This window comes from Marmota monax, unplaced genomic scaffold, assembly GCF_021218885.2.
Source record: "Marmota monax isolate L192 unplaced genomic scaffold, Marmota_monax_Labrador192_F-V1.1 WCK01_AAM20220418_F8-fsc00055, whole genome shotgun sequence".
NCBI classification, from domain to species: domain Eukaryota; kingdom Metazoa; phylum Chordata; class Mammalia; order Rodentia; family Sciuridae; genus Marmota; species Marmota monax.
In genome coordinates this window covers 11,194,474-11,264,695 of record NW_026695205.1, presented here as the reverse complement: position 1 = coordinate 11,264,695, position 70,222 = coordinate 11,194,474, and the positions used below count along the sequence as shown (strand labels likewise).

General features: G+C 51.9%; 2 protein-coding genes across 2 annotated transcripts; one reads left to right on the top strand and one right to left on the bottom strand.

Annotated features, from left to right (window-relative positions):
* The first annotated feature begins 29,911 nt into the window (after window positions 1-29,911).
* Window positions 29,912-43,841, top strand: Mgst3 (microsomal glutathione S-transferase 3). Its single transcript, XM_046430110.2, has 6 exons — window positions 29,912-30,046; window positions 38,831-38,954; window positions 39,849-39,922; window positions 40,635-40,692; window positions 42,519-42,591; window positions 43,601-43,841. The coding sequence occupies exons 2-6, from the start codon at window positions 38,838-38,840 to the stop codon at window positions 43,735-43,737; spliced, it is 459 nt and encodes a 152-aa protein (XP_046286066.1). The 5' UTR covers window positions 29,912-30,046; window positions 38,831-38,837; the 3' UTR covers window positions 43,738-43,841.
* Window positions 43,842-48,073: 4,232 nt separating this feature from the next.
* On the bottom strand, window positions 48,074-67,870 carry Aldh9a1 (aldehyde dehydrogenase 9 family member A1). Its single transcript, XM_046430119.1, has 11 exons — window positions 67,651-67,870; window positions 66,251-66,396; window positions 63,704-63,833; window positions 62,774-62,908; window positions 61,036-61,232; window positions 60,146-60,286; window positions 57,214-57,402; window positions 56,919-57,006; window positions 52,610-52,751; window positions 50,372-50,484; window positions 48,074-48,736 (listed from the first exon to the last, which is right to left on the bottom strand). Exons 1-11 carry the CDS (start codon window positions 67,829-67,831, stop codon window positions 48,642-48,644), a joined length of 1,557 nt encoding a protein of 518 aa, XP_046286075.1. The 5' UTR covers window positions 67,832-67,870; the 3' UTR covers window positions 48,074-48,641.
* Window positions 67,871-70,222: the final 2,352 nt, after the last annotated feature.

Below are 70,222 nucleotides of genomic sequence, written 5' to 3'. Positions count from 1 at the left end.
GTTATTTGTTAATGTCAAACCTAATTGATCTAGGACATCTTATCCCCATAAATTTATAGGAAGATGATCCAATACATATGGCTGTGTAGTTCCTTCACATCCTTCAGGATCCTTCCAATCTAATACCATTGCACTTCTATGGGGATTAGTCGCCACTCCTAGGCCTCGAAGCATTTGAGTGGCTTGTTGTATCGGCCAATGTTTTGGCCATTCTTGATGAGATATGATGCTAAGGTCTGCACCTGTATCAAGTATCCCATTAAATTCATGTCCTTGAATATTTAGTTTTAGCATGGGGCAAGAATCTAAATTTAAAGAAAGCATAGCCCAATCTACACCTGTGGAGCCTAATCCCCTGGAACCTCTTTCTACAGTATGACTAGAAAATTTATCATGCAGGCTGGGTATTATTAATAATACCCTTTGGAGAACTGGCTATAATTTTTATTTCACCTTCATAATCGGGATCATTTACCCCAGGACTTATCATAAGTCCTTATAGAGTAGAAGAACTGCGTCCTAACAATAAGCCTACTGTTCCGTGGGGAAGAGGTCCTTTTACTCCTGTGGGAATGATTTGAACTCCCATCTCTGGAGTTGGTACTGCTCTGGCAGAGGCACAGATGTCCAACCCTGAGCTCCCTCTGGTTTGTCTGATGAGGGATCTGATGGATAATGTGTCCTGGGCACTACCCTGATGGGGTTGCTGGGTTCCTCCATTGTGTTGCTGGGTTACTCCAGTGCCTCGTATATTTGTGGTTGTGGGCCCCAGAGCATTGGGCCTCCCTGTCCATTTTTTGGCAATGGAGCCCGATGCCTTTCTCCACGATATCGTGGGTAAACATCTGGTCCTTGTCTGTTTTTTGATAACAGAGTACCCTCTATGGTGGTTTGAGAACAGCATTCATTAGCCCAATGTCTCCTTCTATGGCATCGTGGGCAAATACCTGGTATTCTACTCCTTTGATACCTAGCTTTGTTAAACCCTCCTCCTATGGGGCAATTCCTTTTAACTGTTTGTTCACAATTGTAGCATGTTTTTGGCCTGGCATCTAAAGCCTGTTGTACTGCAGCTGCCACGACTTTCCCTTGTTCATTAATGTCTCTACATAATTTAATATATGTGTTTAAATCTCCATGTCTCCATGGTCTAATGACCTCTCTGTACCAACGATTTGCTTGGTCATAAGCCAGTTGTTTAATTAATGGCATTGCTTGTTCTGTATCCCCAAAAACTCTGGTAGCTGTTTGAATTAGCCTATCTACAAATTCAACGTAAGATTCATTAGCTCCCTGTATTACCTTAGATAATTGACCTTGTAAATCTCCATGTCCTTGTAAAGTCTTCCATGCCCTAACTGCATCTGTAGCAATTTGTGAGTATATAGCAGGATCATATTCAATTTGTTGCCGTTTACCCTCATAAGGTCCTTTTCCTAACAACACATCTAGATTTCTCTGAGGATATCCAGCTGCTGCATTTCGCCTAGCCATCTCCATGCAAAATTCCTCATTGGCAACCTTCCATAACAAATATTGCCCTCCATTTAGCACAGCTTTACACATGCTAGCCCAATCTGCTGGCGTCATGTCCAAGTTGGTAATGGATTCGACCATGCTTACAGTGAAGGGTGCTTGGGGACCATAGGTTGTTACAGCCTCCTTTAACTGCTTCACTGTTTTGAAATCTAAAGCACGGCGAATTCGCTGCCCTCCTGCCTGCTCAAGTACAGGGCATGCTAATCTTTGAGGTCCTGTCTCAGGATCCCATCTATCAACTACAGGGGTTGAGGGCCACTCAGCCTCCTGTTGTAGCTTTTTTCCTAATAGTTGTTTCTCCTCTAAGCTTTCTTCCTTTAAATTTTCTTCCTCTGTCTGACTAGCTCGAGAGACCTTCTCTTTTGCTTGATCTAAAATGTCTTTCTCCATGTTCTGAACCTCTAACAATTTACTTAACACTCTTTCAGTTTGTTTTTTACTAATTTCTAATCTATTATAAAGATAACGCAACCCAATAAGATAACACAAAACAAAACCGAATCAGAATGAAACAAAAACCGTACAAAAAATCGTTGTATCAATTTTCCTATTTTCTTGACATGTGCATTTGTGGTCTATTTCTATCTCTTCCTCAGGGGCAAACAACTTCAAACCTTGAGCCAACCATTTTTCCCAGTTTGCCTGAGAAAGTTCTAGGGATAGGCAGCTTGAAACAAAAACAAAACAAATCAAAACAAGAACACATTGTTTTTTGAAATGGTCACCCATTCTCTCGCCTTCCCTCAAGCAATTTCACTTACCCCCAAGCTTCAGGCGTTCCCCGTATGGGCCACCAAATGCCGCAGTCTGGCTGGGCACAAATCACGAGCCACTGAAGCAGGAACAAACTTTATTTTTGAACTCCACCAAAACACTTCACACACGCTCGCGGGGAATTCTCCCGAATGCCACCTGGCTAGTCCAGGAACCAGCAGCCGGAAATATCTCCTCCGGAAATCCCTCCTCCTGCACTTCCCCAACCAATGGGAACTCTCTGGGAATCCCCGGGAATCCCCACGAGAACTCCAAAGTAGCGCGAGAACTCCAAAGTAGCGGCCGAGGCGGATAGTAATGCCTCGCCTGTCAACCAATACTGTTGGCAAAAGGCCAGGGGCCATTCTGACTCGGCCGTGGCTCTCAGCAGTGGGCTTTTCAGTCAAAGCAGCTGGTAAATGGTGATTTTTCTTTTGTCTGACTTGGTTTGGTCTGAATGTTTATGTCCCCAAAATCCATATTTTGAGTTTGAAATCCTGACCCAGGTGATGGTATTAGGAGGTGGATGCAACAGGGTCATGGGGTGGAGCTTCACAAACAGAATTGGCGCCCTTATAAAAGAGAGCTAGGAGAGACTCCATGCCGTGTCCACACATGAAGACACAGAGAAAGTGCCACCCAGGAGCCATGGCACGGGCCTCACCTCGGCCCTCCCAACCTCCAAAATGGAAGGAGCGGGTCTGAGTTGTCCCCCAGCCACCCCTCTGTGGAGCGTTGTTGTGGCAGCCCAGGCAGACCCAACACCTTGACTTCCTGACTGTTTCATGCAGCCCAAAGCGTCGTATCCAATACAAAACCGAGCACCCACCAGGCCAGGTCACAGGTACGTGGGTGGCTTCTAGACTCAGTACCCAAGGTTGGTCGTCCAAATGAGGCAGATCATTCCAGATGTCACCCAGGGGTGAATGATGTAAGTCTGTGACCAAAGAAGGGGCTGTGGAGATCACAGGGCTGACCGCTGACCGAGCACTGGCCAGCCTTCTAGTCAGTGTCACACTTTGCTGCTGGAGGAAGTAGCTCAAGGAAGAGAAGTATCTGCTTCTACTCACACTCAGCTGCAGCTCCTGCGATCAGTTAGCACAAGAGAAGTCTGTTCTCAACGTTGGTGCATAATTAATGAGCAATCCGCTTCCTGCCCCTGAACTAACGGGCTTCAGATAAAGTATCAGTGCCCAGCAAAATCAGACCTCGAGTCCCCGGACGTTCAGACAGGCTCGTGCCAGGGTGACCTCTGGCCTCAGTTCTCCCGTTCCCCGCCCTGACTCTGCTAAGACCCAGCGTTCACGGCCCAGGGGAGTCAGTCACAAGACCATGCTGGCCATGAGCCACACGACGGGATCAGTCACAAGACCATGCTGGCCATGAGCCACACGACGGGAGACAGTGGCCAAAAGGAAATCTCCCCGTGGAGCTGTGCCATCTCTGTCCCCGTGAAGGAGCTCTCCTGGGCATCGGACAAGAGCAGAGTCCTGGGCCTCAGGCCTCCAAAATGAGGACCTCGGAATGTAAATGTGAGACACCTAGAGGTGGCTGTCCCCGCACCAACAGAGCCACAGAGATGGGACAGCTGGCTTCCCCGGCCTGCTCCCCACAGTCCTCCTTGACATTGCCTCGCATGGAGTCAACATGCAGTTGACCTCTCTGTCCCTGCCCAGCCGCTGGACAGAGTGAGAACTCATGACAGCGAGCCATGTCCCACACAGGGGGCAGCTGCACTGAGTCCAGAGGGAGACCGGGCAGCTCTCAGTGAGGTCTGGGCGTGACGGAGAGCTCTGCGCAGTTCCTTTCAACAGCACCAGGGAACCTCCATCATGAAATGAACCGTCTCGAGACCCTCCCCCCCACTCCCAAGAGCCCAGGCAGCCGTCAGGTTCAGGCTCCCAAACACCCCAACTCCCCGCGGGCCTCAGCCTGCGCTCCGCGCCCTCCTGCTCCTCTCTGCTCTCCCCAGCGCAGCTCTTGGGGTTCCTGCTTCTCATTGTCACACTTCACAGCACAAAAGCGGCTGGCCGTCCAGGAGAGAGGGAGGGCCCTAAATGTGCACTGCATTTGCCTTCTGTCTGCCACGTTTGCTCACCAACACGAACCTTCAATGTATGTAAGGAGGCTGAAAGCCGAGGTCAAGGTCACCAAAGGTGTTGAGGGTCACCTTGGAGCAACTGAGCCAACTTCCTGGCCTCAGCTCCTTCACCTATAAATGAGCCACCAGGAATCCTTCTTCCAAGATCAGACGGGAACAGGCGCATTCAGGGTGCTATGGCCATGGACAGGAAGCCTTCTTCACGCGCACTGGGTGGTGGCTAAATGGAAACTCGTGTTGTTATAATGAGGTGCCCCACGCACTGGGCTCCCCGAGCTGCTGGCTTCACTCCCTCCCTTGTCCACCACTCGAGGTCATCGTCAAGATCTCATCCTCTACAGAGACACGATTTGTTCTCCAGGGAGGTCACTCTCCAGGCTTGGCCAGTCTTAAAGGTCATCTGATCTGCTGACCTGCTTGGTGTACTCCATGAATTGAAATCCATCAACTCTAAATCTGAATTCCTCATTCTCAATCCCAGGCTCCGTATAAAATTCCTGATTTTGAGGGGGGGCGGGGGCAGTGCTGGGGATCAAACCCAGGGCCTCACACATGCCAGGCAAGTGTTGTGCCCCTGAGCTACACCCCAGCCCACCCGTATAAAATGTCTGAACCTCAGTCCCCTTTTTAAAAGACCCCCGTCTAGTTTTCTGTTCTAGAAATCAAGATGCCTGCCAACTCCAAGTTCCTTATGAATAAGCAAAATCGTAAGACATGGGTTAAAGCAGGGCAGAAGACACAGAGGGCTGACTTGAAGGGAAATCATGTAGAGCTCAGGACCACAGGAGCAGAGAATCAAGGAAGGGTCTCTGTAGTGCTGACATAGAAATGCCAAACGCTGTCCTTCTAAACAGGGAGTAAAAAGAAGGTTGTGAGCACAGTGGGCCAGTGCCTACGATCCCAGGGATTGGGAGGCTGAGGCAGGAGGATGTAGGTCGAGACCTGCTGGGGCCACTAGCCAGACCCTGTCTCAAAATAAGAAATGAAAAGGGCTGTAGGTGTGGCTCGGTGGCAGAGCACCCCTAGGTTCAATCCCCAGTACCGCATACACACTCACACACTCACACACACACACACATACACACACACACTCACACATTCACACACTCAAACACACACACATACACACACACTCTCACACACACATACACACACTCACACACATACACACACTCACACACTCACACACATACACTCACACACTCACAAACACTCACACACACACGCTCACACACTCACACGCTCACACACTCACACATTCACACATACACTCACTCACACACACACATACACACACACGCTCACACACACACTCACACACTCACACACACACTCACACACTCACACACACACTCACACACACGCTCACACACACACTCACACTGGGAGGGACCCCCCCAGGCTGTGAGTTGCACATTTGGAATATGGTCATATGGTCCCTGGGGGCCACATGGAGAAAGAACCTGTGGCCCCTGCAGCACCTGCTCCAGAAACGCAGCAGATGGGGGTCTCCTGTCACCCTCCACACACAGCAGGACCGGGGTGCCTTGCATTTTAACAGAGAGGTGGCATTTGCCTTGGTTCACGACTGCCCACTAGCTAGCCCATCTCTGGACAGGAAGAAGGAATGGGCAGGAAAGGTGGGGAGGAACAGCTGGGGGCCGGCCGTCTTGGCTGGAGACGGCCCAGGGATTGAAACTTCTTACTGATTGTATGGCAGAGAGCGAGTCCCCGTCTCCCTCCCCTGCAAGGCACAGCTGTAGCTCTGCCCAAGCCGGTGGAAGTAAGAACTGCACTGCCCACACACTCACACGGTACGCTTCACTCTTGACGTGAAACCAAGTAAACGTCACACCAGAAGACGGTTTCCCTGGGTCCCTCCCGCGGTTCCACTGCATTTTCTCAACATCCCTCAATGGCCAGAGGCGGCCAAGACCCAGGCAGAGCAGGCCCAGCCACGGAAACCCCACACTCCAGGTTGAATTTCACAAGCAGGACAGACAGGCACCACCAAACTGGATCCCGTGGCCTGGCTGTGGCTTCCAGTTCCCTAATCGGGTTCTATCTGTGATTCAAGGGAAACCTGGAAACGTAATACAGACTCCAAAATGAAGCTATTTCCAAGGGATCAGTGCTCATCCCCAAGACAAGCACCTCTTCCTGTCAGCTCTACACCCACCTGCTCCAAAGGACGAGCAGTAACCCCTCCACAGCAGCCAGGCTGGGTGCTGAGCTGCTCCAAGACCTGCAGTTCACACAGTGCCGTTCTCTAGATGGCAGTGAGAAGCCAGCGCCAACCCAAGCCCTTCTGTCACCACCTAGCTGAGGGGTCACAGTACTAGGGAGGCTCCGCCGAAGGGACCATCAAGAAGGAAATATCTAGGGTGGCAGAATCTGCTGGTGGCATCGGGAACCCACCCTGCCAGTTAATAAATAAACATACCTGCAGGCCCAGCCCAGGTGAGGGGCCAGGTGAGGGGCGGTGAGACGGAGGTAAGGTCTGCTTCTTAACCCAGACGAGGTGGAGACTAGACACCAAACAGTAACAGCAGCAATGGTAAAGTGGGAACCCGGCAGCTGAGAGGCCGTGCAGGCCACAGCCAGGGCAGTCCAGCAGAGGTTTAAATGACTTCTGGAGGAGGGACCAAGAAAAACTCCACAGAGAAAACCATATTAGAGAAGACCTTTAAAAGATGAGCAGGATTCGGACCCGCGAGATAAAGAGAAGTGCGCAGCGGGAAGGAGGGCATGCACACCTGGGGTCCCAGGAAGCGCACGGCTGCTCCACTCCAGCTGGACAGCAGGTCCCCCCCATGTGGGGTGGGGGGCAGAAAAAACAGTTAGAGCCACTTCCTAGGTGGCCCTCGGTGGAACCCATGTCCTGAGCAGAGGCGAGCAGGGGAGGTTTCGGAGCTGCGGTGAGACTTCAGCCTCTCGGCATGGTGGATGGGCAGAGGACACGGCCAAGGCGAGTCAGGCACCTTCAGGCAGAAACCAAAAGCCGACCCGGGGGACAGGTGGGGAGGGACAGCTGGACGGAGCAAGGTTGCCCCGGTGGGGTCAGCAGGACGTGGCATGGGTGGTCTCGTGAGACGCGGGCATCAGAGACCAACAGGAGGGGAGCTGGGGAGGCGAGCTGCCCGTGGGACACCAGGTGCTTGGGTTTGCCATCAGCCACCATGTGGAGCAGGTGCCAGGAGGCCAAGGAGCCCAGATGGGTCCCGTCCCCGTCTGTCGTGGGTCCCAGCGACATTCACCACTGTTGGCCGCTCCCTCCTGAAATCTCTGTTTCTGCTCCCCCCGGGGCGCCTTCCGCCTGGTCTCCATGACGTCCTCCTCCTCCACTTGTGCCACAGGTGGCCCCTCTCCCCAGAGCTCGGCCTCAGGCCTTCGCTCTTCTCCTTCCCGACCCCGTCCCTCCAAGTCTCACCTCCACCTGTCGCTTCAACTTCACCTCCCTGAAGATGCCCCCTTAGCCCCCAGCCGTGGAGAAACAGGCTCTGGAACCAGCCCTGCTGCTTGCAGGCCGTGACCCTGGACGATCTCCCTCAACTGTCCATGTGGCTAGAGGGATGTTAAGAGGGTTTAACCCAAGAATCAATACAGAGTCTGTCCCACAGTAAGTCCTCAGCAAGCGGCAGTATCATCCAACAGAACGCAGCTGGCACCCACATCTTTGCCTTCACAGCCGTTCCATACAGCTGTCTCCTGGGCAGATCCCCTGAAGTCACCGTCCCCAGCCCTGCCCTCCCTCTGTATCTCCAACTCTCACCCTGTGACCCAAGCCTGGGAATCGTCCCACATGTCCCCAACTCCCTTAACCCCACATCCGTCTGTCATCGAACCCTAGAAGGTGACATTCAAAACTGCTCAGCGTGGCTCACCCCTGCCTCCCTGTGGACGCTCATCTCCCTCTACTGCCCGTCCACAAGACCCACATGCGCGTCCAGCTTCATTCCGAGGCTCCCGCTGCTCCTCACAGCCCTCAGCAATCCAGGGTGGATGTCTCTCCTCTGCCTGCAGCATCCTGCTCCCAGCTTCCCAAGTCCAGCTGGGACGACTCCTGTCTGTCTGCCCTCAAAGGCTCAGCTTGGGTCCTGAGCAGCCAGGGACTCCCTCCACCGCTGTAAGGAGGCAGGCTCCCCTGTGGTGGCACTGAGCACGTCCCAAGTAACTCCTGGCCTGTCGGTCTTCTCCAGGGAGCTGAAAGGACGCAGGACCGTGACTTACTCTCCCCTCAACTCCCCTCCCTTCAGCCAGCACAGAACCTAGCACACGGCAGGTCCCTAAGACGTCAGTACAGAAATGGTGTGCAGATGGTTGAACACGCCGAGAGCAGCCACGGCGTCCCGGTCCTGTGTTGGTGTGGCTAGTCACAGAATCCACAGGCCTTGACTCACCGTCCGGAAGCCGTTCTGATGCAGTCCTTGCCTCTAGAACAAGAGCCAACAGTCTTTTATCCTAGTTTCCAAGACACACGTCTTTTATCACTAACAACAAGTGGTTTTTATTTTCTCGGTGGTGCTTTTCTGCACTCTGTAAATTTTCTCATGTCAATCACTGGTCAGACCAAATCAGTTAACTGGGGCCATCTGAACAAAAAATCAGCAAAGTTAAAGGAAAGCCTAGCAGAACTTTAAATCAGCCATTGCACATCGACAGAGAAAGACCAGCACTCAGAGTGCTGCACCACTGTGTCAGGTGTGGGAGAAATGCCGAGAAACTGAGGTGACCAACAGAAAGAGCCCACAGCACTCCTCTAAAACACTTCCTTCCAGGTCAGAGAGCAGCCCTCACGAGGGGACTTTGAGAGCGGGAGAGCCACTCCCGGTGATTACCGGGAACCCACAAGACCAGGCTTGGATGGCTGTCCACAGCCTCTGCTAGCCAGCCAGCCTCTCTGCCCCTCACTTCTCCCAGGACCTGTGGGGGGCTGCCCCCTCTCAGTGGGCACCTTGATTCTGGGCCAGGCGGACTCTCAGTGTCTGATGGGCAGCAGCTCTGTTTCCTGGGTCCTTCTAGCATGTTGGCGCTGACAATGTGGTCCAGCGTATGAGGCTCTTTTTTTTTTAATAACCTTATTTTATTTATTTACTTTTATGTGGTGCTGAGGATCTAACCCAGGGCCCCGCACGTGCTAGGCAAGTGCTCTACCGCTGAGCCCCAGCCCCAGCCCCTATATCAGGCTCTTTGATGAAAAGGTTCTCTTACAGGTGGAGAGAATCAGCCACAGACAATGACAAGGCCCCACAAGGAGTTAACCAGGGAAAGCCGCAGCTCCGAGCCATGTCTTAGGCAATGCTGCTGCCCACCGGTCAAAAGCAGAAGTACAGCTGGTCAAACGGAAACAAAAGATGACGAAATTGAGAAGGACTTAAAGGAGTATTTCCCACGGGCGTGGAATGCCAACTGGACCGTTACTGCCATTATCACTGGTGCTTCAACAGTACTAAAGCCGGCCCACGAACAGGGCCTGGGCAGAAATGGAGGTTCTGGGAATGGAGAATAAGGAACCAGTTCAGGCCCCGAGAAAGTGAGTAGAGGAAAAGAAAGGCCGGACGGAGGACAACAGACGGGTGCTTCCGAGGACATGTCCCAGGAGGAATCTGATCCAACCCCTCCAGGCCCCCATGATTACATCTCCCGGTGAGGGTGCTACAGACGCTACAGAGTTTCACAAGCTCCCAGCCCAGACACAGCGGGGGTGGCTTGGACTCAGGTCTCTCCTGACCCCAAAGCCATCCTGTTCTACAGGACAAAAGCCACCTGCTCGGTCTCACTTCTCAGATTAGGGCAGGCAGAGGGCGCAAAAGGGGGTTTTGATCACAGTTTCCTGGAGACCTGTGCATTAGGTTACAGGGGAGTGGAGAACAGAGGGATGGCTACTCTGGGAAACCTGGTGCTTTATCCATCAGGGGCATCCCCCACCCCAAAAAATTTCCTGCCTAACTACAGAGTCAGTAACAGCTTCACCCATGGAGTCCCAAAGTTTTCAATTTTGCAAACATAATAAGTATTCAAGAATTACTTCCAAGTTAATGTCAGTGGTATATCTGTTGCTCAATTTGAGTTCCTGTATGTGGACCACATCTGGGATGAAGGGACAAAATGGGTCAAAGCTGTGCTGCCCTGATCAGCTGCCATCTACCTGTGGCTGTTGAGCACTTGAAATGTGGCTAGTCCAAATCAATACTAAAATACACACTGATTCTAAGACCCCCACGGAAACAAAAATGTAAACTATCTCCTTTTTATATTGCCAGCACAATACCACGATGGCATGACGCCCTGGGATATGTTAGGTTAAATTCAGTATAGTGTGAAAATCCTTCACCCGTTTATTTTTACATTTTAATGAGACCCCCTGAACGTCTTGACTAGCACAGACAGTAGTCTGTTTCCATCGCCTGGCAGAGCGTTTGCCTGGCATGTGTGAGGCCCTGGACTCGATTCTCAGCACCACATATCAATAAATGGATAAAATATAGGCCCATCAACAATATTTAAAACAAAGAAAGAAATCTAGAGGTTAAAGGGCTCTTATCTATAAGCAGGGATTAAGACAGGTCTAGCGGATGACTCCCAAGGCTGTGAGCTAGTAGTCCATGTGCAGCTGCCTCTCCCGCAGCGCCCTCTGAGGATGGCGACCTCCTCTAGACCACACTAGGCAAGGGCGAGCACCAGCAGCAATGGCCCCGCCCCCCTAGGAATGTCCAAAAGGCTCCTTTTGCCCCTTGGACTCGAACTCAATGCCCCATGATGCTGACTCTCCAGGTGGGAGGAGGATGGACTAATTGATTTCTCAAGTCCGCCTTCAAACCAGACTCTGATCCCTACTCTCCACGCAAGGGAGCACATCCCACTGGTTAAATTGAAGTAATAATTACCGGGTCTGAGGTCCCCCGGGAGCCGTCCCAACAGTACACGATGCAAGCTGCACAGATATCCTCTGCAGCTCTTTTCCATTTTCTTTGCTATGTGTGATATTTTCCATGGATGAGACCAGAGATGTTTGGTCGCAAATGATTGTCAGATGTTTAAACAATGTTGTTGCTGGAATGTGATAACTTCCAGAAGCCCCTTTCAGTACTTGGTATCTTTGGTGAGACCCACCACAAAGTAAGAGGGCTGTACAAGAGGGTGGCGGGAGAGCTGGAAATGAACCAGGAAACTGGACTGTGTAACGTGTCTCAAACAAACAAGACCCAAAAGCAGTAATAGGAAACAGGCGGCTTTCAAGGGTCATGGAAAGAATACGCACTGGCTCTCGGCAACTGGCCCAGTTTCAAAGTCAGTAACCTCCAACTTGTCAGGCAGGATTGTGGCTAATGCTGTGAGGGACATGTGCTGAAAGGCTTCCAGCCGCCCTGGAATTCCTGGATTTCTGCTCAGGATACCAAGCCACACATGTGCAAAACAGAGTCTGGTACGGTTGAGATGGTCCTGCTGTAAGGGAGCCCAATATGTAAAATCTTAACTTATAAAACCAATACTTAGGAGGTAACCCTTTATATCAAAAAAGGATTTACTTTACAATACTTCTAGTAAAATTTTCCCTTTTCACATATTGGGTTGAATTATAGAAAAATATCGATATTGGACTATTTTTGATGTCCCCACCAAATTCTGGCAACTCCATGTGATTTAATATATCCCTTCATTAACTGCATAGGTGCTAGAAAAAATTTTAAAGAGCATTAGAAAATACTACAAATTACAATGTGGCAAATTATTTTTTAAAAATACTTCCCAAATTACAATTGAAAATCAACAGGAAAATGTTTTGTTCAATATGTTTTGTCCAATATTTTCCATTTCTATCTACGTAGTTACAGCCTATTTTAATCTGGATATTGCTATGGGTAAGGATGATGTACTATGTTTTTAAAGCTAGAAAAAAAGGATTTTGAATGTTTTCACTATAAAGAAAATGGTATGTACTTTAGGAGAAAAATATTTTTACCCTGAAAATAACGTTACACCATGTGTACATATATCAAAACATCACATACTCCCCCATAAATATACATCACTTGTATCTTTCTAATGCATCAGTTAAGATCAATTTAATTTAAATTCAAGGAAAAAATCAGTTGAATACCATGGGGTGCAGTCAGTAATGACTGAGAACTGGTGGTGAACCTGGCAATGTCCTCAGTTCCTGCCTCTACATTTTTATATTTCAAAGCAACTTTAAATAAAGTGAATCTATGAAGCCACATCCTAAGATCCTTTTTTGAAAATGAGACAGAGAACAGGGAAGAAAAAAGGAAAGATGGATGTTTAAGTTACTAGAATTTACACTTCCAAATGAGGATTGCTTTTCACAGGATCCTCTCCAGAGTTCTGTACCTAATGCAGGCCACCGGCCACATGGTGGGAGTGGTATGCAGTCCCTCCTCCGTACACCTCAAGGCTGTGTGAGAACAGTGCAGTCCCTACAGACACCAGTTTTCAATTCCAAAATGGCACCATTCTGAAAGTTTTTCATCTTTTGCTAAAGCACACGTACACACTACATGAAATTTAACACTCTTGGGCAAGTGGGCGACAGCGCAGATGCCAAGGAACACCTGTGCCCCTTGTTAGCCACCTCCACCTTCCAAGAGAGCCAGGCCTTGTCTCTGGAGCCGGAGCTTGGGAATGAGAAGGCGAGGGGGGCTGTCCCCCCGAGGCCACTGGAGGCCACCCTCACTTCAGCCTGCCCTACTCCACCTTCTAACGTGTCTGAAAGCAGAAGGAGGGTGGACAGCCGCTACCTTGGGGGAGGCAGGAATCCAGGATATGGGACCCACAGAGGAAATGCAGGGGCCACCTCGTCCTGGGAGACGGCGGGGACACTCCTTCTCCTGGGAAGGGCCCAAGCCTGGAAGCGGGGAGGGCTGGCTGCGCTCACAGAGGTCTCCCTCAGGCCCTGCTCAGGACGCGGGGCTTTGGCTTTGAGGCAGGTGACAGTGACCGTCATGGGGTGCAGGACGGCAGTGAGGCCCCCGGTGCCCGATTGGGACGCGGGAGCAGTGGCCGGAAGGGCAGGGCCGGAAGTGCCGGGGAGCCCGGGGCCTGCTGCCCACGCTGGTGGACAGCCCAGACCTGGGCCTGCGTCTTGCCCTGCTCGGCTGAGACGGGAAAGCAAAAGTCGCAGCGATCGTCCCTTAGAGGGGACAGTTGCTGCAGGTCATATGATTGCCCAGGCTCCGGGAAGATTTGGGCCTGTGGGCGGAGCAAGGTTCTGAGTGCGGGAGGACACACCGCTTCCGGAGAAGAGGACCCCGCAGAGTCGTTTCTAAAAAGGCATCCGTGAGGCGATGCCCTTCTGGCCTCGGCTCTGCAGACTAGAGACGGGACAGGGACCGGAGATTCAGGAAGAAAAGGCAAAATTAGTGGGAGATCACAAAGGGGAGCAGACAGAAATTGTTAGAGTCTGTAAACAAGTCAAAATAACACCTGGCATTTTGCCAGGGGAATGTTAGAGTTCCTAAACAAGTCTGGATGGTGCCTGGCAAAATGCCAGAGGGAGTGGTTTGAGAAGTAACAAAAGCGAGCCATTAAGTGTGGAGATTCCTGATTGGTTGACTGCTGTATCTAGTTTATGCTAATTAGATAAGCTGTGTGGAATGTATAAATACTGCTCCTGTCCTGCAATAAACGGCTCCCACTCCTGCTGTATCAATCTACACAAGTTGTTCGTCGCCGCTCCGGTTATTCTGCTGCAGCCGGACTGCGGCAAGAAATGTTTGAAAAGTCTGAAAAAGGGCAGGAAACGGCTGAGTCAGTGCAAAAAAGAAGAAAATTGGCGATTGTCTGCGCTCTGGCCTTGTTCTCGGGCCCACTATCTGACGCCCAGGAACAAAAAGCCAGTGTCCTTGAGCAGTCATGGCTGGTTTGCTCCAGTCCTGCCCCTGGAAATCCAAGGTCTGCTGTCAGTCTTGTTGTGGGGTCAGCTCAGGCCTGAACTCACAGAGGGGCAGAGGGCACAGCAGGGAGCCCTGGTCGCTGGGAGGGCCCTCCCGCCTGGGTCCAAACTGAGCAGGCCTTCTCCTTGCCCAAAGGGGATAATAATGCCCTTGTAAAGCACCTCTGAGTCCCTGGCCTGCGGCTTACATGCAGTCCTTCTTAAAAGGAAGGACTTCCTCTTCCATGAGGGGTACACCGTGCTGCTTCCCTCATGCTCTGATGGCCTCCTGGGCACTGTCTCATGAAACCAGATTCACTCTAATGAAGTCTCTCTCCCTCTCTCTCTCTCTCTCTCTCACACACACACACACACACCAGCAGCTCTGCCCAGTCAGTCTCCCGTTTGTCCTCGGGTGTTTCTCTGGGTGCCCTGTTGAATCTTAACAGCTGAATGGACACCCCGTGGGAGTCTGGCTCTGGGCTGGCACAGCCAAGTGAGGTGCTGCAAGCAGCAGGTGGGTCTCGTGAACATTCCGGCAACAGAGTGGTAGTTGCTCAGCTCTTCCTTTCCTCTCTCCACCTTGCTCATGTCTTCAAGTCCCCGCCAATCTTCAGAAGAATGACAACTGCAGTCTTCCAGACCATTCACGGGGCCGGCACGACTGTCCACCTGTGCACCTCAGGTCCACCAGCCTTGGGTGGATCCACAGCGCCACTCCCCCAACTTGGCAGGCTGGTGTGTGTGTGGCTTTTGATGTCACCTTCCATCACTTACATGGCTCTCTGCCTGCTGAGTCTTGGAAAGTGCAATGGAAATCGCCTGCCCCAGCCCCTGCCCTTTTAACGCCCCCCAGTTCCTGCCTCACGAGGGTCTGAGGGGTTGGAGTGCTTAGGAAAGAGGCGGGGGGAGGAGCACCAGATGCTCAAGTGAAGCCTCTTCACAGAAGGAGGGAGGACGGCGGGGCGGACTGCGCCAGGAACAGAGGGCACAGAGGGACGGGTCCCCAGGCAGGTCTGAGCTACCCGCTCCGAGTAGAACCGGGGTGTGAGCAAGATGCAGCACAAGCTCCTGAGCCAGGGGCCTGCTCCGGCATCGTCCTCAGTTTCCTGCCTGTAAAGGGGGACGATAAGGTGCCGCCTCATAGAGGGGCTGAGAGAATTGAGTGAGTTAGTAGAAGGGCTTAGAACGGGACCTGGCAAGTGCTACGTAGGCACTGACTATTGTCTCCTGGGCCCATAACCCAAACCTACCACCCGTGCGTGTCTCTGGCTGAATCATTCTTCAGGTGGGGAGAGTGGGGCACCTTTCCCGCCCCCACTTTCCTTTCCACCAGAGGCTTCACATGTGTCCCGGGGAATAACTAAGCAAATGAGCTAGTGACAGCATGCTTTTAGTAAAAGCATCAGAGTCCGATTTCATTTCCATTACCAAACCAGGGTGCGTAGGGATCATGATCTTGATGATGGGATTTCCCAGCCACAGGCTGCTTCTCATCTGGCCTCAAACCTCTTGGGATCCCCCTGCAGACCCCTCAGTGCCATCCAGGGGAGGCCAGGAAGTCAGCGCCTGGAGACCCACCACAAGGTGGCATGGGTGACAGCAGAGTGCGCCCACTCTCCCAGGGGACTCCTCTTGCCTCTGGCCTGACTCTGCTGCGCTGACCCTCTTCCCCCTCCGCACAGCTTGCACCCGTCTTGAGGCACTGGCCCTCCTCCGTGGCCCACCAGCTGTGGTCCTTCCTCCTTCCGTGGTCCACCGCAGCCTTGCTCTTCTTTCGGCACGACCCGGTCCTCAGGACTACAGCCACGGGTCCCCTTCTTTCCCACCAGCCTTGATTGCTGGTCCTGTGCTCAGCACCCCCGCTCCGAAAGGTGGGCCCCCCCACCCTGCACCTCTGCCTCTCACACTCGGTGGGGTCTGAGGGAGGCGCCCAGCAGGGCCTGCTGGTTTCCACACTCACCATTGGGGTCACTGGGGCTGAGTCATGGGAGGCCCCTGGTTTGCCTGTGTCACCTTCAAACACACCCCAAGCAGCGTCCGTCTGCTGCATTTTGCGACCTACAGAGGAAAGAGATGGGGCCATGGAAGCTCAATGAGTTTGGGCTAGGGGGTGGCTGCCCAAAGGCAAGCACCCAGGACTCGGGAGGCTGGGCTCCAGTCCCGCCCTGGTACCGGTGCCTCGCAGCCAGTGACCCACTTTTTCTCGGGGGCATCTCCCTGTCCACAGCTGGGGATAACATCCACCTTGGAGGCCTGATAGCATCTGTCGTGTGAGTCAGCCTCTCGTCACTGAGACCGAAATACTTGGCTGGAACAACACAGAGAGGAAAAGTCTGATTGGCTCCGGTGTCAGAGGTTCAGTCCGTCGGGGACTGAGTCCATCACTCGGGACCAAGGTGAGGCCGACGTCACGGCCTGAGAGCACAGTGGGGGAAAGTTGTTCAGCTCTTGGAGGCCGGGAAGCAGAGGGGGAGGAAGAGGCTGCACCCTCCAGGCCTCTCCCCGAGACCCACCTCCCCGGCCACACCCCACCTGCCCACAGTCTCCACCCAGCCAGCCACTCAAGCCGGGATGGACTGATGAGGTCACAGCTCCCGCAGTCCAGCCATCTCGCCTCTGAGGGGCCCTGCACTGACACAGAAGCTCTTGACCCTCACAGATGTAAAATATCTAATCAGTAAGTGTGCATTCTCCCTTCCGCCTCAAATGCAAAATGAGGGGCGCTTGACAAGACCTGACGTCCCTCCCAGGGTTATGACATTCTGTGTCCATGAACTTTCATCATGAATGGGCAGGAGACAGCAGCCAGTGATTAACTGAGTGGAGCAGAGTCATCCAGAACTGCAGACCGCCCAGGGCCAGTTCTCTAGGAGCTTCACAGCAAAGTGCCCAGGCTGGGTGGCTCGCGCTGAGCAAATGTGTCGTCTCCCAACGCTGGAGACCTGCAGCCGGGAGGAAAGTGTCGACAGGTGTGGAGTCTTCTCCATCCTCACTCCTTGTCGTGAAGATGACCGTTTCCTTCTGGGGTCCTCAGAAGGTCGCCCTCGTGCATATCTGTGTCCTAATGTCCTCCTCTTAGGAGGGCAGCAGCCATATGGGGTAAGTCTGCCGGAGTGATGAAAACCTTCCTGAGGGCTCCTCTCCAACACGGCCACGTTCCAAGGCACTGTTGGCTACTGAGTGGTAGATATCAAATTTGGGGGAGACACAAGTCAGCCCATAATACTCCCCAACATTGAGAACCCATGTTGTACCACATTAAATCCTGGAAACAACCACTCAGGGGGCTGCCCTGAGTGTGAGTGTCCGGGCCCTGTGGTCACGAACTTGAGTCCTGGGCCTTGTATAAACCTAGCTCTCTGTTTAAGGCCGGGAAGCAGAGAGGGAGGAAGAGGCTGCACCCTCCAGGCCTCACCTCCCCAGCCACACCCCACCTGCCCGAGAGGGTTAGTGGGTTGAACCAGAAATTTTAGGCTAGAGGGTCGCTGCCCAAAGGCAAGCACCCAGGGACCAGGAGGGCTGGGCTCCAGGACTGGCCCTGCCCTACCTGTGCCTCGCAGCCAGTGACCCACTTTTTCTCAGTTATCAAGGGGACGTTACCAAGACGTGCGCTGATTCTCCTGTAAGGCTCCACCAGAGGCCTCTGCTTGCCCAGATCTGCTGGCTGCCCTGGAATGAGCGTCTACTGCGAGGGGGCCTTTCCTGGAGGTTTGCTGACTGGGCAGAGGCACCTGAGGGCTAACCCTGAGTGTCCGCCTGCGACCCTGCTCGCTGCTGCCTGTGCTTAATTCGAACACTCGCGGCTATCTGTTCTGTCCTCAGAGGAGCTGTGTCACTCGAGCAGAGTGGTCTTGGCCTGTGAAATCCGTGTGCAGAACTTTACTCAGGAGAAAAGAAGACTCCAAGGAAACAATGCGGGGCAGCCAAAAATAGACCAAATCCACCACTGCGCTAAGGGTGGCACTTTGTACACAGGAAAAGTACGGATTCACTGGCAAAGGGCTGGGGGGCAGCTACTGCCCGCCCCCACGTGGGAGCCTCAAAGATCTAGACGTGAACTAACGAAGACTCGCATAGATTAGGGAGCTGAACCCCAAACCAGGCACATTCCTGAAGTAAACCCAAGGGAAGGCAGACAGAGCCCTTCTCGAGAAGGCTACAGCCTAGGGCCAGAAAGCAAAAGGTCTGCAGATGGGAACACAAACTCTTTCCTCCTGAGAGTGAAAGCAGTCTACGGGGCGTCTACCGTCAGTGTCAGACATTCACAGCAAGTAACACAGAGAAGAGCTGGTTCCCTCGACTTAATAAAGCCTGTGTAATTAACGAGGAAAACGATAAACCAAATGGGGAAAAGATGAGGACTGCCAGTCTCCACAGAAAAAGGCCATGAATAAGCGAGTCAGACTCACCCTTTGTGTGCTCTTCTAACCAGGTAAGCATAATCCATGTACCGCTAACTAGGAGGGCACACCAGGACCGAGGGAACCTGTCGGGGGCCCTGGGAGGGTCGAGAAGCCTGATGGCGGCCAGGGTGGCGGCGACAGGTTGAGTGGGGGTGACTGAGGGAGCCACCAGCGTCCCCAGTGCCTTCAAGTCAGCATGGCCACCACTCGGAGGAGACACACGACACCCACACTTACAGAAGTCACCAAGGCCATCTATGAGGTTGGGTTTATGACAGTTTTGCAATAGCAAAAGCTTGTTAAAGGGAGACAGAGTGAACCAAATTTCTCATCAGCATAAAACTTGTGAAAAATTATTTGATAGTCTGCCACCAAGTGCTGGCAAGGCTGCTGAGCAACCTACTGCCTGTTGGGAATGGGGCTAGGGGGCCAGGGACATTTGAAACAGTTTGGCACTTCCTAATGAGCTGCCCTACCTAGGGGCTAGCAACTCCAGGCCTTTGGGAAATGGTACACCTGGCACCAAAATACATCTGTAAGTACAAGTGTCCACAGGAGAATTTCCCACCCAGACCCAAGGGGAAGCCACCCAAAAGGCCACACACCTAGGACTGCTTAGGTTTAAAGTGTGATTTCCTCACACGTGGCACGCTGTTGAGTCTGAAGGGAATGAGCTCCGCGCCGTGCGCTCTCCAGATGCATCTCATGAGCATAACCTTGGAGAAAAGAAGAAACAAAATTCACAAAGCATACTTCACAAGAGCCAATAACCACAAAAATGAACTGGACTCTGTAGACATTTATCCACAAATGGTTCTTAAAAATTAACACAAAGAAATTATCACAAAGTCAGAGAAGAGTGAATGCAGGTCAGGGTACAGATGTGGTGGGTGGAGCCCTGGGCGAGGCCTGGGAGCCGGTGATCCTCTAGTTCCTGCCTTAGATAGTATTCAAGTGTGCGTGCACAGGTGTGTGTGTGTGTGTGTGTGTGTAAGAGACAGAGACAGAGTCGGTGGAGCCCTGGCTGTGGCTGGGGTCGTGATCCTCTACTTCTGCTCTAAGTGGAAGTCCCGGGAGGCGGGGGTAGCACTTTCTGTATGTTGGCCGGCACCACAAATGAGAAAGAAATACTAGATGCATTGTGGGAAGAGAAGGGAAGGGGGGCTGGGGTACAGCTCCGTTGGTAGAGTGTCTGCCTCACGTGCACAAAACCCTGGTTCAACCCCCAGCTCCACAAAAAGAAAGAAAAGAAAAAAGAGGAAAAAGAGAAGGGGTGGCTCCTGAGGTACACAGAAGACCTCTATAAAAGAGTCTCAAATAAAAGAAGCAAGACAGCAGAGCGTGCGTGGTAGGAAGTCTGCTGCCGCGTCTGTGGCCGCTGATCCAGGATCCGGAGCAGGGATGAGGGGAAGAAGGAAAAACAGACCGACACCTAGAGAAAGAGCTGGGCCGGGGGCAGCCAAGCCCTGGTGAGGCTGACGACACCGGAGCTAGCTCAGCACGGGGACTGTGTGGGCCGCCATCAGAAGGTTATTTGTGAGGGAATTTTAGCAAAGTGGGCAGTCTGAAGGACGCAGTGAAACTTGCAAGACATCAAGGTCATCCTGTGGCACCCAGAATTCTCTACCCCGGGAGCCGGCATCTAATCCAAGGTTCCGACTATCAGAGCTGCTTGCCTTCAAAAGCAGCCACCCTGGCTGGCATCACCATACCACTGGGCATCCTGACCTGCGTGTTTGCACAGTCAGCTCCCAGGGCAAATGCAGCCATTAGGCAATCAGAGATCAGGGTTCAAGTCTCCACTCTCCACAGTCTCTTGAATCAATAAAAAAGATGGCTACGTGGATGACAGGTACATGGATACATACATTCATGGGTGAAGAGATGGTGAATAGAGACAGGTAGACATGTAGGCACAAAGAGAGATGAGAGATCAATGGGTAGAGACTTGATAGAAACTTAGACAATACATACACACATACCTGGACACCTGGGTAGACACAGGCATAGAGGACAGATACACATACATAGATGGTTAATAAATTGACAGGTGAAGGCATACACAGTTATACAGAATTCACGGCAGAAAGAGACATAGAGACACACGAGAGTTACATAGATGATAGGTACAGTAACTCACAGGCATATGGACACACAGACATACAGACCTACAGATCTGTAATGAGGATAGCAAAGGGGGTGCCTCCCTACAATGTCACAACATCCATCCCTCCATACAATGACGTAGCCTTCATTACTTGTGAGTATTTGCCATTTTGATGTTTAATTTGATGTCACTGCAAAATATATTTTCTTTTACGTTCATAGAAAAAGAGGTGGGAGGATGTGAACAGAGGATTGCGGTGAGCAATGCCTTGTGGCAAAACCATGGTGGTTCACCCCATTCCCCCTTATTTAGCTGGGCCAAGCCTTCAACTATAAATACCTACTTTTTAATTTTAAATGTATCTCTCCCTAAAACCTGAGTGCCATCAGCAGGGAGTGGATGATGCACCCCACCGGGCCACCGGGGCCGGAGGCAGGGCGAACACACTTCCCTGCGGGGTGGGCATGGACCAGAGCGCGAGGCCACGTCACATCAGCCCCTCACCTGGCCTTCCCAGCCAAGGCCAAGGACTGCAGCACAGTTTCCAGAAACGCCCTTCCCAGGTCCTGAGGCCCCCGCCAGCCCCCTGAGATGCCAGTGCTGGGGACCTGGAGCCCCAGGCCTGTCACCGAGAGGAGCAGGCCCTCTCGCCTGCGCCAAGAGGCAGTCAGGTCTGTGGCCCAACAGGAGCCTCTCTGCAGTCCCCAGGGGACTCGGGACACTTGGAAGACAATATTTGTTGTTTTCTGAGGAAGGTGACTGAGTAGCCAGTCAAATATGGGGTAGAGACCTTCCACTCCTGTAACCTTTGAATTCTAAATCATTTTATCAATGAAGTTACTTTAAAGAGGGGAAAGTCAAGACTTAAAAGCAAATAAAAAGTCGTCTTAGGACCCTGAGAGGAGAAGCAGAGTTGCCCGTGGGGAGGCTGATTCCCAAGGCAGGAAGGCCAGCTGCCCTCTGGCCCGGTGTGTCCTGGTGGCAACTGAAGTAGCTGAACGCGATTATCTAAGTTCTATACAGGTGCCTCAGGCCCCGGAGCTTCCCCGACGGATGGATTTAAAACTGACTGTTCCTAAACCAGCGCCGTGGCACACGCCTATGATCCCAGGGACTCAGGAGGCTGAGGCAGGTACAGCGCAAGTTTGAGGTCAGCTTCAGCAACACAGTGGGACCCTGTCTCAAAATAACAATTAAAAGATAAAAAGGCTGGGAATACAGCTCAGTGGTACAGCACCCCTGGGGCCAATTCCCCAGTATCACACACACACACACACACACACACACACACACAAAAAAAAGTTCTTTTGTTTTTGTTTTTTTAAATAAAAAGAGCTCTGGTGATGGTTTAGATGCGAGGTGTTCCCCAATTCTCAGAGGTGAAATGATTAGATTATGGGAGGGTGACCTCACTGGTGGATTAATTCACGGACACAGGTTACCTGGGCAGCAGCTGTGGGCAGGTAGGGTGTGGCTGGAGGAAGGGGGTCCCTGGGCCTTTGGGGTTTGCTTCCTCCTTGGTGGGAGGGGCTCTCCCTCTGCTTCCCAGGTGCCATGTCCTGGGCTCCTGTCCTCTGCCACCCTCTCTGCCACAGTGTTCCACCTTATCTCTGGCTCAGAGCTGTGGAGTCCGCCGACTGTGGACGAACCTCTGAAATCATGCGCCAAAATAAACCTTCCCCTTTACTTGCTCTGGTCAGATCTTTTGGTCACAGTGACCAAAACAGCTCCCAACTCAGACAATCCATCAGCAAATGAGGTAATGATGGCCGAAGACCAGCAAAGCCCAAGCCACGGAAATGGTCATCACTGTTATCATTATCACCTTTTTAAAAAGAGAGGGATATGGAGGCTGGACTTGCAAAGTGGCCAACAATTCTGGCTTGTCCAAGACTGAGGGGACTCCCAGGGTGCAGGACTCTCAGTGCTGAACCCAGTGATGGTCAGGCAAACCCCAACGTGACGCCAGTCTTCATCCAAATGAAGCTGTCCCAGCTCACTCACGTTTCTCATCTGGGCAAGTGGGAGTCACACAGGGTCGCTGCTGGGTTAAAACAAGCAAGTAGCCCATCAAAGTGCCTGACACTCACCGGGAGCTCCATACACAATGCTGTTACAGCTTCCGAGGGAAATCACTTGTGCATCTCCATAATCACCACGGCTCCACTGGGTTACAGCAAGAGACACCCAAGGATTTGGGGTCCACAATCTGATCCTGAGCTACCAAGGAACATTAAACTGTGAACATTGTTCCTGATGTGCACCATCAGCCACGCGGAGCGTGGGCATTATGATGTCAGGCATCAAATAGGGAGAGGGTCCCCACCACAATACTTCATGCCACTGTAAAAGCACACATTGTTGTGGTGCTCACACTAGCCATTAAACTCATAGAATTGATCTACAAATTATGAAAGATTAACCAAAATTTCAGGACAAAGTACAATTATCAATCAGGATATTGTTGAGGTATTTTCACGGTCAGAGGCAGGAAAGCAGAAGCAGGGTAGAGGGGCAAAGGCTGAGATCCAACGAGGGAAGTTAAGAAACCCTGTGTCTTGCCATGGAGTAAGAAGTTGAGGTCAAAGGGCTGGGCGCAGCCCAGGGGTGGAGCTCTTGCCAATCTGCCCGAGGATCAAACCTCAGCACTGCAGAAGAAAGTTCAAGTGGAGATTTAGTGTGTTGCTTGGTGAGGCCCTGATTCCAAGTGGAAGAATGGAGAAGGGCAACATTGCTGTTTCGGAGGGTGGGGAAGAGACTGATGGAAGTGAGCTAAATTCCCCATCAGAGAATGGCAAGGGTGAAGTGGTGAATCAAGACTGGGAGGCTGTTAGCCACTGTGTGGAGACGGCCACTGGTGGGGGGGTGGGGGCGGGGATCAGGAACGGCCAGACAGAATCTGGGGGAGAGCCAGAGTCGGGCAGGAGACGGCTGCTTTTCATGGTTCACATTCTCTCTCCCTCCCTCTCTTTCCCTCCCTCAATTTAAAACACATTCTTTAATTCTAACTATGGAAGACTAGGAGGTGGTGCCCATTCAAATTGAGAGGAAGAGTGCTTGGGTGCCTACGGGCACAGCCTGGCAGCAAACAGCCCTTGAGCTGAGTCATTCCTGCCATCTGACTCCGTCCAGCACCCTGCCTTCTGTACTCTCCTCGCAGGACCAAAACCTGGACTCCTGGACCTGGGTGGATTGAGCTGTGGACGGAGTGACTAAGGAACTAGCCACCCTTTGTAAGACATCAGCTTGCTCCCAGGGGCAACAGCTCTGCAGCGCCTGTTGCCCACCCCAGGAGGTCGTGCATCATCCTGTGTGCAGGGCTCGCCCTCCAGGAACTTCCAACGTACCTGGGGCACCAGGTTTCAGAGGGTCGGTGACTCTCCCACTGACCCCAAACCTTCCCAGGGCTCATCTGCGTTCCGAGCGGCTGCATGCACATTTTTTGCTACATAACAAATTGCCACGAACTTAACAGCTTACAACACCATTTACACTCTCACAATTTCTGTAGGTCAGAGGACTGGACACAGCACAACTGGGTTCTCTGCTCAGAGACTCATCTGGCTAAAATCAAAGCACTGGCCAGACTGCATGCCCATCTGGAACTTGGGGTCCTCTGCCAAGGTCAATTAGGTTGTTGACAGCCACATTCCAACGCTGTCTCTGTCTTCAGAGCGTCTATCATAGGGCCAGGGTCTCGCTCGGGATCGCACACAACACGGGTTGTCCTGTCTGCTTGGTCTCCTTCAGTCTGGCCCAGGTCCTTAGTCTCTCCCTGCCTTTTATGACTGACATATTTAAAGTGAGCAGACAGTTACTTTGTAGAAGGTCCTTATTTTGGGTTCGTTTCTCACAATTACATGTAAGTCAAACTTCTTTGGAAGTGACTCATGTTCTTCTAACAGCATCCAATCAGGAAGTACAGTGTTCATGTGTCCTACGACGAGTGATGTTTTAACTTACATGAGATACGGGCTGTCTGATTTCTCTACTGTAAATTCACTAAGCATTTGGCATTAAAATGTAGTCTATGGAAATAACTGTGAAATGATGTGAACATCCTACTCCTTATCAGACATCACCCACCAGCATGACTGTCCATTGAGGGTCTTGCCTCAACCAGTGATAACTGGAATCACTGAACATGCCCTGATCCTGTCACCCTCAGACCCCACCACCCTCTGGTCCTATCACCCTCGGAGCCCGTCACCCTTGGTCTCACCCTCTGGCCCCGTCACCCTCTGGTCCCGTCATTCTCTGGTCCCATCACCCTCGGAGCCAGTCACCCTAGGAGCCCGTCACCCTCTTTGGGGACCCGTGTAGGAGGAGATACCTCCCGTGCTAGTTCTGCACTTGTTTGCTCTGCATCTGGAGTCAGCATTTATTCGAGGACTCCTGTTCTTTTAGTGGCAAATAGCATTTGCCAAACATCTCAAAGGGGTCTCTGCACACTTATCTCAAATTCCTCCTCTCCAGTTCCTTCTCCAAGCCACCTCCAGTCAGGGTCCCTCCCCATCACTCCTTGGAAACTGCTCTTGTTCACATCACTTCCTTTCCAAGTCTTACCCGACCTTCCAACAGCACTTACCCTCGCTCTCCTCCTCCGCCCTGGCCTCTGTACCTCTCCTCCTCCGCCCTGGCCTCTGTACCAGCACCTTCTGCTTGTTGGCTTCTGCTAGCTCTTCCTTTACCAACTCCAAATGCCCAAGAGCCTCATAGTAGGGGCCTCTGTCCTAACTTCACCCCGTCGCACTGCAGTTGACTTCAAACACCATCTCTGTGTCTTGATTTCCAAATGGGTATCTCAAAGTCTGACCAAGGTCCAGACCCCGCCTCCCTCGCAAGCCTGTCTTCTCCTGGACACCTAGGAGGAGCCTTAAAATGAGACACAGGGGCACAGACTAGAGCTGCACCTTGATAACCTGGCTGAGCGCTGCCAACTTCCGGTGGGTATTCAGTGGAGGATGTTTTGTGCACTTACTGGTGAATCCAGCTCTGTCTTGTGGCCTCCACTGAATACCCACATTTCACTGTTCTATGAACAAGAAAAGAAAAGTCTAATGTGTTCAGCTGTTGCTATTGTGTGGTTATTGGTTCAACAGCAGTTAGCCTGTCAACACTTCCACGAATGTCCAAAACAGAACTCAACTTCTCTGCCCAAGTCCTTCCCAACCTTTCTGAGTGGTAACTGACACCTTTCTCCATCCTGACAGCAAACACAAGCCTTGATTCCCTCTTTTCCTTACCCCACATCTAGCCCTTAGGCAACATCTGTTAGCTCTATTTCCATATTATTCTAAGTTCGCTAAAATAATGAGCAGATTCAGCCTCGGTGAGCGAGGGTGCACACAGGCTACGGCTGGCAGGGTCTGTGCCAGGCGTGCCAGGCCGTGGCTGCCCTCCACTGAGCCCAACTCTCGCCCGCCGGTCAGGTTTTGGATGTGCAAGCACGTGCCTCACGGAGGGACTCAGGCTGGGAACAGCAATGGCTTCCTGAAACGTGCTCCTTCTAATGGCAGGTCACAGAAGCACAGAGAGGACGGGAAGTTTTCCTCGGCTCCTAAAGCCTGAGGTTAGACTCTCAGTCACCACTATGGTTTGTATGTGTGTCCCCAATTCCTGTGCTGGAAACCTAACCCCGAGTGGGAGGGTCGGGAGTCGGGCCTAACAGGCGCTGGGTCACTAAGGCCAGCACAGACAGGGCGCCTGCCTGGTGCAACTGCCTGCGCTCGCCCTTCCCCCAGGTGAGGACACAGCAGGAAGGCTGGCCAGATGCCAGCGCAGCAACCGCAGGCTTCCCGCTCCAGACTGTGAGAAATATGTCGACTCGTTAAAAGTCGCCCGTCTCAGGCTTTCTGTTGGAGCTGCACAAAGTGCGCTGAGATTCAGAATCTGCCATTAGCTTCTTTTTATTGACAGTTTCCCCTGTTAAAAAGGTACGTTCCATCAGAGCCAGCATCCCATAGACACGGAACAAACATCTGCTCATGTCAAACGAGAGGATTCTGGAGAAGCGACTGGGAGCCACACTGGTGAGGTCTTGAAATGTCACGTCCGAGAGTCTGCAGTTCACCCACCGGCACTGGTCACGGCCACTAAAGAGACCTGCTTTAGGAAGACAGCCGTGGTGGCAATGATGGTGAAATTTGAAAGGAGGACCAGTTGGAAGACTTCTGTACTTGTGCAAAGCAGAGGAGGCTTAAGGCGGAACTAGGCAGAGGACCCACAGGAACTATCCTGAGGTGCCATCAACATGAATTGGTAATAATAAAAACCGCCATGTGTTAACTACCTCCAGGAGGCCCAGACTCCGTGCTGCCTTCCCGAGAACCAAGCAGCATTGGTCTTAATGTACTAATTTTACAGATAAAAACGCAAAATATGTTCAGAAAACATGTGATTTTCCCCAAAGTCACACAGCTCAGCAATGGCCATGCTGGGGTCTGCGGCAGAGCAGTGGGATTCCCAAGTCCAGAAGCAAAGGTCAAGGGGTGGTGCGGGTTTCTGCCTGGGTACTTTCTTAGATGATGCCCTTGGCTGCAGGTGACTTCAAACACCATCTCTGTGTCTTGATTTCCAAATGCGTATCTCAAGTCCGACCAAGGTCCAGACCCCACCTCCCTCGCAAGCCTGTCTTCTTTGTGGATCCCACCAAGTCTGACTGCACAGTAACGAATGTGACCTTGACCAAGGGCATCCTGGGGGAGGAGCCGTAATGCAGTCAGCACCTGCAGGAAGCAGAGACTGGCTGCTGGCTAGCTCACAGGCAGAACTCCCAGGTGACTGTCAGGGCTCACAGCGTCGGCTGCAGGCACAGGCTTCATCAAAACCCAGGGAGGTGCCGAGGGCTAGTCGTTCATTCATTCCCTTAACAAGTAGTTACAGCATGCCCACCCTGTGCCAGGCACTCAGTGATTCAGTGGCTACTGCCTTCAGTGAGTGGACAGACTGTGTACATTTGTGTCATTTACATCTGAGTAGGGAAGTCAGATGATAAGCAAATAAGTTAACTAAATAAAAAATACATAAGATGGTGGAAAGTTGAACAAGAAAAGGGATTAAGGAGTGCCTTGGGAAGAGGGAGGCTGCAATTCTTAATGGAGTGGTCAGGAAGGACTGTCAGAGAAGCCTGGTCCCCACTGCCCATCACTGATGAGACCTCCCAATGTCTGTGTTTTGCTGTTGATTCTCTTGAGGGGCGAGTCCTGGAATTGAGCATCTGATTGGCAAACCCCAAGGCACACGCCCACCCCCTTACCTCCTCTGAGGGTGGAAAGAGGGAGAACTGGCCCTTTAACCTCAGAGATTCAGTGGCTACTGCCTTCAAAGAAGACGCAGAAATAAGGGATTCTCCCAAAGGAGGAGGGAATCTGGGCTCTAGACAACCAACGAGTCCCAGCAGTAAATGCGGTCAGTAAGGGAGCGCCTTGCAGCTATCAAAGGGCGAACAGAACTGAAGGGCAGTGCCTCGGAGAATCTCAAACAGGTTTCAAGAGGCAGGGAAGGGAAGAGGAGCCAGTAAAGGAGAAAGGACCAGGAGGGAGCAGAGCCTGAAAGCCCACAGAAAGTGCAGAGGCAAGTGGTGACTGTACAGGAGCAGTCTGAAGAGGTTCGAAGCAGAGCCGGACTGTGACTGAGAAGGAACTAACGGTGAGTGAAGTCTCAAGTCGTCTCAAGTCGGGACAGAGCAGCTGCGGAGCCCCCAGCCAAGTCCTGCTTCCGTCATTAATGGGACGGCTGTGTCTCCACCTCCCTTGCACTGGAACTTCCCAACAGCTTGCGGATAAGGTCTTATTCCCATTTGGAAATACATGAAAACTGAATTCCATATCCAGGGTTAGAGGAGATTCTCTTTTCCAGAAATACATGTTGTTAGTAGATATCAAAATGTATTTCCTGGCCCAGAAATCGCTCTTTAAAGAAACTGAGGCAAAAGAAATCGCCAGAAGTATGCACGCAGACTTTCCTGCACAGTTGTACCCCGTAGTGGGAAAGAATAGGGGTTCACCCTGGCCAGGAAGAGACCTGCAGCCACTCCTAAGCCCTGCTTCGGAATGAAACACTCAAGAAAGGAAAGGGATTCTCTGCCTCTGGACAGTGCAGACGACAGTACAGAGAGTATGACTCCATTATGTATGTGTGTGTGTGAACTTCTTGGTTTATTTTCCCCTATATTTTCCAAAATTTCTATAATAAACAAAGACAACTTTTATAATGAGACTTAAAAGAAGGTCCTTGTTTGTGGTCCAACAGGCCTATCTGGGAAAAGGAGGCTGGGATTCTCCTAATTCTCCAACCTGCCTTCCACTGCCCTGCGGTTTTTCTTTTGTGCCACAGTCAGCAGAGGAATAAGATCTCCCTGGATGACGCAGCAGTTTTCCGGTTTGCTTACTTTGTGGGGTGCGAGGGGTTGAACCCAGGAGTGCTAAGCACTGAGTTAAAGTCCCAGGTCTTTTTGTATTTTATTTTGAGACAGGGTCTTGCTAAATTGCTGAGGCTGGTCTCCAACTTGCGATCCTCCTGCCTCAGCCTCCCCAGTCGCTGAGACCACAGGCCTGCGCCACCGCACCCAGCCTCTCCGTTGCGTCCAACATTCAACTAAAGCAAGCCCTCTAACCCTCGCCGGCACCGTGAAACGCAAGCTCTCGCTCGGGGAGGCGAAAGCGCACAAAGCCGGAACCGCGGAGCAGCAGGGCAGGCGCTGGGGCCCTCGAGTCCTCCCGGACGTGCGCGCCGGACTCGGGAGCCGAGGGGCGCGCCCAGGGCCTCGGCGGCCACAGCTGCCGCACGCAGCCCGGCGGGGGGGGGGGGGGGGGACAGGCTCGGACCCGCCTCCCCGAGGACGCGCCAGCTCCCGCGCACGCGCACGCGCCCTGCGTCCCGGGGCGTCCCCGCAGGTGGCCGGCGCCGAGCTACGGTGGCCCTGCCGGGCGAAACCACGGACGCGCCACCGCTCTGCACAGCGGACCCGCGAAGACGGAGCGCGGAGCAGCGGGCCGCGAAGGCGCCGGGGAACCGAGCGGACGCACGGACTTAGGACGGAGGGGCCGTCCGTGGGCATCCAGGGGCAGGAGGGAGCCCCGCCGCCAGGTCCAGTCCCCGGGGCGCGACCTCGGAGGGCGTGGTCGCCGGGCGGGGCCTGCTCGAGGCCCCGCCCCTCGCCCCCGCCCGGCGCAGCCGAGAGCCGGAGCCGCGCCCTTACGCGCTGCGCAGCTCGGGTCTGCACCAGAGCTCCGGAGGTGACCCAGGTGAGTGCCAGCACCTGGGGCTGCGGGAGGGCTGGCCCTCGGGACACTTGGGGGTCTGCACTGGGCGCAGCCTGCGTCCCCGCCGCTGGGGCTGAGCAGGGCTCTCCGCCCGCTTCCTTACCAGATCCGAGCTCCGCATCTCCATGGCTTTTGCTCTCCACCCCCTGATCCCTCCCTGATGAGTGCTTTGGAGCATCCAAGCGACGCCCGGCCTCTAAGTCAGGGGGAGTCTCAAGGTCAACCCTTCCCCCGTTCCTTCGTTTCCTCGCCGGCTCTCCTCGGCCGTGCAGACTTCTGGAGCCCCCTCCCACCTTGCCAAATGCAGCTCTGGTACCGATGGGCGAGCGCAGCACCGCAGAGGAGCTGGCGCTGAGGCCTGAGCGAAAGCGCTGGTTTCTAAAGGGCCTGCGAGCGCTGCGCCAGCCCGAGGTGTTGCTAGGAGCCTTCGGGGACAGCCCCCAGGGAATTGCATTCCGTCCGTCCGACTCTGGAACATTTGTAGTGGAACCTGTAGGTGGGTCATTTCCTACCGCTGCCCCAGAGCAGGAGACCCCTCTAGGTGGGTGGGGGATCTGCATTCCTCTCTCCTTTGAAGTTCAGAAACGTGCCCTGCTTAACTGGTGCCACCACCGGGAGGCCGGGAGCCACAGAGGTGGGGCGTTGGGAGGGACTGGAGACTAGTCCGTGAGTCATTGCCTGAAGTTGTGGCTTCTGCTAATACTTTCCTTGGGAGTCACGAATTTACGAATAGCCTGGGAGACAGTGAGGGTGGGAAGGGAGAAGAAGAAAAGCAGACAGAGGGGCGGAGGGGGTGAAGGAGTGAGTACTGGGCCCCCGGACTTCAGTCCCCTAGCCCAGGGTGAAGGGCGCTTCTGGCGTGTACGCTGTGGGCCTAGGTGTGGTTTGCAGAATTGCTGCAGATTTGGGGGTGGGAGCTGGAACGAGGTGTCTTGGGAAATCTGCAGGTCACCTGGAGCCTTCTGGAAAGCACCCAAGGTTTTTAGTCAGAGTTACAGGCATGTTTTACTTTAGTGAACTTAGAAATGCAACAACATTATCTCTCTCAGAATTAAGAATGTTTATACTTACAGAAGTTAAATAAGGAATTAAATAGAATCAGCATTCCAGAATCCAAACAAATACTTTCACCCCTGGGAAGAGATTTTGTTAAGCTTCCCTCCTGACACAATGTTACAGAAATAGAAAACTTTGTCAAGTGATTTTTTTTTTTTTTTTACCAATGTTACTATATATAAAATGACAGTGATACTGTGACCAGCATAGAAACTGCACTCCAGGGGCTTCTGTAGGTTAGGGAACAAAATCAGAGAAAGGCAGCCTTCCCCCGTATTTGGGTTGCCTCCCGCTGGCCTGGAGTCCTGGAGAAACCGTCCTGAGAGGGGACCTCTTCACCCGGAGGTTAGCACTCTACCCATTATTCAGAGATGCTGAGAAGCCCCTGGCAATCTGGGTAAGGGGGATGAGATCAGCAGGAAGAGCAATTCACTGCATGCGACACATCTCACTGTACGGAAAGGTCTCAGTCCCTATATTCACACATTCTGGCTATTCAGAGCACCATTGCTGGCCACAGTTGACCAAGAACCATTTAGAATTTTAAAGCAATATTTTCCTGGAAGAATATGCTGCTACTATTTTTGCAATAGAATTTACTAGTATTATTTATGAGCAGACCATCCTCCTGAACAAGAAACCAACAGTTATCAGGTAGATTATTTCTATGTAAAACAAAATCTCTTGCAGCACTGACTTCCCTGCCTGCCTGGCGGAGGAATGCAGCAATGAGGGGACAGAAGAACTGTGCCACCTCCCAGATGCGATTTTTTTCAGGATCTCATGGGTCTCCCTGTTGTCCTCCGAGCGCCTCCTAGACTTGACCTGTTCGTTGACTGGAGCATGGATTTTAAGATGCCTTAGTCCCACTTATTTTTTTTAAGAAGTGACATATTCTTCAGAAATGCAAATGGTTGTGCCCAAGCTTGTTCCTAGTGGAGTCAGGTGTGAGGATGTGGAGGCGGGTCCTTCCCTGGGGGGCTGGTACCCCAGCGGGGATGCGGCATCTGCTAAGAATTAACTGCAGTCTGCCTGCACTTCTAGTGGGAAAACCCAAGTGTGTCACTGTGACTCATTCAAGACTTCCTCTTGGCTGGAAGTCGCAGCTTAGCTGCCCCCGGGACTCCCGAGTTGTGACAGTTAAGGGAATCCTGATGTCAAAATGCAGTGCCAGCTTCTGGGCGTTCTGCTTCACCCAGACCCGTGCTTTCCCTCTTCTGATCTCCGCTCCTTTTGTCACGCCGCAGGGCTGACAGGCAATAAAATGGAAGTGTCCCTTTCTCAGTCCTTCCCAAGGTTTCTCTTTTTGTTTCCAATGAGAAACATCTCAGGCTTTAATCAGTCATAGGCTTGGAGTTAATTATTAGCTTTCTTCTTATTAATTTATTTTATGCTTAGGAGAGGGTCAGGGGAGGTGGAGATATTTCAAAGAGGTCAGATGTTGTCAGACTTGCTCTTCAACCTCATTGAAAAGCTGTGGAGCATAGACTCTGCAGCCAGGTTGCCAGGGACTGTGAATCCAGGTTTTGCTTGTAATAGCTGTGTGATCTTGAGTTAATTATTTAACCTCTCTGATGCTCAGTTTCTCATCTGCGAAATAGAGGTAGTAATGTGTCACAGAGATGCTGTGAGAGGGATCCTTCCCTCCCACTGCCCAGCGGAGCATCAGTGGGTTTGACCCATCTGAATAATGGGCTGATTGGTGTCTATAGTAATGGATTTTCCCCCTATGCTTCCTCTGACCTGTCCCCTCCCTTCTCTCACACGGTCTCCCTCTCTCCGGTATAAAGCCAAGCCCTTTCTGGGTGCACCTGCTGGTGTCCTTACATATGTCCCGACATGTCACTGTCGGTGTCCTTCAGGGCTCTCTTCCCAATCTGATCCTCCCATGTCGTCGCCTCTGCGCCCACACCTGCCTGGAGTGTCACGATGACCTCAGTCTTGGTGACCGTCACAGCAGATGGGCGTTGACGCCCTGCATTCCTAGCGGTGCATGGCACTTGGTAGAGTGAGTACTGGAAACAGTCATTCTGAGAAAATGCTAAAGAAGGTGTTAGGCTGGGACACTGGGGTCAGCATCCACTGGGTAAAGTGTGTCCTGCACCATGTTGATCCAGTCACCTTCATTTAATAAAATTTGTGACAACGGTGATTTTTTTTTTCTTTTTTGCCTGCATGTCCTGCAGTCTCTCTCCTCTCTCCCCCCTGCCCTCTGAGGTTGCAGCCTTTGACCTTGAGGAGCACCCAGTGGGCTGTCTCTAGGAGCCCATCCCTTGGGCGGCTCAGCTAGCCTGGCAGGGCTTCTAGGTTAGGGTCACAGGGCCCTAAGCATGGATACCTGTTGGGGAAACTCCTCACACCTGCAGGGGAAGCCCGGTTTCACTCTGTGTTCCCATAAATCCCATGTTCCTGAACCCCTGAAGAGCAGACCTGCCCGCGGGTCCCAGGGGAGACGCGGCTCCCTTCAGCTTGTGTCCCGAGTCCTGTCACAGCCCAGCTCCAGAGGCCCTCGATGAGGCTGTGCCGGTGCAAGCTTGCCCCACATAACCAGAGCCACTCCCTGGCCCTGATCCTTCCCTCCCACCGCCCAGCCGGCTCACCACCGGGCTGGGGTTCCAGCGCCATCTGAACCCGATTCTACAGCCAGGCTGTGGCTGTGTAACTGAGCACACGGGACGGCAGCATGTTCACCACCCGAGGGACAGGTCTGCAGCCTCCTCGCTCACAGTCCACGGGAGGTGTTCTGCCCGCCATGCTGATGAGGAACCACAGGGTATGGGGGCGGAGGACCACTGCCTGACCTGCGCCCGCTGTTGGCCTGCCTGCTGGCTGAGTAACGGTGCCTGCTCAGAGGACTGACCGGCCCTCGGAGAATTGCCTTTGGGATACACGAAGCCACCGCAGGAGAAGAGTTATTTTTTATCACCAGGTTTTTATTCCTTTTCAGTCTAACAGTCATTTGAAGGTTTGACACTGAAACAAACTCCCTCTGTGTCGTGTGGAAGTGAACCAGAGCTGCATTTTGAAGATGTAGGGAGAACCGGAGAAATCCCAGGGACAGACGGCTTCTGGGCCGCTTCCCTCCGACTTCCTGCGTTTCTCTTTGAGCTCCGCCTGGGCTTGGCAGGGTCAGCTGCCCTACCTGGAGGTCACTTGGAGACCTGTTGCTTTGTGGGCTTGAAGTGGACTGGTGGGCCCCCGAGTCCCCTCGGAGTTCCTTGAACCAGCCGGGGTCAGGGACTGGGGGAAGGCCGTCTCTCGTGGTCAGCCAGCCCTTGAGTGGCCGTTCTTACGGGGAACTCACAGGGATGTCGACTCTGCCGTGTAAAATAGGTGCCCTACATGAAAACAGTGGGACACAGCACAGGCACCAGAGGAGGACACACTGAAACGTGGGGCAGCAGAGGTGATGTGTCCTCGTCCCCTTCCCACCAGGGACGTTAGGATAAGAGACACCGGCTGAAAACCTGCAGCACAGTTTGAGGAGACAAGATCACAAAGGGAGTAGAAGTCACTGGTGTCCACGCTGGTGTCTGTCTGTGGCCTGAAGGCTCCAGTGATGTTTAGTACGAGGTCTGTGCCGGAACGGGACTTGTGGGGACAATTGTTGAGGAAAGTCCCTAAATCCTCAAAGCCTGCCTTTTCTTCCGGGTGCCACCCGGGCGGTGCCCTGGGAGTTCCTGCTGGGCAGGCAGAGGGACGCGGGTGAAGTGGAGGGTGCCTGGCCCGGGCAGTGTTCCCACAGGGGAGTTCAGGAAGCCTTGTGGGTTTGCCCTGCTGCGCGCAAAAGAAGCCTGCCCCGGGAGATAAGGCCAGCAGCGGCCCAGGAATTACAGGTCAGGCCGAGCAGAGCCCCAGAAGAGTCAGGTCCCCGGGAGAATCAGCGGATTCCCAGAGGAGCAGCCTGGGCCTCATTGAAACCCTGTGCGACCCTCAGTACTGGGTGAGGGTGACTCTGGGGTCACAGCAGCACTGCCTCCCTGCATCCCATCCTTGACGGGCCTTGCCAGGGTGCCTGTAGCTCACGGCCCCATGTGCTGTGGCCTCACTAGAGCTGCTGCCCTGGGTTCCACCCCACGCAGACCTGCAGGCCCCACTGGGCACCTGTGCCCCACCTGGTTTCCTTCCCCCAACCTGGAATGTTTGGAAGTAATAAATACTTTGACAGACGTTGAAAGTTTTAAAATAGAAGTGCTGCTGTTTTAAGTATTCTGTAGTGATGATCAGTTTCTAAAGTGACCTCTAAGCCTCCGTTAACATCACGGTTATGGTGGAAAGCGAAAGCTTCTCCCTAAGATGGGATCAGGCAGGGAGGCTGCTCTTGGTCTTGGTTGACAGCCAGGGCCATCCATCAGGAGGAGAACACTTCGGCTGGTGAAGTGCTCCCTGCTGGAAGGACGCAGCAGACCTGGCCCTGCCACCGATCCCGTCCCCGACCCCGGGCCAGTGCTGGCCTCCCCTGGGCTGCCACCGTGGTGTGTCCCTCTCCTTTTGCTCTGGGAGTAGCTGCCCAGGAGGAGGTGGCAGGACTGTCCTGGAGCTGAAGCCCACAGAGGGGCCCTCCCCTGCTCCTGGTCAGGGAGGAGCCATCCAGGCTGTGGGCAGGGGCAAGCCCAGCAGCCTGGTCCACACACCAAGAGCGTGAACACTGGTGACTCCCCAGCCATGGGGCTGCCTTCGGCCTCAGTGCCCCGCCCCCCCCCGTGTAAGGGGGTGAGGGCAGTAACTGCCACCCAGGGCGTCTGAGGGCGAGGAGCACTAGCAAGTCTGTTGAGCGCCCGGCGCGTGGGGAGCCCTCTACGGACTGTCTCGTACTGAGGCATTGAGCACACATTGTGATGTTCTTTCCCGTTTCGCTATTTCTGCCAGGTGGGAGGAAATTCCACCAGAGGCTCCTTGGTGACCCCATTAAATCCTTACTTAGCCTCCCACTTGACGTCATGGAGAAGTCGAGGCACCCCCAATCCTTGGTTTTGGATGGGGTGGGCCCCCCAGGTCAGCTCAGCATAATGAGCATGGGGGCCCTTAATCTCCTATTCCTTTGACTGTGGAGAGTCTGGTCTGGTGACGGTGGCCAGGACCGTGAGGAGAGGTCCAGGAACCCAGTGGCTGTTACAAGTTAGGCTCCAAAACGAGTCTCAGAAGAAACTGAGCCATCGTGCCGCCTGCACAGCCTTGAGCCCTGCCCGAGCTGAAGGAAGGAACTGGTCTCCAGGGAGCACGGGCGTAGCTACATGCGGCTTGCTCTGCAGAGGGACCTCGGAGCCCATCATCATGTTCCAGGGACACTACAGGAGAAAGGTGCCCTGGGAGCCTCCGAGAGCTTAGTAGAATGTGATCATCAAGACGAGACTGTGCTTCTGGTTGAATCAGATAAATAGAGTCACCACCTGCAGAATTTGTGTCCAAAATAGTGACAGAAATTTGCCACATTAAATGTGGAGCCTGACCCAAATCATCAGCATCACCTAGGAACTTGTTAGAAATGCACAGTCTTAAGGACACCCCTGGGAGTGGGGTGCATACAAACAAGGCCCAGGTGATTTGATGCCACCGAGGTTTGAGAACCATGGATCTAGAAGATAGAGTAGCAGCACTCTCTGTCTTTGTGCAAGTTACTCCTAAAAAAAAAAGAAAGAAAAGAAATAGGAGCCATTTACCCTGTTCTCTGTGTCGGTGAGTGGCCAGCCACGGGAGAGGTGCCGCAGGCACTGCGCCGCCCTTCAGTTCAGGTGCCTGTGATCTGTAGGAAGCAAAGCTGCAGGTGTCGGAGGCGCAGCCTCTGCACTGCGTCCAGCGCTGGGTAGAGGTCAAGGTCTGACCCTGCTTCCACCTGGAGAACCTTATCTTGTTGCATATAAAAGGGCTGCAGATGGGTGAGAAGAGGTGGTCAGCACGTGGGCACCTCCAGCCAGGCTTCTGGAGGCACACGTCTGTGGGTTCCCCATCTGGAAGCGCCTTGCCTGCAGGACAACCATGCAAACCTGAAGAAAAAGCAGTCTCTTCCTCATGAGCCACGGCATTTCAGTTATACCGAAACTCCAACAGTCGTCATCAGAGAGCCTGGGTGAGCTCACACAGCCTCAGCAGGTCACCCCGCAACTTCCCCTCAAGTTCTTCTTCAGTTTGATAAGGCTATAAATTCAGCATTGGCGCAGAGGGTCAGGAACAGAGTCAATTTCAGGGGCTCTCTACATACAAACAGATTCTGCGATGCTGCGTGGGCTTTTGCATTGAATGACGTTGAATTCAGAGACATGACAGAACTTATTAAAGTGGATAAAGTGAAAATTGTAGCCTGTGATGGTAAAATTACTGGCTCCAATACTACAGACTGAATAGAAAAAAAATTTGACTTTTTCAGGCCATCTTCTGTTATTATTCATCACTATTTGAAGAGAAGCAAAGAAGAAACTTTAAAAACTTATTCTAGCATTGCATAAATGACTACACTGTACTATCAGAGAATTCCAGCAAAAAGAAGCTTATAACTGTATTCTCTTACATTACCTTTATTATACAGCATGAAGAAACATACCTTTTCTTTAATGGCACATCAAAAATTTATGCCTTCTTAAGAACATTCTTTAATAAACTCATTTTAAAACTCAAAAAAGGGTGGGGGGGCTGCAGATGACACAGAGCAGGAATGTCATCAACACAATGCCATCAGCAAAATGCATGTGTTCCACAGGATGCTCAGGGCAGAAGCTGTGTGTCTGCTGTCCGTCCCTCAAGCCTTCCCTGAAGCTGTCTGCTAGCTCAGGGCCCACACATCCCAGGGTGTGGCTGGGGCTGCCTGGGTGGGCACCCTGCACTGGGCTGCCCTCCCCTTCCTTTGCGTGCTGATACACTCAGGCACTCTGAGGGCTGGGGACCTCCACTCCATGCCCTGGAGCCTGAGAAATCAGGGTGGAGCACGTGGCTGCTGTCCGGAGGCGAAGGCCTCCTTCCAGGCCTGGCTCCTGGGCAGGGTCTCTCGCAGCTCCAGTAGAGGAGCCCTGCAGGGAGAGCAGGTCCTCTGCTGCCCCGAGCCCTTCCCCTGTCCCCACCCTGATGGCACAGTCCTCTGCAAACCGTCCATGCTGGCCGTAGCTGGGCTCCCCCTTCCTGCTGATCCCCTGCCTTTCAAGGTACCTCTTGACTCTGCTGTGCGTATACCACCAGCTCATGTTCCACACATGTACCTTCCTGCCAGGAAGCAGAGTGACTTCTGCCAGGAGTGAGCACCTAGCAGATTGCATTTGCAGTTGTGGACGTTCGTTTTTAATTCCTTATGAGTCTCTTGCTGCTGGGTGCAGTGGCACACATGGGAGGATGCAAGTTCAAGGACAGTCTGAGCAAGAAATAAAAAGGGCTGGGGATGGGATGTGGCTCACCCTGGGCTCAGTACCCCCCCCCCAAAAAAAAAAAAAAGTCAAAGGATTCAGAACACTTTCTGGGGCTAGTTCTGAAGTGGTGATCTGATGGCAGCCTGGTTCCCAGGAGCTTCCAAGCCCATATTCTAGGCAGCTTCATAGGCTGGGGAGCGCGGCCCTGCTTTCAGAGTCCTGGAACGGGGCCGTTCAGCGTCCGACTTCGGCTGCAGCTGTGTCCGGGCATGCGGTGGGTGGTGCTCTGGTGGCCTCTCGAGCGTCTCCTTGGGCCTGTGTGTGCACGTGGCTGTGAGGCCCGTGCTGACGGGGCCTCGTGTGCATACCTCCTCCACAGAGCCACGATGGCCGTCCTGTCCAAGGAGTACGGTTTTGTGCTCCTGACTGGCGCTGCCAGCTTTGTCATGGTGCTTCACCTGGCCGTCAACGTTGGCAAGGCCCGCAAGAAGTACAAGGTGGAGGTGAGTGGCGAGCCAGCGCTGGGGCTCCTCGGGACTCGCCTTCAGGCACGGGGGGGGGGGGGCAGGGGCGGCTGGGGGCTGTTTCAGGAGACCCAGCTCCTCAGTGTCAGGAGAGGCCGGAGCTGCTGGGAGGCAGTGTCCACTAGTACTGTTTGTCTCCTCTGCAGCAGGACCAGGGCGCAGGTATCGCAGGGTGTGTTTCACTGCAGCCGTGCTGGGCAGAGTGTGTCTCCTAAACAGGGCTCCAGGCAGCACTGCGGGACCATGTCTCAAGGGACTGCCTGTTTCCCAAGGGGGAAGGAGGCCGCTGTGCCCAGGCTCACTGTCAGGCACAGCAGGGGGTGTGTTGAACACCTCCTCTGGTTCTGGCTCATCTACAAGGATAATGTCTGAAGTTGTCCCTGATGAGCAATTAGATGTCTGTCTCTGTTTATAGTTGGACTCCCTAACTGGAGCTTCTTTTAAACTTTCCATATCTAGTTTCTTCCATTTCCTCCAGTGGACATTGCATTAAAACTCACACTCAGTCACACCTGTGTCCCCACTGGGGGAAATCTTAAAGATGTGGTGTTTGATGATCTCAGGAGGAGCATCCCCAGGCGTCTGTAATGCACCCGAGACCTACACTGATGCAGACACCCATGCGAAGCACGAGTCTGTTACATGCCGCTCCTGTCCCCTGTCCCTGTGCAAGCATAGCTCTGAGGTGCGCTCCTGGAGGGTTAATAGACACACGGAATGTACTTCCGAGATTGGGACTCTGTTGCTGAGAATAGTTAAGTAGAAGTCCAGCGGTCGTCCATCAGTAGGTGATGACTAGGATGCATTGTTTTTAAGTTGATCTGAACTCTCAGAACTTCATCTCCCCGTGGCCATGTGTGCTTTTCTCCGCAGTACCCTGTCATGTACAGCACAGACCCTGAAAACGGGCACCTCTTCAACTGCATCCAGAGAGCCCACCAGAACACGTGAGTGTGGCCCTGCGGGGTGCCGGAGCCCAGGCAGGGTGGGCGTCTGGGCCGGACACCTCACCCTCGGAGCTCTGTATCTGCTGAGCGATAGCCATGACCATGGTCATGGGCACTGCATGCCCAGTACTGTTAAGAAACCGTGGGTGTGAACGGACTGGCCAGGCAGCAGAGTCCAGAGCTCTGCCAACAGCGAGGTTTCCGGAGTCTTTCCAGCAGCAGCTCTGATGCTTACACCCCATCTGCACCCGTCCACACTGAGCTCGGCCCTCCCTGCCCCACCCAGCGGGGAGAGGAGCCCACTCTGACCTGCAGGCCTTCCTCAGAGTGTGCTGCAAGTGAAGTCCTTCCGCCCATGTGTTCTGAGTCACCTCTGCTCCTGTCCAGCACAGAAGAGGGTGGGGTCTGTGGCTGGCCTCTCCCTCTTTCAGTGTTCATGTCTGCTCTTGAGTTCTGACCCGCAGGCAAGAATGGAAATGTCTCTTGGTTGTGTGTGGCATATTTACACAGGGCAATTTTTTTTAAGAGAGAGAGAGAATTTTTTAATATTTATTTTTTAGTTTCTGGTGGACACAACATCTTTATTTTATTTTTATGTGGTGCTGAGGATCGAACCCAGAGCCCTGCACATGCCAGGCGAGCGCGCTGCCACTGAGCCACATCCCCAGCCCCACACAGGGCGATTTTTAAAAGTTCTCTCTGTGTCTTCCAGGTTGGAAATGTACCCTCCCTTCCTGTTTTTTCTAGCAGTTGGAGGTGTTTACCACCCGGTAAGTTTCATGGACTTGGGTTTAGTCTCCTGCGCTTCCTTCCCTGGATGAGTCTCAAAGCCCAGGCACCATCCACTTAAAAGGAATTCAACTATTTCTAAAAGTTCTTTAAAGTCCATGGCCTCTCCCCCATTTTTATAGATAGGGAAAGACTCTTGGACACTGTTTAACTTTTATGAGCTCAGCCACCAAATAGAAGAATAAGACTTTGAACTCAGGCCTGATTCTAGGAGGTCTGCGAGCGTGAACGTTCACTCATGCCCACAGCGAGGTTGCCCCCCACCCAGGGTATGGCGGTGAAGGACACAGAGCCAGTCTCACTGGGGTGTAGACAGCAGCCTAAGTGGATTACCTGGCATGCTAGAAGGTGCTAAAAGGTGGTGGTTAGCGCACAGACCCAACGCAGGGAGGTAAGAGGGAGCATGGCGGGCTGTCCTGAATGGGCGGTCAGGAAGGAGGGTCTTGCAGAGGTGGCCATGGTGAAGCAGAGCTCACTGGGGGAGCCGGACTCTGTCTTCTCCAGCGTGAGACCAAGGCTAGTCCCAGGCTGAGCCTGCCTGTGCTCTTTGGGGAGCTGCATGAGGCCCTGGAGCAGGGAGAGGAGCAGGGGTTGGCGGCAGAGCCGCGGTGAGAGTGGACACCGCCCTGGAGGCCTCCACGGCAGCCTGGGTCACACCCCTGCCTCCGGAAGCTACGTGAACCCAGTTAGCTGCCATTGGGCTGTGCCTTCCAGGGTCAGCTTCTCTGAGCTGTGGCCCCACATCCTGGTTGAAGCCCTCCTAGCCCCCCATCTGTGGACGGCCTGGTTGTCCCCAGGTTGCCAGAGGCCCTGCTGCAGTGCGTCAGCGGGGGGGCCTGTTGTTTCTTATTTTTAAAAGAAACGTCAGCTGCTCGTGTATCTCCTGGGGAGGGTGCATCGCTCTGGTCCCCATTCCTAGGAAGCGGCTGGGCTGGCCGTCTGGACAGCCCTGTCTCTCCAGCCTGGTGTCCCCTCGGCCCCATCCCTGTTCCACGGCCCTAAATCCCACTCCTAGTGCTCAGTTCTTAAGGACGCTCCTAGAGCTGCTCCCCGCACAGTGTCGACCTTGTGACGACCCTGTTTGCAATCCTGGAGGTCCCAGTGAGGCCTGGCAGAGGCTGCAGAGCCTGCGGGCACTGACCTGGGAGGCTGGGGCCTTTATCGCAGTGTCCATCCTCCTGCTGGTATTTGACTCTGTTCAAAATCCACTCCAACAATGACCCTGACATCATAGCCTGCCACCACGGACGGTGCTGGCTGCCAGTCGGAAAGGTGCCTGAGCGTCTGCCCACACCCTGGGCCCCCTTCTTCTGTCGGCACCAGATGGAAGGTCCTCCTCGTGCATGTTTTTCTCTCTCCTCAAGGGCCCTGGGGGCAGGGAGGCCTTTCCCTGCAGGGCGCATGTTCAGGTCATAACCCGAACCCTCTCCCCCTCTCCTGGGAGCCCCTCCCCACGTGTGGCTGCTGCTGTTTCCCCACGGCCCCCTTCCTGTGGTGGCGTCGCTGGAGATGACACAGCACGCTGCAGGTGGAGTGCAGGGGACACTGGGGACCACAGTTTCCTCTCTGGCTCCCCTGGGCCTGCCTGTCCTCCCCTGAGCTGTGGCCCCAGGTTTCCAGGCTGGGACAGTGATTCCCTTGCAGAAGGCTGGTACTCAACTCCAGGCCAGCAGCAGGTCACAGAAGAACCACGAGAGTTTGAATCCCACTAAGAGGTCGCGGGGTGGGGGGATACCTTGGCAACCCATGGAGTCATCACTGGTCCAGGTGTTTCTTGAGCACAGACCCTGACTCTGCTCTCTCTCAGCGGGTAGCTTCTGGCTTGGGCCTGGTCTGGATCATCGGACGAGTTCTCTATGCCTATGGCTACTACACGGGAGGTGAGTGCCTGAGTCCTGTGCTCTTGGGGTTTTCCTCCTAGCAGGGCTTTTTTTTCCTGTGGGGGGTGGCGGGGTGGGGGAAGCCTGGGTATGGAACCCAGGATAGAGACAAGCTCTCTACAGTGCCACACCCCAGCCTTATCGGGACCCAAGAAAAGGGGAAGTAGCTGGGTGATTAAGGTGAAGGCCTCTTCTAATTTTTACCAACCTTTGAATCATCAAGACTTTTTTTTTTTTTTGAGCTGGGGTCTGTGTTGTCCAGGCTGGTCTCAAGTGACCCTCCTGCCTTAGCCCCCTGAGTATCTGACACTAGAGTGCCCACCACTGTGCCGGCTACAAACATCTGTGTGTGTGTGGTGCTGGGGATGGAACTCAGATCCCAGCACGTGCTAGGCAAGTGCTCTGCTACCAAGCTCATCCCAGCCCCTTCGCAGTTTTATTCTGAAAGAGGGCCTAAGTCACTCAGGCCAGGTTTCATCGTGATCCTTCTGCCTCAGACTTCCCAGTACTGGGACTACGGGTGTGCACCACCATGTCTAGTGCTGAACTTACTTTTAATTATTTTCCATATGCCAGTTGCTATTTTGCATGTTAACTTTATAGCAACTCTGTGTTTGACAGATCTCATTCTGCAGAAGAAAAACTGAGGCTTAGAAAGAGTGGGACTGTGAGTCACCCAGCTGCTAAGTACGGACCCGTAGGATCCAACCCCAGCTGGTGACTGCAGAACCTGCCTCTGCTCTCACACTGCAGGAGGCAGGTGGCCCTCCGGGACCGGGAGGATGTGGGCTGCACTTACTCTTTAAGAGGGAGATTCTCCCAGAGCCCTGGAGCACAGCTGCTTCCCCCCCCCCCACTCTCCTGAGTCCCCTGGCTCCTCTTGCAGCATCTCATGGACCCCCAGCCTGGGACTGGCCAACCTCAGGCCAGGCTGTCCAGGGGATCGTCCCAGATGCCGTCACTGAGTGGCCTGTGGACATCCTGGAAACTCTCTTCTCTTCTTTTTCAGACCCCAGCAAGCGGAATCGCGGTGCAGTGGGCTCCTTCGCGCTCCTTGCCTTGATGGGCACCACCGTGTGCTCTGCGTTCCAGCATCTGGGCTGGGTCAGAACTGGCTTGGGTGGGGGGTCCAAATGCTGCCACTGAAGAGCTACAGGAACCCAAAGACTCGTTCGTCTTGAGTGACTTACCTTCACTTCCAGTTACTTTTTTTTTAATATAATAAAAACTTACCTGGCTTGGGCCTCAGACCTCAGCCTCCTGACTTGCCATTTCTTCTTGAGCCTCTCAACAGGATTAGCCTGTGCTTCCTAGATGAGAAGAGCCCCAGGCATTGAGGATCCCCCCTCCCCTGCCAGCAGACTCCTAAGCAGCTTGTAAAGTTGAGAAAAAGTCCGACTGTGGCAATGTGTTCACAGTCACGCACAGCAGTGAGAAAATAACAAAATCTCTCCTAGCTCCATTAGGACACATTATCTCATCACTCTGCGCTCATAATTAAAAGTAAGGTCTTTAGAAACTCTGTTGAAGAGTGCTTCTAGAGCCTGGGGTTGTGTAGAGCACTCGCCTAGCATCTGCGAGGCATTGGGTTCCATCCTCAGCACCACATAAAAAATAAAGAGAAAGATATTAAGCCCAACTACAACTAAAAAATATTTTTAAAAAGTGTGCTTCTATTTGCTCAAGAACAACTGAAGCAATAGACTAGATCTAAGGTGGGACTTAATAGGGAGAATGTCACCTTACGCGTTGGAGTACAGAGACCTGACTGCACAGGTACAGTGGGGAAGACTGCACGGGTGCAGCTGACCTAGAGGACGATGCGAGTGGGCAGAGTGCAACTACTGACCCGAGAACTCACGGGGCCACTGACAGGACACAGCCTCCAGACCCGCTGTCTGGCTCGGGGCCCCAGCAGCCTGCTGGAGTATGGGGGAGGCGGGCAGTTCTTCATTCGCACAGGCCACATTCCGAGTGTTCAGAACCTGTGAGGGCTCAGGGAGAGTGTGGACACAGGCCTGACGCTGGGGTCCAGGAGATGTCCAGCCCACCGCCCTACTGCTTACGCTTTGGGGCCGAGTTGGTGACGGATGGAGTGCTGTGGTCAGCCTTGGCCTGGTGACCACGTGGGGCCCTTACCACTCAATTAGGCGTTGGACCAGGTCAGTGTATGCTCTATTGTTAGTTCCTAAGAAATTTTCACCAGCGAAGAAAAAAATGAGTTTGCCACACTTCAATCTACCCTGTTTTACATTAAACGTTCCTGTATGTGGTGAATGGTAGGTGGGGGTGGGGGTCCTCACTGGAAAAGGTGACGCAGACAAGCCCGAGCCGCTCCTGCCTTGTATGAAGCGCACCTCGGGAGGCTGGAGCACCTGCTGACGCCAGGCCTCACCGGGAGGCCAGAGAAGGTGTGTGTTCCCAAAGCACCGAGAAAGAGACAAAAAGACCCTGTGACCACCTGATCACTCCACCGTTAGCAGCTGAGCTGTTGGCACTGCACATCCCCAAATCAACTTACTTCTACAGGGAAACACATTCTGAGCTTTGTAGATGGAAAAAACCAACCACAGCAGTCTAGAAAAGCCTGATTAATCCATACTGTGCTTGTAGAACCCACCTAAGGGTGGCTGTGTGCCTGCGGACAAGTTGCTCAATGTCTCTGAGGTTCAGTGTGCCCGGCTCTAAGTTGATATGCTAGTAATACTTAATGTCTACAATTCATTTTTTAATTTTTAAACTGAGAACTGAACCAAGAACATTTTACCACTGAGCTGCATCCCCAGTCCTTTTTGAGACAGGGCCTCGCTAAGTTGCTCAGGCAGGCCTTGAACTTGCCATCCTTCTGCTGCAGCTGGGATGGTGGTTGTGTGCACCGCGCCTGGCGCCTGGCTAGGACTAAACTTGAAGCCAGAACAGTAAGGCCTGCACCCTTTGTAGTGGGAGAGGGAGGGTCATGTGACCAGGGGCTGGGCTCTAGCCCAGTCAGGCGTGGAAACAGGGGAGCCACCTGCCGGCGAACTCAGCAAAAGCCAGCAGCCGCGCCACCCTGGGAGTGCTTTTTTTTTTTTTTCTTTTTTAATTTTTTAAACTTATACATGACAGCGGAATGCATTGCAATTCCTATTACACATATAGAGCACAGTTTTTCGTACCTTTGTATGAAGTATGTTCATGCCGATCCATGTCGTTATACATGTACTTTGGGTTTTTTGTGGTTTTGGCATTGCAATTCTCATTACACATATGTACCACGATTTTTCGTATCTTCTTGTATATGAAGTATGTGGACACTCAATGCGTGTCTTCACACATGTACTTTGGATAAAGGATTGCAAAAGTGCCCACTTACCTCTCACCTCTAAGGTGCCCTCCTCCTTCATCAGGATGGAGCCATCTCTGAGCTCAGTCCTCTTGAGCAACACTATGCACTAGGACTTTCCAACATGATGGAAATAATCTGACCTGTGCACTGTCTAATAAGCAGTAGCCACAGGTGGCTACTGAGGGCTTGAAATGTGGCCAGAACTGACAACTTTTTTTTTTTTGGATACTAGAGATTAAACTCAGAGGCGCTTTACCAGTGAGCTACCTCCCCAGCTCTTTTTATTTTGAGGATCTAAGTTGCCCAGACTGGCCTCAAACTTGCAATCCTCCTGCCTCAGCCTCCCAAGTCACTAGGATCACAGGTGTGCACCACCACATCTGACCAACAAGGTGAATCTTTTATTTAGTCTAAATTTAAGTAGCTATATGTGGCTGGTGGCTACGTACTTGGAGAAAACAGCTCTTATACCAGCAGTCCTCAGCCTCTCAATTCACCTGGGAACATTTTAGGAATTCAGACTCCCAGATTAATTAAACTAGCATCTTGGTGTGTTTAGAGCTCTCTGGGCAATTCTAACATGCAAAGCTGAGAACCACTGTTCTAAAAGCACCATCTGGAGAACTCCGTGCTCCTTAGATCAGGTTCAGACCCACGGGCCTGAGCCGGGACGGCAGAGTGCACATGTATGGGAGGAGCCCTGTGCTCAGGACACCCTGAGCAGCACCCAGGTAAACGTGCAAGTTTCCTCTGATCCCAGGACAGGGCAGCTCTTGCCTTCAGTACTCTCAGTGTCCATAGGTGGCTGGTGCTGGTGCCTTCAGCAAAGGGCACAGACCTCTCCTGCGACCTGGCGCTTCCTCCCGTGACGCACATCACCCCCACGTGCAGCACGTGGGTGTCCTCATACTGCGTTGTTTATGGATATAACAAGGAAACAACCTGGATGTGGCTGGCAGAGATGCAGGTCTGTGAGGTGCTGGGACCAAACCCAGGGCCTTGCACCGCTAGGCACTCGCTGCGTCACTGCGCCGCACCCCCAAGCCACAGACGCAGTTTTCATGGGTTCAATCCACAGGTGTGAAGCCCATGAGTCTTCACTGGGTTGGAGGCTCGGCTCCGAGGGGCTGGCTGCACTGTCCTGGGCCTGTACGGAGGCAGCTGTCCCGGAGGAGAGCGTGGCTGGGAGGCAGAAGAGGAAGCGGCCAGATCCCCGGGTCCCTGAGAACACACCCCATGACCCAAGGACCTCTACCAGCCCCATCAACTGAAGTCCTGTGGCTTCCCTGGGGACCACATCTTTAACACATGCCCTCTGGGGGATGTTCCACATCCCAACCCTGGAGTCTCCGAGAGGCTCCGGAGGGAGGGCAGCCCCACCGACTCCTTGGTTTCCAGCAAGTGAGACCATTCTGAACTGACCGCCAGAGCTGAAAGGTGACATACTGGTGTTGCTTGAAGCCACTGCGTGTGTGGTAGCTTGTCACGGAAGACATGGGAACCAGGGAGGGGCACAGGAAGCACAAGGACTGGAGCCCACACCTGGCCTGCACCCATGCTCACTTAGGGCCCACCTGGGACCAAGACTTCTCCAACGGTTTCTACACCTCAAGGTCAGGCGTGGGCCTGTGCTGGCTGAGTATGTTAAACAGAAGGGGCAGCAGCAAGCACCTGGGTGCTCAAACCTTGGCCCCCGCCCCACTGTTTCTCCGTAGGACCGTCAGGAACATGTGCCTTCCTGGGGGGTTCCTATTGCCTACGTTAAACAAGCATTCCAAGACATGGTGGGGGACCTCTGTGGCCTGGCAGGGTGTCCCGTGTAACCTCGGCGCAAACAGGACACGGTCAGGTCCAGCCCAGTGACGAGGACCTTTCCTTATCTCTGTCCCTATCTGTGATGCTATGCAGGCTGTCACTCATTACCCGTCTGGAAACAGAGAAGGGGGCAGGGAAGACGTGGCTGGAAGATCACGGGTCTCTCTCCAGGACATCTCTGTTCATGGGCAGCAGGGACGGATGGACTCACAGCGTGGGAGTGCCTCATAGCAGCTCCATCTGCCCCTGCGCTTCCCAAGAGCAGTCCCTGAGCCCTCTGCCTGAGCCCAGTGTCCCAGCGTCCCCCGGGAGGGGTGGCGTCCAAAGCAAAGCACAAGGACCAACAGCAGATGCACTTTAATTTCACTGTTGCGCTCCCGCCCACAAAGAGGGAGTGGAACCCCCCACCCCCCCAAGCTACCGGCCAAAGTCGGGTCCCCTCATCAGCAACTTCCTCGCTGGAATGACAGGACGAGACTAAAACCGTGAACATGCAGGTGTCGCCTCTGCTGACTCCACTGGGAGCCACCAGAACACGTTCTCCAGGCCAGAGAACCAACGTGCTCGCGGGCGGAGCACGGGGCGTCCCGGCCCCTCTGCCTGCTCTCTGGAAGTGTGCTGCTGGCTTTAAAGATCTCACAGAAATTTTCATTGAGGAAAATCAAAACTGTCTGGATTCGTGTCTAAGTGGCACTTGCAACACATTTTCGATTAGGAAGGTAACTGAAAGGTGAAGAATAAGGCACGACCACTCCCTTACCCTCAACGGCCCCAAGTCTGGACCTGGAATGGATCCAGGAGGCTGGGCACACTAGTGGCAGAATGCCCACCCTGGCTGGGAGGACCTGGTTCCACCCCAGCACCGCCTTGTCCAGAGAGCCCCGCCCGCGGACAGCCTCACTGTGGCTGTTCAAAACGCAGTTTCCACGTCGCCCATCTCCACGTACACGGTCTTGAGCTGTGAATAATATTCAATTGTCACCCGGCCGTTCTCTCTGCCAAACCCTGAAAGGAAGAGAAAGGGCCAGGATGAGCCAGCAGTGCGACTGTCTGAAAGGCCCCCACTGCCCAGAGCCAGGCCCTGCCCACCAGGCAGGGGACTTGGGATTTGAAGCCTGGGGCTGACGTCCTCAACCCACGGATCAGCCTTGGCTCTAGGACAGCAGGCAGGTCCACGGGTCTTTGGGGGTAAGGACAGGAAAATGCACAGGTCTGTTTCTCACCAATAAGAATCTTAATGCTGGGTGCCTACTATTCTGGGTAAAGGTCCAAAAATGTTCAGGTTTTTTATTAAGAAAACCTGCTAAAAATGAGCAGTCTCCACAACAATCAACCTGTTGTCTCAAAAGGTACTAATTTAAAACTTAACTCCATATAGCAGGTTTGTCAGCCTCTCGCAAGCCAAATCTCTAAGAGAACCCGCTGTCTGCACCCTGCCTGCTCCCACGGGGAAGGGCCCGCTGCTGATTCCTCTGAGGACTCGGAGTCGAAGACACCGCCCAGTCCCTCATGGATAAGGTCACTGTGTTCAGAGGACAGTACCCCATGCCCTAGATAGACAGGCAAGGACCAGGACCCCCAAAACCACATGCTTCCATGAGCGCCATTCACAGATGCCACACACAAAGGTTCCGCCAAGTCCCAGCTATCCTGCGTCCCGTGTCCTCGGAGCACATGGCTGGTGGGATCGGCACTGCTCGGCAGACCTGCTACCTCCTCATTCCCACAGGCATGCCTGGGACAAAGAAAGCAAACCCTGGCCTAGGACCCCAGGGGCCTAAGTGGCAGACCCCGTGCAGATGTCCCGCACTGAGGTTCTGCATTCCTGGAACAGCACTTGGCTCCTGCTTGCCCTTGCAGCTGGTGTTCAGACCTTCTGCTGTTCCTCGGGGACAACAGGGTACAGGGGAGCACAATCAGGGAAAGCCAGGATGATACCACCAGAACACCAACAAGAGTCAGATCAACACCCAGCTGAGCAGAGTTCACGGGTCGCACGTTCACCAACGCCGTAGTGGCCGTGAACACTGCCAGAAACCAGGGCTCAGACTCTTAGAGTGGCGCCTGGGCAAAACCCAAGCCCATTTTCAGTCTAAATGAAGAGGAGTGTGGGAATCAGTAGATGTTTAGAGGCAGCAATTTCCAAAAGAAAGAAGCTTTAAGAAATGGCTACACTCCTGCAGCCTGAAACCCCATGACCCTGAGACTTCGGCATCTCTCAGGCGTAGGAGCCAGTCCACAGCCACGGAGCGGGACGAGAGTCACCATACCTGACTGCTGAATGGCCAAGGGAGAGGTTTTTGTAAACCTCCCTGGGTTTATTTCAGAGGCACTTGGCCTGAACCCACAGTGGGCAGAGCTGGTAAGGTAGCCCTGAAGGAGGGTTTAGCAACTGCAGACCACCAAGAAAAAGTACTCTGCCCCGACGGCAAACCTTTCCGGGATGTGCATCAGCAGTCCACCAGCCGGCTGCACAGCAGAGCCTCCTGGAGATGCCTGGCCTCCAGAGATAAGGTGCACTGGGAGGGCCAGGAGCCTCCATCCTGCCTCGCGATCTGCTCTCACGAGGCTGAGGAGCCCCCGTCTGCAGAGGGGACGATGGCCCGCCTGAGCCAGTGCTTTGCACTCGCCAGCACCCACCTGACTTCTTGTAGCCCCCGAAGGGCAGCTCCACCGGGCTGATGTTGTAGTTGTTTATGAAGCAGGACCCCGCCTGAAGCTCAGCCACCACTCTGTGAGCCCGCTGGATGTCCCTACCAAGAAGAAGTGCTGGTTACTACAGTGTCCTGTGCTACGACTTTACAGGAAAAGTCAAACTGCTGGTTCTAAGGGCCCTAACGCCTTGCCAAATTTTTCTTTTTTCAAAATGTTTTAAAAACTTTTATCAACAAGGCAAAAACAGGCAGAAGTTAAGAATTTAGTTTCATCCCAAAGACATCCACAAAGTAAACAGCAACAAGGCTGCCAGAGCAATTCCACGAGAAAACCGTCTTCAACAAATGGTGCAGGAACTAGAGAGCCGCGAGCAGCACTCACACACAGGGGCTCGGGCACAGGTCACAGACCTGACATCTGAGCAAACCCGGGAATAAACCTGCATGACCTTGGGTCCCCCAAAGCCGCATGAATTGACACCAAGTTACAGACAAAATTGGCTTTGTCAAAATAAAGATTTGTGCTGCAAATAAGACTAACAAGAGAGTGAAAAGAGGGGCTGGGGTTGTGGCTCAGCGGTAGAGAGCTCGCTAGCACATGCGAGACCCTGGGTTCGATCCTCAGCACCACCTAAAAATAAATAAAACAAAGGTATTGTGTCCAACTGCAAAAAATAAATATTAAAAAAAGAAAAGAAAGCGAAAAGAAAACCCACAGATATGCAAATCAAAACCACCAGACAGCTCTCCACACCGGGGTTGGTAAACTCAGGACAGACAACAAGGGCTGATGACGGTGTACAGAGCTGGGACCTTCGTACATCCTCAGGGGAACGTAAAATGGTGCCTTCCCTCTGGAGAACAGGTTGGCTGTTCCTCAGAGAGCTGATCGTGAAGTTACCAGGGACAGGCACGTTCGCTACCAGGCGCACAGCCAAGAGAATGCACGTGCCCGCGCCAGCCAAGACGTGAGCAGCAGCATTTCCTAACAGCCCAAGGCTGTCACGGGAGTGGACGGGCTGTGCGAGGTCGTGGAGCAGCAGCAGAAACAGCCCAACGCCTGTCAACAAACGAATACGCCAAAGGCGGCGAATCAGTACAATGGAATATCGTTCAGGAGGGGAGAGGGGCAGCCAGCCCATATCAACACGCTTCATCTCGCATGAAGCTTCAAACACTGAGGAACGGAAGAAGACAGTCCCAAAAGACACACGTCCTATGAGCCCATTTACACGGAATGTTTTCAGAACAGGCAAATCCACAGGACAGAAAGTGGATCAGCGTCACCAGGGTCTGGGGAGGACCTGGGGGGCGACTGCGAACCGGCAGGCAGCTCCTCCTGGGATGAAGACCACTGGGTGGTCGCGCACGCCGAGGGCACTGGGAGCCCGGGGAGTGGACGGGCTGTGCGAGGCCGCAGAGCAGCAGCAGGCGGGGCCGGGCCTCCCCAGAGCTCAAGGGTCACTACTTCATGGGCCAAAAGGGAGCCTGGCTTTCCTTCCAGGCTCTGCCCACGAAGCCACCAAACGCTGAACACGGGTGTCAAGAGACAAGCAGCCCCTGTGTAAAGCAGCCTCAGAAAATGGTGTTCCTACCGCCAAGGACAAATCATTTTCCCGTGTGTCACAGAAACCCACAGGAGTCTTCACAGATCCCTGGCTCCCAATCTCCCTACCTCTGTCCCTGGGACTGGACTTCGTACAGATTACAAGCTCCTCCTGGGATGAAGATCACTTCATCACAAGATCACTCACGGTGGTCACACCGAAGAGCAGCCCAGGAACCCACAGCACAGAGACCCCACGGGAGCTCCAGTGCGCTCCAGTTAGGAACTGCCAAGACACCAGAGACCGTGATCTTCAGGGCTACTGACCAGCAGTCACATGCACACGGCATTTAAATTCCTTTACAGGTATGTTTTCAAAAGCCACCTAACTGAATGCTTTACACAGATCAGAACCCTAAAGGCCTTATTCAATGACAGACCAAAAGGACAGAATTTTCATCAACAAAGTCTAGAACTCAATTCACACCTGACAACAGGGTCTCGGGCCTTCACAGCAAACCACTCAACACTGCTTTGGCATCTTCTGACTTAAACTGAAGCAAACAGAAAGTGCTGCCCGGTGAGGGCAGCGGGCAGCAACAGATTTAAGCAGGCTGCAGCCCCACCCTCCCCCCTCCCCCCTCTCCCCTCCACCCTGCCTGGGCGTCCTGCACACACCTCGTGAAGACGCCAGCTGCCAGTCCAAAGGTGGTGTCATTGGCTCGTTCCAGAACCTCGGCTTCAGTGTCGAAGGGCAGGATGGACATGACGGGTCCAAAGATCTCTTCCTTCACACAGGTCATGTCGTCTCGGCAATCAGCTGCAGACATTCACAACAAAGCCCGCGTCACCGGAGCCAGAGTCCACGGTCAACAGGAGAACACTCAGCGTGCACTGCCAGTGGACACAAACTGCAGCACCCTTTCCACCTGGCAACGTCACAAGACTCACCACGGACTCGCAGCCAGGTGTGATCCTAAGTCCACATTCTGTCACTCACCATAAGGAAATAGCTAATGAGGACGGCGCCCAGGCAAAGCTGACAATGCTAGCAACCCAGGAGGCTGAGGCAGGAAAGTTCAAGGCCAGCCTCAGAAACTTAGCAAGAACCTGTATCTAAGTGAAAAATAAAAAGTCGTAGACCAACTCTGGGTTCAATCCCCAGTACCAAAAAAAAAAACAAAAAAAAAAACTCAGGATCAACAAACTAAGCATCTAAAATAGAGGAAATGATCCTAATGATTAAAAAAAAAAAAAAACTTCATGAAAGTTTTTTGGTTTAGGTTTTTTTTTTTGTTTGTTTGGTACTGGGGACTTAACCCAGGGGCACTGAACCACTGAGCCACAACTCCAGTCCTTTTTTTTTTTTTTAAATTTTGAAACAGGGTCTCAACCAAATTGCAAAGTTGCTCAGGCTGGCCTCAAACTTTCAATCCTCCTGCCTCAGCCTTTCAAATCCCTGGGAAGATGGGTGTGCACCCCTCCCAGAACACTTTTATGAAGCTTCTAAAAGCAAAGTATTTTTTGTTTTTGTGATGCTGGAGAGTGAGCACACACTGGGCCTTGCACACACTAAGCACTACCCCTGAGCTACAGCCCCAGCCCTAAAAGCAAAGTCTCTGAAGAAAACTTAGTTGAGTAATGTCATAATAAAACACTCACTAAAAATGATATGAAACTGTATACAGTATCATCCAAATTTCTCTTAAAATGTTACACATAGTTGGGTGTAGTAGCTGGCACACACCTAGCTAAAAGGAGGGTGAGTTAGGAGGATCACAAGTTCAAGTCCAGTCTCAGCAACTTAGTGAGGCCCTAAATAATTTAGTGAGGTTCTGTCTTAAAATAAAAACGAAAGGGCTGGGGATGTGGCTCAAGCAGCAGCACGCTCGCCTGGCATGCACGGGGTGCTGGGTTCGATCCTCAGCACCACATAAAAACAAAAGAATGATGATGTGTCCATCGAAAAACTAAAAAATAAATAAATAAATAAAAACTAAAAAGCGCTGGGGAATGTAGCTCAGTGGTAAAGTGTCCCTAGGTCAGTCTCTAATGCCAAAAATAAATAACTAACTATATACATAAAAGGTTACATATTTTTTCACATCTTCTTAATGACTGTGATATAATTAAAATTAAAAACAATGTCATCAAAACCCAATATAAAAATATAAACTAGAAATAAATAATTGAGGAGGTGTTCACTTTACACAAAAATGCATTTAAGATCCTTTATGTGGCCCAGCACAGTGGCATTCACCTGGAATCCCAGTGACTTGGGAATCTGAGATAGGAAGACTGCAAGTTTGAGGCCAGCCTCAGCAACTTCAGAGGTTCTGTTTCAAAACAAAGAGGGCTGGGGATGTGGCTCAGTGGTTAAGCGCCCATGGGTTCAACTGCCAGGACCATAAAAAAAAAGAGAAAAGGAAAAAGAAGAAGCTTTACACGGCTAATTCCCTAAAGAGACCCGACTCACACTGGACATCTAAAATACGCACATCTAAAGAAGTTCCTGTACCGGATGTCCACTACTAAACCTGAACCCCGAGACTCAGTGGGGGGGCGCTCTCCCGCACTCACCTGCGACCGGTCCACCTGGCATAACCACCAGAGCCAGAACTGCTGGCTGAAAGGCTGTTATACCTGCAAAAAGGGCTCAGGGCAAACAGAGCTCGGGAGCCGCCTCGAAACACCAGCTTTCAGTCCCCAGGCCACTGTCCACAGATCTACAAAGACGGCTATCCCACAGCCTCTCAAGAGACAGGCTGCTGGGGCTGGGGATGTGGCTCAAGCGGTAGCGCGCTCGCCTGGCATGTGTGCGGCCTGGGTTCGATCCTCAGCACCACATACCAACAAAGATGTTGTGTCTGCCGAAAACTAAAAAATAAATTTTAAAATTCTCTCTAAAAAAAAAAAAAAAGAGAGACAGGCTGGACCCTTACACAGTACACTAGACACCTGAAAGTCACTCTGTACTCTGGGGACACCTGAACTATCCTCAAAGACACACGGTAAACACTGAGTCTGTATTTAAGGATAGTTTGTTAGGTTCTAACTCTTCAGAAACTAGTGGTCTGTTTACCATTGTTAGGGAAACCATTAGCCAGGACAGCCAAGGACTCAAGACAGTTAATTCATCACTCAATAGTCCCCGAAGATATTTTACCATCTTATACAGACTGACGTACAGCAGGGTGGTGGGCAGCGAGTTCTGTACTGGGAATCAAGAAAGAGGGTATGAAAAGGAGCTGCTGACATGTAAGGACTGGAGAGGCTTCTGCCTGAAACCTGTCACTCACCACGTGTCAGTCCCTCCACCCCTGGGGGGGAATTGAAAGAGTGAGGCTCTGGAATGAACCATTCCCAAGGTCTGACGGACATAAACATGAGTGTGGGTCTATTAAAGGCAGATTCTAATTACCCTAAGTACATGTATGAAGACAGGAATGGTGTGAAAATACTTTGTGTACAACCAGTGACTTGAAAAATTGTGCTTAATATGTGTAATATGAAATGAATTGCATTCTGCCATCATATATAACAAATCAGAATAAATGAATAATTTTAAAAAATCAGTATGGATTATGCAATACCTGGATCCAACGCCCCAGAAATCATTTATTCCAAATGACTTTACTGCAAATTGTTCCCACAATCTCTGCCTTTTTAAATTTACTCAGGTAAATTTAACATAGCACACACTAATATTCTAATAAATGACTCTAGGCCCCATTGCAAAAAAAAAAAAAAAAAAAAAACAATGCAGATTCTAGGCCTCAGCCCCTGAAAGGGACATTTAGGGGTCCACAGCAAGAAACTGAAATCTGCTTTTTCAATGAGTTTTCCAAGTGACATTGATGCAGCAAACACAACCAGGCTTTCAGAGTCACTGGATAAGATCAAGAGCTTCCAGCTCCCTGCTCAGGGGCACAGCCTGTTCACTTTTGTTCTACCTGGAAAATATACGTTCTCCATAAAATATTCAGAAATGCACATTAAACAACCCAAATCACCTTTAATCCCAGCACGCAGAGAAATCTACCACTAATACAGTGGTATGCACAGTCCACTCCTTCTTTTGCCTCGGTAGACATTTTGCTTTTAACAGATTTGGGATAATCCATGCACACTACTATGGAACCTACACTTGTTATTTCATAGTGTCCAAGGCTTTCCTATTCGCTATTCACTTACTAATGCAAGCTGATCCGTGAAATGCATGCAAGGTTTACAGCTTTTAAACATCAGTGATTCCGCCTATAGTAACGGTTAAAGGTTAAGCCACATCAAACATCAAGTATTAAAAACTGACACCACAGTCAACCTCGGGATGGTGAGGAATCAGCTTAGTTTATCAGATAAAGTGTAAGGAATTATACAACATGACTCAACCTCTATAGAGTTTTCTAAAGCCTAAACTTACATTTTCATAGGAGATCCTAACGTATTGTAATGATAGAGACTGGCAGGAGCAGCGTTTAGAATAGCGGCTCCCTCTGAGGCAGGAGGAAAGAAGGGAGTTTCAGCAGGATGACCATATGGACTGGACAGTCAGGCCAAGAGGTTTTTAAGATTAAAAGGAGATGCTAATATTACTAAAGTTACATATTTTTTAAAAGATTAACACACCATCTGACATATTGGTTTCATTCACTGATGCTCTAAATTCAAATACTAAACAGTCTTCACTGAGGAAGTGAACTCATTGCCTAATTTTTCATCAAACATGCACTTCCATTTTGTTTCTCCGTTTCACCTTTTTGGACTCTGTATTTCCAGAACAGCAGGTGCCGCTCCAGGCAAACCAGGCGGAGGCTCCCCTGAGACCCCAGAGGGCTTGGCAGCAGCGCAGGAATCCGCTCCTGCCCAGGTGGAGATACATGGCTTGCCAGCTCCTGTTCCACACCAGACACACAGCTTACAAATATGAGTTCCTCTCCATTCACTGTTTAAGTCAGACCATGTAAAAGCAAACGAGAAGACGTACTTAACACACAAGGTCTCATGTAATATCCATCTTTCAGTTTGGGATCCTTGGGTACATACGGATCTCCGCCACACAACACTCTGGCACCCTGCCCAAGGAGAGAAGAAAGCACCTGGGTCATCCACAGGCACCCCTGGAGGCCGAAGCCACCCCCCACCAAGGAGCAGACGCAGCCAGCACCCCACCCCATCCCACGCCCACCCCGCAGTGCCACACTGATCAGGACACCCACAGCTCTGGACACAACCCAGAGAAGGGCACCCAGCCCCTCACCCACCAGCCTCCTCACTGTCACCTGCTGCTTAGCCGACTTAACAAACCCCAGGACCCGCTCCAGGTGTGGCCGGTTGATGAGAGGGCCCATCCTTGTATCTTCCAGAAGGGGATCTCCAATTTTTATCTTCTGGGTCTGTTCCACCACTTCTTCCGTGAATTTATCAAGAATTGCCCTTTGCACAAACACTCTTGTGCCATTGCAGCAAACCTAAAGGACAGGTGCAAGACAAAACGTGCGTAAGGGGGAAGGGCAAGCAAAAACCCCACAGCTTTAAACTTAAAAGAGGCACAACAAGTTTTTTAAAGGATATTTTCATCTCTAAAAATTGTCCCTGTGCAGAATAAGGACGGTATGTGTGACTGTGCTCACACCACTCTGCAAACACGAGTCTATTTTTATTCCGTTCATCTGAATTTCCTAAGTCCACTGCCGTCGTGCCCACGAGGCCTGGACCTCCTGCATTCTCATGAGCAACCTGGCTGCGCATCTCAAGGAGGAAGGGACCAGGTGGCTTGGGAGGCTGAGGCAGGAGGATCACGAGTTCAAAGCCAGCCTCATCAACTTAGCAAGGCCCTGTCTCTAAAAACAGGGGAGAAGGGATATGGCTCAGTAGTTAAGCACCCCTGGGTTCAACCCCCAGTATCAAAAAAAGGGTGGGGTGGGGAGCATTGGCCAGTTAAGAAAGAACGAACAAATGAACGAATAAAAATACCAAATATTAGTCAGGATGTAGAGAAACTGAAAATGGGGGCCCTGCTGGTGGGAACATGGGCTGGTACAGCCGCTGTGGAAAACGGGAGGGAGGCTCCTTCAGGAAGGACCACACGACACGTGAATCCTCCTCCGGATTCACATCTGAGACTGAAGGCAGGGACTTCTACAGATTGGACATGCGCACATCAGTGAAAAATTAGGCAATGAGTTCACTTCCTCAGTGAAGACTGTTTAGTATTTGAATTTAGAATTTGAATTTCTCACAACAGCCAGGAGATGGAAACGACCCAAGTCCCTCAGTTGAAGGCTAGAGGGACAACCTGGCGCATACACACCACAGAATACTATTTAGCCTGTTAAAGGGGAAGAAGTTCTGATACACAGTGCAACACAGATGAACCCTGGAGACACTTAAGTGAAACAAGCCACAAGTAAAAGAAGAAATACTGTACAGTCCTGTTTGTAAGGGACCTGGAACAGCCAGGTCACAGAGCAGCAACCAGGGAACAGAGTTGTTACCTAATGATTTCAGAATTTCCGTGTGGAGGGATGAGACAGCTCTGGAGATGGATGGGTGGCGGCGCTAACTGCACACAACATACATGTACTCAATGCCGCCGGGTACTCGAGAATGGTTCCAGTGGCAAACTCTGTTTGTTGTTGTTGTTGTTGTTTTTAGTTATACATGGGCACAATATCTTTATTTTGTTTATTTATTTTTATGTGGTGCTGAGGATCAAACCCAGGGTCTCACACATGAGAGGCGAGTGCTCTACCACTGAGCCACAACCCCAGCGCCTCTGTTATGTTTCACTGAAAAAAATAACAGTGTGTAAGGAACTCACACAAGCGCCCCAATAACCAAACAGCCCTGATTAGAAAGGGAGCAAAGGGAGCAAAGGACCTGAACAGACATGTTTCCAAAGACATAAAACTGACGGGCAGGTATGTGAAAGGTGCTCGGCAGCCCTAGCTGCTGGGAAAAAGCAAATCAAACTCTCAGTGCCCTCGCCTGGCGCCTGTCAGGACGGCTACCGTCGGGAAGACAGAAGACAGGAGCGTGTTCAGGGACGTGGATGAGGGGAGCCCCGCCCTCTCTCAGTGGACGTGACTTAGTGAGCCACTGTGGAAACAGTGTGGAGGCTCCTCCAAAACCTGCAGCACAGCCACGCGACCCCCCTGCGAGAACGTCCAAGAGCAAAGAGCTCGGCAGGCCAGAGCGCGGCGCCCACCAGCCCATCTGCAACCCCGAGCACCAAGACAAAGACACCATGGAGCAGGACACGGGGTGAAGCCAAGTCCTCGACCGTGATGCCCAGCGGAGGGCGAGCTGCACCTGCAGAGGGGCTGCCAAGGGGAGGCCCGCGGAGGGAAACCCCTCACCAGGCGTCAGCGAGAATCGGTGTTGGTGACAGGGCTGCGAGAGCCTGACGAGGACCGGTGGCTCAAGATGTCCCTAGGAGCTAGCTCCCCGAGGCACAGGCGAGGCTTCAGTGAGGGCCGCCCTGAGCGCAGGCTCATGGCCAGACCACGTCACACACCGTGCTATCCCCACCATAAGGGCACAAACTGACGCGAAGCTGATTAATAAGAACCTCAGACCTCCCCAAGGAGGTCCTCAGAGCAAACGTCCAGGTCCCCAAAGATGATCACCTGAGGAGCTACTCCAGCAAAAAGAGATGAGAGACAGACGGCCGCGATCACTGCGCGTCACACAGAGGTAAACGACTGTCACGCCCAGGTCTGTGTACGATTTTAAAAACCAGTGGCAATTTGGAAGGAGGAAAAAGAAAAGCCGTCAACTGAATGCAGCACCATCTCTGAACCTTGAATGAGAAAATTTTTTTCCTTTGCTAAGAGCACATCAATCAAACGAATGGCAGAATTTCACTGATAACTACACATTAGTACCACCCTGTCAGGGTGAATCTTCTGATTTTACTAGGTGTGCTGTGCTTATATAAAATAAGGCCCTTGTTCTTAGGAACACTGAGGGGCATGGAGCTTAGGGGCCAGGGCCCACGACTTCCTCTCAAGTAGTTGGAGAAACTTAGCAAGTACGCGGAGGTACACACCCACGAGGAGCCATGAAGTTAGAGTGTTTACACTTCAGCGGCTCATGGGGAGTCTCTGTATTGTGTAGGCAACTCTCTTGTCTCAAAGGTCTTCAGGAGGAAGTAGAAGATGCTGCAGACAGAGCGGCTCCTCCCCAGCCTCCTCCAGTGACAGTACGCACCTGGCCTTGAGTGAGGAAGTTGGCCATCATCGCCCCCCTCACGGCATTCTCCAAGTCGCAATCGGAGAAGATGATGAGTGGAGATTTGCCCCCAAGTTCCAAGGTCACAGGTTTGATCCCTTTAGCTGACAGTTCCATGATCTTGGAAAAGAAAGACAGAGCATTCAGAAGTAGGACTCAATCAGACTGCACGCTACAGAGCTCAGCCTGAATCAACAAAGCCGTCCTGACTATAAAACCCGCAGCCTCTTTCTCCTCAACATACGGTGCCCTTGGCCTATTTACAATTTTCTTTTCCAGAGCCAGGTGTGATGGCATGTGCCTATAAGCCTAGCTGAGGCAGGAGGATTACAAATTTGAGGCCAGCCTCAGCAACTTAGCAAGGTCCTGTCTCAAAATTATAAAAAGGGGTGAGAGGTAGCTCAGTGGGAGCGTGCCCCTGGGTTCAACCCCAGTACTATAAAATACCTAGCTGATTAAAATATTCTCTTCCAGAAAACTGGAGAGAATCCATAGAGGCCCCCTGAAACTCTGAGGGCTTTCCCTGGGACCACTACAGTCAGAATGGCCGCGTGACTGCCACAGTGTTGAGGCCGCAAGCCCAGAACGCAAACTCAGGTCACAACGACAGATGTGAAATACCAGGGAAAACACCCTTCCTCTGTGGGAGGCACAAGGCCACCAGGCCTGCCCCAAGACACGTCACCTCCCCAGGCAGGAGCAGGGGCTGCACCCACCTGACTAACCAGGACCCCCTCCACGCTCCTACGGGGAACTCCAGAGCTTGGCCCCAAGGAACCCCCTGCCCCTTCCAACTGGTTAGGTAGAAGCCAAAGAGAGTCCCATACAGTCCGGGCAGGCTCTCCGGCCACGTCCAGAAGCCACCTCACCTTCACACCAGTGGGCACGCTTCCAGTGAAGGAGACCTTGGCCACATGGGGATGCTGACACAGAAACTGGCCCGTGGCGGCCCCTCCCTGCACCACATTGAAGAGCCCAGGAGGCACGCCAGCCTCCGCATAGATCTCAGCCAGGAGCAGGGCGGAAACGGGCGTGAAGGGAGACGGTTTAAAGACCATAGCATTACCTGTGTGAACCCAAAACACAAAGACTCGAGACCTGGTCTCTACGAAACCAGAATAATCCCAGTGTTTCCTGTCCCCCCTCAGATCCCACAATTGCTGTTTTAATAGACATACCTTGTCCTTCATTTTGGCTTCTATCATTAAACACACCTGAAAACATACCTGCCCAGTCTCAAACACCTTACACCTGCACAGCTGGCCGTGCACATAATGATCCCATTAACACCCTCGGCAGCACCAAGAGGTGGGTATGGTTAGTCCCATTTTATAAAAGCTGACGCTGAAGACCTGCAGGGTTCAAGCTAGAGTCCCCAGAGCTGCTGGCTTGATTCTGACATTCTTTCTCCTCTCCTCTATCACACTGTCTCTCAAAATAGGAGTATGGACTCCTGTAATCCCAGCAGCTTGGGAGGCTGAAGCAGGAGGATCGAAAGTTTAAGGCCAGCCCAGCAATTTAGCAAGGCTCTAAGCAACTTAGCAAGACCATGTCTCTAAAAAATAAATAAAAAGGGCTGGGGATGTGGCTCAATGGTGGTTAAGTACCACTAAAGAGAATCCACTAAAACAAAGAGCACCCACGGCAACAGGACACGAGAAACTCTTCAACGTGGCATCCTAACAGGTTTTTAACACTGGATTTTAAGTTAAACAAACGTTTTCCCTACAGACTCTTTATTTTTATATAGCACAAGAAAACTGCTTCTTCTAGTCACTTGGCCACCTACTTGGCCACTGGACCTCTTCCATCATTTCTCTCAAGACCCTTAAAGAAGGGGCTTTGCCTTCCGTTCCCAAATCGAGTCACACGCCTGCTACTGTCAGGAGCTGCCACTAAGAACCAAGTGCCCCTTAGCTCTAAGCAATGAATGAGTGTGGAGATGTGGCAAGCCAGCCATGGGCTGTGTGTGTGTGTGCACTATGAGCACTGTGTCGTTTTGCTAGCTCTGCCTATGATCCCCACACAGCACGAGATGGGCGTGGCCTTCCTAGATGTCAGTCACCTGCTGACCGCAGACATCAGAAGCTAGACTCAACCCCCTGAAACCTGACCCCTTGCCTCATCTGAATGGCTTCTCCCCAATAAAAGGGTTCAGCACCTGCTCCTCACTCTCTTTATTGCCTGCCTTGCCCCCCTTGTGGGAGCTGTGGCTGATGAGTGGTCACTGAACCCAAAGAAAAGGTTCTTTCTGTGTCTGTGTCTTTATTTAGTCCCCAAATTCACTTGGAGTGACCTTGACCAGTCTAGTTGTGTGATGCGACATGCTAGAAATTCTTATCCAGAAAAGACAAATCTAATTCGATTGAAGAGCAAAAATCAGGTTTCTTTCTTCCCATATACAAAAATTAGCTGGGCAAATAAAAAGTGGGACCTCGTAGATGTGATCCAGTGTGGGACCTGAACATCAGCTTCCTGGGGGCCAGGCAGGGCAGATGGGGACACGTCCTCTGAGGCCGCTGTGCTCTGAATTGTGCGAATGTGGAGAGGTGAGGGGGAGAGGATGGGGGAATGGACGCTCCTGGTGCAGGACCAAGTGCTTCTTACCGCAGGCCAAAGCAGGAGCAGACTTCCAACAGGCGATCTGAAAGGGGTAGTTCCAGGCTCCTATCCCCACACATACCCCAAGTGGCTCTCTTCTGGTATAACCAAAGGATCCTCCTGGGAGCTGGACGTGTTCACCTAAGGGGAAGGCAGAGGTCAGAGAGGAATGCAGGCCGTGCTGCCAAGCTTCACCAACAGCAGCCCCAGTGCCTGGTCTGCCCACACTCCAGGCAGGCCAGCCTCCTTCCGCCCCAAGACACTGCTCACCGTGCCCACTCTTTCTCTCTCTGTTTTTCTGTTGTTGTTGGGGGTGGGGGGAGTTGGACCCAGGGCCTGGCACATGCTACGGTAGTGCTCTACCACTGAGCTACAGGCCCGGGTTTTTTATAAAATTTTATTTTAAGACAGGGTCTCACCAGGTTGCCTAGGCTGGCATCAAGCTCACAACATGCACTCATCCTACTTAATCCTCTAAAAATTCCTCTACCAAGATACCTTTGATGAAATAAAATGGTAATGTGAGAAGCTTGGAATAGGGGAGAGTCTGAGGACCCAAACACCTCAGACTGTGGCTCCCCATGCTCTCAGGTGGGCCTTACCAACTGCCCAATATGAATTGTTGCCAACTTCATAACTTGTCAGAGAGTTTTTTGCTAAACAGGTGACACTGGTAAATATGACAAGCTAACGTTTACAAAAATTGTTTTTCCTGCAACCTAGTGCAAAGCTCAAGCACCATGCCAGACACTTTACTTGCCGCATGTCATCTAATCCTAAAGACAACCCAAGAAGTGGAGATTACAGCTCCAGCTCTGATAAGGAAAACCAGTAAACCTACCCCCTCCCCGCCCCAGAGAATACTGTGAACCCCGGACTTCAGCTCTGACCTAGCTTAACTCAAAACCTCTGCTCTACTGCCCTTTGTTAGCTTACCAGCCAGGGACCCAGCCAAGCCCGCAAAGTACTCCAGGCACTGCCAGCAAGATGCCACATCCAAGCGGGCCTCAAAGATGGACTTGCCATTGTTGATGGTCTCCACAATGGCAATGTCATCCGTTCGCTCCTGAGGGCACAACACAAGAGGAACCTTAAGACACGTACATCTGGATGCACTCAGGGCCTACACGACATACACTACTCGGTTTTTTAAAATAGCAACAGCTTTCACTTTAAATGAAAATGAAAGGAATGGCCCCGTGGCATTTGGCAGAGAGGTGCCTCCTGCCCTCCTCTCCAGTTCACCAAGCGACAGACACTTAAGCCCACAACCTCTTTACAAGCTCAGTCGAAAAACAGTTTCATGAAGAGTGATGCTACGTTTCTGTGTCTTCATGTGTGCACATGTGGGCCTGAGCATACGGTGAGAGAGAACAGTCCTTAGGGAAATGTACAAAAAGAAAAGGCATTATTCCCAGAGTAGATTTCAGAGCAAAAGATATTACTAGATACTATTTAGGACTAATAGAAATCATTTTAAGTCCAATTCTTTTTTTTTTTTTTTTTTTGTACCAGGAATTGAACCCAGGGGCACTTAACCACCAATCCACATCCCCTGTCCTTTATTTATATTTTATTAGAGACAGGGTCTCACCCAGTTGCTTTGGGCCTTGCTAAATTGCTGAGACTGGCTTTGAACTTGTGATCCTCCTGCCTCAGCCTCCCAAGCTGCTAGAATTATAGGCTTTTTTTTAATGTTTATTTTTTAGCTTCAGGTGGACACAATATCTTTATTTTACACTTATGTGGTGTTGAGGATCGAACCCAATGCCTTGTGCATGCTAGGCGAGCGCTCTACCACTGAGCCACACCCCAGCCCCTACAGACATTTTCAAAAAGACATAACCACGTATGTTCATGAATTGTTAAAAAGAAAAAAAGGACAAACTAAAATAATTATCAGCTTAGAATGATAAAATTAAATTCTTTTTTTTTAAATATTTTTTCAGTTGTAGTTAACACAATATCTTTTTTATTTATTTTTATGGGGTGCTGAGGATCGAGCCCAGGGCCTTGCACGTGCTAGGTGAGCGCTCTACCACTGAGCCACAACCCCAGCCCCAAATTAAATTCTTAACAAAAGGAATTTTTTTTTGTCAAGAAAAAGTTCTCCATGACTGTTTTGACATTTCTGCATGGTCCAGGCTTCTGTGCCAAGAACTCGGGCAGGTGGTGTGAACGGCAAAGGCTTGGGAGGCAGAGGCCACGTCTCTGTCAGGCAGAGAACTCTGGAGCAATATGGACACACAAAGCTCTCCGCTGCATGCTCCTGGTGACATGCGCTTACATTTCAGGGTAAAAATCTCAGTGGCCCTTCCCTCTGAACCCCAAAAATGGGCTTAACGATAATCTCTCTCCAGAGGACAGGAAGGGCAAGATGTGCCAGCAGCCCAAGACAGGCTGTCTCATAGGTTTAGGGTTCCCCTGGGGTACAACCCATGTACAAATGGACAGGCATCACCTGAGGGGAGGAGCCTTGGAAAGCCGCGCTCAAGTCGGCTCTGCCTGCTACACTGTGCTCTGACACACCATCTTCTTCTCCGACCCCAGAGCCTCATGTGTTGTCACAAATGCATACACACTCTTGCAAGTAGGGCAACTCTCAAACCCTGTTACTTAACACATTTAGACCAAGCTGGGTGTAGTACACCTACCTGGGGCAAAATAAGAAAGAAAAAAAAAAATCAATTTCTTCCCAATTACTTAGTGGGCTAAGGCAGGAGGATCACAAGTTTAAGGCTAGCCTCCATAACTTAGTGAGGCCCTAAGCAACTTAGTGAGAATCTGCTTGCTCCTCAATCCAATCCCCAGTATCCCCCCAAAAAAAGAAGAATCCCCACAGTCCTACTACTCGGCTATGCATGACCCATATTTCAATGTGTACTCTTCTGAATTTTACAACTTTACTTGTTGAATACCCATTAGTTTCCATTTATAAGATTCTAAGAATTTATGTGGTCTTTTTGTCTTTTCTCTCTTTTTTTTTTTTTTAAAGGGAGCATGTATGAATCTATTACATCTTTCCAGGCAATTAAAAACTAAAAAAGGAATATACAATTAAGTATTAGAAGAAAAAATATAAAAAGGAACTAACATACAAAATGCATTAAAAAAAAAAAAAAGGAGACAAGCCACATAAAGTACATTATAATTCAAAACAAATACAGAAAAGAAAATCTGCCAAGGGAGATGGCCAAAAGCCAAGATCCAGTAAGAAATGAAAGCTTGTTTTTCATACCAAAGGGAACACGTGGCAATGTTTTTCCCCTTCAACAAACATTATATAACCTGGAGCTGTAGACGTGGGAGAGCTTGTGTCAGGCCCAGGCTTCAATCCCAGCACCAAAAGAAAAGTCAAACCTAATGTTGCACCAAATTTAACTACAAAGAACCCTTGGAGCAATATGTGAGGAGCCTTCTGGAGAGGAATATATTAATACACACCTTTATTATCTTGGCAGAGGGGAATATATTAATACACACCCTTATTATCTTGGCAGCCTCCAAGAGGATTCGGCACCGCTCCAAGCCAGATTTGGTACTCCATAGTTTAAAAGCAGCCTTTGCATTTTGAACAGCCAAATCTACTTCCTTTTCACCAGAACATGTGAAAGTAGCTATTATTCGGCCTATAAAAAGGGGGAAAGTCAGCTTTATCTCAAATTGTTGCAACATATTTAAATAAAATTGTGTATTAATGTGTTTTTCGGGATCCCCTTCCTGTTTTTAAGTATGGTCTGATTTAGTGACCACTGCTATGCAAGTAGTTTTTTTTTTTTTGGTAGTCACTGACCCCTTTGGAATCTAATAAAAGTTGCAGACCTCTCTCCAGAAAAAAGCACTTAACCACATTTCAGACTGAGAAAGATCATGTCCCGTGTTGTAAACTAACCATGTTTGGGCTGATAACCCCTGTCCTGTATTCAGAGTTGAGTTCACTAACATTAACTTTCTAAAAAATCAGTGCAACACTCCTTACTACTTCTCACAATGGGGGCGGGAGGGAGGGGGAGTTGTAGCTCAAGGGTAGAGCTCTTGCCTAGCACATGTGAGGCACTAGGTTCCATCCTCAGCACAACACAAAATAAAATAATTTTTAAAAAATAAGAATCTCAGGGTCTTGAGAAATCAGAATTGAAAGGAATCAGTCTTCTGGATGTAAACTCTTTCAAATCCCTTTCTATTCTCTAACTCAGTCATACCACTGACACTGGATAAATATGGTTAATAAGCAGCAATATCAGAAAAAGACATTACTAAAAGCAAGAAATGTTTTTCCCCAAAAAGAAAACAGTCTTTCTTACTCCAACTTTATTCCCTATCCCTACCTGGGGCAAAATACGAAAAAAAAAAAAAATCAATTTCTTTAGACCCACAGCCCAAGGATTGTAACCAAATTCAACAAAAATTCTTTAAGAATAGCAACTCAACATTTCCTTTTCCCAAGAATTCCTGGGGACTCCGCTTTTTCCGGAGATAGTAAAGCCTGCAATGTCTGTAACACACTTGAGCAGCTGTCCGGCAAAGGCAGCGAGGCAGACTGCAGGTAGATAAGGTCCCAGAGCTTGTTCGTCCCCTCTCCGGGCCCGAGGGGCGGAGCCATGCTCCCGCCCAGCCGAGGCCAGCGGCGCTCCGCGGCCCTCCCTGTCCCTCCCAGTCCCCGGGGGGCCGAGCTACCTCAACGCCCAGCCCCTCGGCCTGCGGCCTCACGGCTCCGCCACCCCTGCCCCCTGCCCTCTGTCCCTTGCCCCCTGCCCCAGCACTCCCTGAGCACCCGGCCTGCCTGCCCGCGGCTCTGCCCGCGCCCCGACGGTGAGGAGGAGGGCGGCCGCGGGCCCGGCCGGCTCTGCGGGGCGCGCCCCAGGGTGACCGCCGCGCGTTACCGGTGGCGGGCTCGAAGGCCGTCTCGGTGCCGGAGGCGTCCACCGGCTCCACGCGGGCCCCGCCGCGATAGTTGAGGGGCTGCGACACTGTGAAGGTGCCAGTGCTCATGGCGGCGACGCAAGCAGGCCGAGGGGCGCGGAGCAGCGTGGGCAGCGCGGCTAGCAGGGCTCGGAGGACCATCTATCTGCGCGGAGGTGGGCGCCCGGCCGCGGGACGGGGCGGGGCCTGCGGGGACGTGTCGCAGCGTTCTGGGCGTGGCCGAGGGCGGGTAGTGTGGGAGAGAGGCCTGATTGGCGAGTCGCAGCATGCGGGGCGGGGCAGAGGGCGGGGTTTAGGCGGGGCCTCACTGCCGCGGGGTCAGGGGCGGACGGGTCCCAGGAAGAGCGGCGGGCGGGGGTAGAGAGGGCGGGACCGGGGGGAGAGGAAGCCCCCTAGAGCGCGGGGCCGGGGGGAGAGGAGGTCCCCTAGAAGGGGGCGCCGCGGAAGACTGGTCCCTGGGAGGGCGGCAGGTCCCAGGGGCCGGGGCGCTGGGGAGGCGCTGGCCAGAGCAGAAAAAGTGGACGGTGGAGCAGGGCCGCGTGGCGTGGTGAGATCAGAGTTGGGGGAGAGCGCGGCCTCGGGGGGCGGAGCTAGGACACTGGGGGGTCGAGGCCCTGCCCCGACTGCACCAGGAGGGTGGAGCTGCACATTCGGCTCCTCCACCCCCAACCCCAACGGCTGAGGGGACACCCTTTTCCTGGTCCGTATTTGCATAGCACTTTTGTGTGTGTGTGTGTGTGTGTGTGTGTGTGTGTGTGTGTGGTCCCAGAGCCTCCAAGCAAGCTAGACCCGGGCTACACACAGCCTGGCAGGACACCGTCAAAGCATTTTTGGAGCGTGTCATCTCATGCACTTATCCCAGGATCTCACTCTTGATCTTATCCTCAGAGAAAGCAGAAGATTGGCCTGCCAGAGGTCCTACTTTAGTCGTTATTTCATCCTTAACCTGTTTTGTCCCGTCGACAGATGGGGAACACCAATAAAAACTTAAATTTAGTGTATAATCTATGATTATAATGTATACAAGCTCTAGATTATGACGTCCGTCCTGTCTTAATGCACCTGCATCAATTTCACTGAAGTATTCCCAGATTTGAAAATTTGGGACTTGGGGTTTTTTAAAACGTATAATACTTGTTTAAGCATTACTGTGGGGCTGGGGATGTGGCTCAAGCGGTAGCGCGCTCGCCTGGCATGCGTGCGGCCCGGGTTCGATCCTCAGCACCACATACCAACATCTTTGTTGTGTCCGCTGAAAACTAAAAAATAAATATTGAAATTCTCTCTCTCTCTAAAATAAATATTGAAATTCTCTCTCTCTCTCTCTCTCTCTCTCTCTCTCCCTCCCTCTCTCTTAAAGAAAAAAAAAGCATTACTGTGAAGGCCGGAGATACACGGTACTATGATGTGAAATGCTTTTAAATTCTAAAAGCAATGTAAATGCTGATGGTGACAAACAGTGACACAAACAAGCCTGGTGTACAGGGCATAAAGGGCCAAGGCCACATGTAAAGGTGTGGGGTGAGGGAAATCTTCCACCTGCTGCCCGGGCTCACACAAGGTCTCAGACAGCAAAGGGATTTTGCACAAAGGCAGTCTTATGCATTCTTACTCAACTTCTGTGCATCTGCATATAGACCTTCATGAAGAGAAATCAGTCCATGATGTATGTGGACGTTCTCTTGCAGCTTGTTTCTCCTCCAGAGGATGCAGTCGTGGTAGTCTGCATCCTCTGGAAGAAGTCTTCTTCTTCTCCTTCTTCCTTCTTCTTTCTTCTTCCTCCTCCTTCTTCTCTTCTCTTTTCTTTTCTTTTTCCCCCTGCCTGCCTTTAGCTACCAGCACATCTGCACAATATTAGAAGTATGGTTTTAGGTTTAGAGCAGAAAATAACTATTCTGGTGAATTTTTCCAACACCATACCAATTCGTTAATCCTTTCAATGCTTCTGATAGGTGCAGGTTTTTGTCTTCAAATGGAAATGGTAGTGCACAAACTCAGAACACCTGGGCCAAACTCAGAGGACCACCTTTGTTATTAAGTTATAGTTAAAGCTCCTTCCTGGGGTTTCATAAACTGACATCCAGACCACTCACTTATAATCGAATCAAGCCTTTATTGCAGCACACCGGTGGCGGCTGACCAGAACATAAAGCTGTTCCCCTGTCAGCCCCGAACAATTGCAAGGGCACTCCTTATAAGCCTGAAAACCGCAAAAGGGATGTTAGGGGGTCCAGCCAATGCAAGCAAGCCAGGTTACAGAAGCAGGAGAGTGCAGTCAAGCGGCGGGAAGCTTAACTAATCACAGCCCAGTCACCCCAGTTACAGAAACAGAGCCCCATTAGGTAGTTCCGTGTTCTTAAAGGTTTCTATAGCAAATGGAAAAGAACATTTTGCCCCAGTCATGACCCTTCTACATGGCATGGTTGTTTTACAGGATGAAGTCATAAAACAAAATGGAGTCACATTTGCTTCTCCTATCACAACTACTGTCCATCAGAAGCAGATGGTGACACCAGGATTTGGTGATGTGCA

Bases quoted from the DNA above. Each gene is read 5' to 3' on its own strand.
- Mgst3 (XM_046430110.2), top strand. From the start codon at position 38,838: ATGGCCGTCCTGTCCAAGGAGTACGGTTTTGTGCTCCTGACTGGCGCT. The intron at 39,923-40,634 runs GTGAGTGTGGCC...TGTGTCTTCCAG, and splicing joins CAGAGAGCCCACCAGAACAC to GTTGGAAATGTACCCTCCCT. The intron at 40,693-42,518 runs GTAAGTTTCATG...GCTCTCTCTCAG, and splicing joins TTGGAGGTGTTTACCACCCG to CGGGTAGCTTCTGGCTTGGG.
- Aldh9a1 (XM_046430119.1), bottom strand. From the start codon at position 67,831: ATGGTCCTCCGAGCCCTGCTAGCCGCGCTGCCCACGCTGCTCCGCGCC. The intron at 57,007-57,213 runs GTGACAGTGAGG...CTCCTTGGGCAG, and splicing joins TTAAGTCGGCTAAGCAGCAG to GGTGCCAGAGTGTTGTGTGG. The intron at 50,485-52,609 runs GTGTGTGCAGGA...TCTTCTTGGTAG, and splicing joins GCAGCTGGCGTCTTCACGAG to GGACATCCAGCGGGCTCACA.